Source organism: Muntiacus reevesi, assembly GCF_963930625.1.
Source record: "Muntiacus reevesi chromosome 9 unlocalized genomic scaffold, mMunRee1.1 SUPER_9_unloc_2, whole genome shotgun sequence".
Classification (NCBI taxonomy): Eukaryota; Metazoa; Chordata; class Mammalia; order Artiodactyla; family Cervidae; genus Muntiacus; species Muntiacus reevesi.
The window spans coordinates 28,992-95,114 of NW_027077796.1; positions in this window are offsets into that span (position 1 = coordinate 28,992).

Genomic DNA, 66,123 nt, shown 5'->3' on the forward strand with positions numbered 1-66,123 from the left:
GCTCCCAGCCACCCAGCCTCCCAGCCAGCCAGCAAGCCAGCCAGCCAGTCAGCCTCCCAGGCAGCATCACAGCCAGGCTCCCATCCTCCCAGCCTCCCAGCCAGCCAGCCCCACAGCCAGCCTCCCAGCCAGGCTCCCAGCCTCCCATCCTCCCAGCCTCCCAGCCTCCCAGCCTCCCAGCCTCCCAGCCAGCCTCCCAGCCTCCAGGACTCCCAGCCTCCCAGCCTCCCAGCCAGCCTCCCACCCTGCCAGCCTCCCAGCCAGTGCCAGCCAGGGAACCAGCCTGTTCCAGCCGGTTCCAGTCGGTTCCATTCGGTTCCAGCCGATTCTAGCCGGTTCGAGCCGGTACCAGCCGGTTCCAGCCGGTTCCAGGCAGTTCCAGCCGGAAAAAACCGGTTCCAGCCAGTTCCAGCCAGTACAAACCGGTTCCAGCCTGTTCCAGCCGGTACAAACCGATTCCAGTCGGTTCCAGCCGGTTCCAGCCGGAAAAAACCGGTTCCAGCTGAAAAAAACCGGTTCACCCGGTTCCAGCCGGTTCCAGCCGGTTCAAGCCGGTTCCAGCCGGTTCCAGCCGGTTCCAGCCGGTTCCAGCCTGATCCAGCCGGTTCAAACCGGTTCCAGCCTGATCCAGCCGGTTCAAACCGGTTCAAACCGCTTCCAGCCGGTTCTAGCCGGTTCAAACCGGTTCCAGCCGGTTCCAGCCGGTTCTAGCCGGTTCAAACCGGTTCCAGCCGGTTCTAGCCGGTTCCAGCCGGTTCCAGCCGGTTCAAGCCGGTTATAGCCGGTTCAAAACGGTTCAAACCGGTTCCAGCTGGTTCTAGCCGGTTCAAACCGGTTCCAGCCGGTTCTAGCCGGTTCCAGCCGGTTCCAGCCGGTTCAAACCGGTTCAAGCCGGTTCCAGCCGGTTCCAGCCGGTTCCAGCCTGATCCAGCCGTTTCCAGCCGGTTCTAGCCGGAAAAAACCGGTTCCAGCCGGTTCCAGCCGGTTCAAACCGGTTCCAGCCGGTTCCAGCCGGTTCAAACCGGTTCCAGCCGGTTCCAGCCTGAAAAAACCGGTTCCAGCCTGTTCCAGCTGGTTCCAGCCGGTTCCATACGGTTCCAGCAGATTCTAGTCCGTTCCAGCCGGTACCAGCCGGTTCCAGCCGGTTCAAGCCAGTTCCAGCCAGAAAAAACCGGTTACAGCCGGTTACAGCCGGTTCCAGCCGATTCCAGCCTGTTCTAGCCGGTTACAGCCGGTTCCATCCGATTCCAGCCGGTTCTAGCCCGTTCCAGCCGGTTCAAACCGGTTCCAGCCGGTTCCAGCCGGTTCAAACCGGTCCAGCCGGTTCCAGCCGGTTCAAACCGGTTCTAGCCGGTTCCAGCCGTTCAAACCGGTTCCAGCCGGTTCCAGCCGGTTCCAGCCGGTTCAAACCGGTTCCAGCCGGGTCAAGTCGGTTCCACCCGGTTCCAGCCGGTTCCAGCCGCTTCCAGGTGGTCCAGCCGGTCCAGCCAACCAGCCAGCCATCCTCTCAGCCAGCCTCCCAGCCAGCCAGCCAGACTCCCAGGCAGTCATCCAGCCAGCCAGCTAGCCAGCCAGCCAGACTCCCAGCCAGCCAGCCAGCCAGCCAGCCCGCCAGCCAGCCAGGCTCCCAGCCAGCCTCCCAGCCAGCCTCCTAGCCAGCCAGCCAGCCTCCCAGCCAGCCAGCCTCCCAGCCAGCCAGCCTCCCAGCCAGCCTGCCAGTCAGCCTCCCAGGCAGCCTCCCAACCAGCCGCCCAGCCTCCCAGCCTCCCAGGCTCTCAGCCTCCCAGCCAGCCTCCTAGACTCCCAGCCTCCCAGCCAGCCTCCCAGCCTCCCAGCCTCCGAGCCAGTGCCAGCCAGGGAGCCAGCCTGTTCCAGCCAGTTCCAGGCGGTTCCATCCGGTTCCAGCCGATTCTAGCCGGTTCGAGCCGGTACCAGCCGGTTCCAGCAGGTTCCAGCCAGTTCCAGGCGGAAAAAACCGGTTCCAGCCGGTTCCAGCCGGTTCAAAACGGTTCCAGCCGGTTCCAGCCGGTTCCAGCCGGTTCAAACCGGTTCCAGCCGGTTCCAGCCGGTTCAAACCGTTTCCAACCGGTTCCAGCCGGAAAAAACCGGTTCCAGCCAGTTCCAGCCAGAAAAAACCGGTTCCAGTCGGTTCTAGCCCGTTCCAGCCGGTTCAAACCGGTTCCAGCCGGTTCCAGCCGGTTCAAACCGGTTCTAGCCGTTTCCAGCCGGTTCAAACCGGTTCCAGCCGGTTCCAGCCGGTTCATACCGGTTCCAGTCGGGTCACGTCGGTTCCAGCCGGTTCCATCCGGTTCCAGCCGCTTCCAGGTGGTCCAGCCGGTCCAGCCAACCAGCCAGCCATCCTCTCAGCCAGCCTCCCAGCCAGCCAGCCAGACTCCCAGGCAGTCATCCAGCCAGCCAGCCAGCCAGCCAGCCAGACTCCCAGCCAGACAGCCAGCCAGCCAGCCCGCCAGCCAGCCAGGCTCCCAGCCAGCCTCTCAGCCAGCCTCCTAGCCAGCCAGCCAGCCTCCGAGCCAGCCAGCCTCCCAGCCAGCCAGCCTCACAGCCAGCCTGCCAGCCAGCCTCCCAGGCAGCCTCCCAGCCAGACTCTCAGCCTCCCAGCCTCCCAGCCTCCCAGCCTCCCAGCCTTCCAGCCTCCAAGCCAGCAAGCCAGCCTCCCAGATAGGCAGCCTCCCAGCCAGCCAGCCCACCAGCCAGCCAGCCTCCCAGCCAGCCTCCGAGCCTCCCAGCCTCCCAGCCTCCCAACAAGCCTCCCAGCCTCCCAGACTCCCATCCAGCCTGCCAGCCAGCCAGCCGGCCTCCCAGCCAGCCTCCCAGCCAGCCTCCCAGCCTCCCAGCCTCCCAGCCTCCCAGCCAGCCTCCCAGCCAGCCTCCAGCCTCCCAGCCTCCAAGCCTCCCAGCTAGCCTCCATGCCAGCCTTCCAGCCACCCAGCCTCCCAGCCAGCCAGCAAGCCAGCCAGCCAGTCAGCCTCCCAGGCAGCATCACAGCCAGGCTCCCATCCTCCCAGCCTCCCAGCCAGCCAGCCAACCAGCCAGCGAGCCAGCCAGCCTCACAGCCAGCCTCCCAGCCAGGCTCCCAGCCTCCCATCCTCCCAGCCTCCCAGCCTCCCAGCCTCCAAGCCTCCCAGCCAGTGCCAGCCAGGGAGCCAGCCTGTTCCAGCCGGTTCCAGTCAGTTCCATCCGGTTCCAGCTGATTCTAGCAGGTTCGAGCTGGTACCAGCCGGTTCCAGCAGGTTCCAGCCAGTTGCAGGCGGAAAAAACCCGTTCCAGCCGGTTCCAGCCGGTTCAAAACGGTTCCAGCCGGTTCCAGCCGGTTCCAGCCGGTTCTAGACGGTTCCAGCCGGTTCAAACCGGTTCCAGCCGGTTCCAGCCGGTTCAAACCGGTTCCAGCCGGTTCCAGCCGGAAAAAACCGGTTCCAGCCGGTTCCAGCCGGAAAAAACCGGTTCCAGCCGGTTCCAGCCGGTTCCAGCCGGTTATAGCCCGATCCAGCCGGTTCAAACCGGTTCCAGCCTGTTCCAGCCGGAAAAATACGGTTCCAGCCGGTTCCAGGCGTTTCTAGCCGAAAAAAACCGGTTCCAGCCGGTTCCAGCCGGTTCCAGCCGGTTCTAGCCCGTTCCAGCCGGTTCAAACCGGTTCCAGCCGGTTCCAGCCGGTTCAAACCGGTTTCAGATGGTTCCAGCTGGTTCAAACCGGTTCCAGCCGGTTCCAGCCGGTTCCAGCCGGTTCAAACCGGTTCCAGCCGGGTCAAGTCGGTTCCAGCCGGTTCCAGCCGGTTCCAGCCGCTTCCAGGTGATCCAGCCGGTCCAGCCAACCAGCCAGCCGTCTTCTCAGCCAGCCTCCCAGCCAGCCAGCCAGACTCCCAGGCAGTCATCCAGCCAGCCAGCTAGCCAGCCAGCCAGACTCCCAGCCAGCCAGCCAGCCAGCCAGCCCGCCAGCCAGCCAGGCTCCCAGCCCACCTCCCAGCCAGCCTCCTAGCCAGCCAGCCAGCCTCCCAGCCAGCCAGCCTCCCAGCCAGCCAGCGTCCCAGCCAGCCTGCCAGCCAGCCTCCCAGGCCGCCTCCCAACCAGCCTCCCAGCCTCCCAGCCTCCCAGGCTCTCAGCCTCCCAGCCAGCCTCCTAGACTCCTAGGCTCCCAGCCTCCCAGCCTCCCAGCCTTCCAGCCTCCAAGCCAGCCAGCCAGCCTCCCAGACAGCCAGCCTCCCAGCCAGCCAGCCCACCAGCCAGCCAGCCTCCCAGCCAGTCTCCCAGCCTCCCAGCCTCCCAGCCTCCCAGCCTCCCAACCAGCCTCCCAGACTCCCAGCCTCCCAGCCAGCCTCCCAGCCAGCCTCCCAGCCAGCCTCCCAGCCTCCCAGCCTCCCAGCGTCCCAGCGTCCCAGCCTCCCAGCCTCCCAGCCTCCCAGCGTCCCACCTCCCAGCCTCCCAGCCAGCCTCCCAGCCAGCCTCCCAACCTCCCAGCCTCCCAGCTAGCCTCCATGCCACCCTCCCAGCCACCCAGCCTCCCAGCCAGCCAGCAAGCCAGCCAGCCAGTCAGCCTCCCAGGCAGCATCACAGCCAGGCTCCAATCCTCCCAGCCTCCCAGCCAGCCAGCCAACCAGCCAGCGAGCCAGCCAGCCCCACAGCCAGCCTCCCAGCCAGGCTCCCAGCCTCCCATCCTCCCAGCCTCCCAGCCTCCCAGCCTCCCAGCCTCCCAGCCAGCCTCCCAGCCTCCAGGACTCCCAGCCTCCCAGCCTCCCAGCCAGCCTGCCAGCCTCCCAGCCAGTGCCAGCCAGGGAACCAGCCTGTTCCAGCCGGTTCCAGTCGGTTCCATTCGGTTCCAGCCGATTCTAGCCGGTTCGAGCCGGTACCAGCCGGTTCCAGCCGGTTCCAGCCAGTTCCAGCCGGAAAAAACCGGTTCCAGCCGGTTCCAGCCGGTTCAAACCGGTTCCAGCCGGTTTCAGCCGGTTCAAACCGGTTTCAGATGGTTCCAGCTGGTTCAAACCGGTTCCAGCCGGTTCCAGCCGGTTCCAGCCGGTTCAAACCGGTTCCAGCCGGGTCAAGTCGGTTCCAGCCGGTTCCAGCCGGTTCCAGCCGCTTCCAGGTGGTCCAGCCGGTCCAGCGAACCAGCCACCCATCTTCTCAGCCAGCCTCCCAGCCAGCCAGCCAGACTCCCAGGCAGTCATCCAGCCAGCCAGCTAGCCAGCCAGCCAGACTCCCAGCCAGCCAGCCAGCCAGCCAGCCCGCCAGCCAGCCAGGCTCCCAGCCAGCCTCCCAGCCAGCCTCCTAGCCAGCCAGCCAGCCTCCCAGCCAGCCAGCCTCCCAGCCAGCCAGCCTCCCAGCCAGCCTGCCAGTCAGCCTCCCAGGCAGCCTCCCAACCAGCCTCCCAGGCTCCCAGCCTCCCAGGCTCTCAGCCTCCCAGCCAGCCTCCTAGACTCCTAGCCTCCCAGCCTCCCAGCCTCCCAGCCTTCCAGCCTCCAAGCCAGCCACCCAGCCTCCCAGACAGCCAGCCTCCCAGCCAGCCAGCCCACCAGCCAGCCAGCCTCCCAGCCAGTCTCCCAGCCTCCCAGCCTCCCAGCCTCCCAGCCTCCCAGCCTCCCAACCAGCATCCCATACTCCCAGCCTCCCAGCCAGTCTCCCAGCCAGCCTCCCAGCCAGCCTCCCAGCCTCCCAGCCTCCCAGCCTCCCAGCGTCCCACCTCCCAGCCTCCCAGCCAGCCTCCCAGCCAGCCTCCCAACCTCCCAGCCTCCCAGCTAGCCTCCATGCCACCCTCCCAGCCACCCAGCCTCCCAGCCAGCCAGCAAGCCAGGCAGCCAGTCAGCCTCCCAGGCAGCATCACAGCCAGGCTCCCATCCTCCAAGCCTCCCAGCCAGCCAGCCAACCAGCTAACGAGCCAGCCAGCCCCACAGCCAGCCTCCCATCCTCCCATCCTCCCAGCCTCCCAGCCTCCCAGCCTCCCAGCCAGCCTCCCAGCCTCCAGGACTCCCAGCCTCCCAGCCTCCCAGCCAGCCTCCCAGCCTGCCAGCCTCCCAGCCAGTGCCAGCCAGGGAGCCAGCCTGTTCCAGCCGGTTCCAGTCGGTTCCATTCGGTTCCAGCCGATTCTAGCCGGTTCGAGCCGGTACCAGCCGGTTCCAGCCGGTTCCAGCCAGTTCCAGCCGGAAAAAACCGGTTCCAGCCGGTTCCAGCCGGTACAAACCGGTTCCAGCCTGTTCCAGCCGGTACAAAACGGTTCCAGCCGGTTCCAGCCGGTTCCAGCCGGAAAAAACCGGTTCCAGCTGAAAAAAACCGGTTCAGCCGGTTCCAGCCGGTTCCAGCCGGTTCAAGCCGGTTCCAGCCGGTTCCAGCCGGTTCCAGCCGGTTCCGGCCTGATCCAGCCGGTTCAAACCGGTTCCAGCCTGATCCAGCCGGTTCAAACCGGTTCAAAACGCTTCCAGCCGGTTCTAGCCGGTTCAAACCGGTTCCAGCCGGTTCCAGCCGGTTCTAGCCGGTTCAAACCGGTTCAAGCCGGTGCCAGCCGGTTCCAGCCGGTTCCAGGCGGTTCAAGCCGGTTCAAGCCGGTTCTAGCCGGTTCCAGCCGGTTCCAGCCGGTTCCAGCCGGTTCAAACCTGTTCAAGCCGGTTCCAGCCGGTTCTAGCTGGTTCAACCCGTTTCCAGCCGGGTCAAGACGGTTCCAGCCGATTCCAGCCGGTTCCAGCCGCTGCCAGGTGGTCCAGCCGGTCCAGCCAACCAGCCAGCCATCCTCTCAGCCAGCCTCCCAGCCAGCCAGCCAGCCTCCCAGCCAGTCTCCCAGCCTCCCAGCCTCCCAGCCTCCCAGCCTCCCAGCCTCCCAACCATCCTCCCAGACTCCCAGCCTCCCAGCCAGCCTCCCAGCCAGCCTCCCAGCCTCCCAGCCTCCCAGCGTCCCAGCCTCCCAGCCTCCCAGCCAGCCTCCCAGCCAGCCTCCCAACCTCCCAGCCTCCCAGCTAGCCTCCATGCCAGGCTCCCAGCCACCCAGCCTCCCAGCCAGCCAGCAAGCCAGCCAGCCAGTCAGCCTCCCAGGCAGCATCACAGCCAGGCTCCCATCCTCCCAGCCTCCCAGCCAGCCAGCCCCACAGCCAGCCTCCCAGCCAGGCTCCCAGCCTCCCATCCTCCCAGCCTCCCAGCCTCCCAGCCTCCCAGCCTCCCAGCCAGCCTCCCAGCCTCCAGGACTCCCAGCCTCCCAGCCTCCCAGCCAGCCTCCCACCCTGCCAGCCTCCCAGCCAGTGCCAGCCAGGGAACCAGCCTGTTCCAGCCGGTTCCAGTCGGTTCCATTCGGTTCCAGCCGATTCTAGCCGGTTCGAGCCGGTACCAGCCGGTTCCAGCCGGTTCCAGGCAGTTCCAGACGGAAAAAACCGGTTCCAGCCAGTTCCAGCCAGTACAAACCGGTTCCAGCCTGTTCCAGCCGGTACAAACCGATTCCAGTCGGTTCCAGCCGGTTCCAGCCGGAAAAAACCGGTTCCAGCTGAAAAAAACCGGTTCACCCGGTTCCAGCCGGTTCCAGCCGGTTCAAGCCGGTTCCAGCCGGTTCCAGCCGGTTCCAGCCGGTTCCAGCCTGATCCAGCCGGTTCAAACCGGTTCCAGCCTGATCCAGCCGGTTCAAACCGGTTCAAACCGCTTCCAGCCGGTTCTAGCCGGTTCAAACCGGTTCCAGCCGGTTCCAGCCGGTTCTAGCCGGTTCAAACCGGTTCCAGCCGGTTCTAGCCGGTTCCAGCCGGTTCCAGCCGGTTCAAGCCGGTTATAGCCGGTTCAAAACGGTTCAAACCGGTTCCAGCTGGTTCTAGCCGGTTCAAACCGGTTCCAGCCGGTTCTAGCCGGTTCCAGCCGGTTCCAGCCGGTTCAAACCGGTTCAAGCCGGTTCCAGCCGGTTCCAGCCGGTTCCAGCCTGATCCAGCCGTTTCCAGCCGGTTCTAGCCGGAAAAAACCGGTTCCAGCCGGTTCCAGCCGGTTCAAACCGGTTCCAGCCGGTTCCAGCCGGTTCAAACCGGTTCCAGCCGGTTCCAGCCTGAAAAAACCGGTTCCAGCCTGTTCCAGCTGGTTCCAGCCGGTTCCATACGGTTCCAGCCGATTCTAGTCCGTTCCAGCCGGTACCAGCCGGTTCCAGCCGGTTCAAGCCAGTTCCAGCCAGAAAAAACCGGTTACAGCCGGTTACAGCCGGTTCCAGCCGATTCCAGCCTGTTCTAGCCGGTTACAGCCGGTTCCATCCGATTCCAGCCGGTTCTAGCCCGTTCCAGCCGGTTCAAACCGGTTCCAGCCGGTTCCAGCCGGTTCAAACCGGTCCAGCCGGTTCCAGCCGGTTCAAACCGGTTCTAGCCGGTTCCAGCCGTTCAAACCGGTTCCAGCCGGTTCCAGCCGGTTCCAGCCGGTTCAAACCGGTTCCAGCCGGGTCAAGTCGGTTCCAGCCGGTTCCAGCCGGTTCCAGCCGCTTCCAGGTGGTCCAGCCGGTCCAGCCAACCAGCCAGCCATCCTCTCAGCCAGCCTCCCAGCCAGCCAGCCAGACTCCCAGGCAGTCATCCAGCCAGCCAGCTAGCCAGCCAGCCAGACTCCCAGCCTCCCAGCCTCCAAGCCTCCCAGCTAGCCTCCATGCAGCCTCCCAGCCACCCAGCCTCCCAGCCTCCCAGCCAGCCTCCGAGCCTCCCAGACTCCAAGCCTCCCAGCTAGCCTCCATGCAGCCTCCCAGCCACCCAGCCTCCCAGCCAGCCAGCATGCCAGCCAGCCAGTCAGCCTCCCAGGCAGCATCACAGCCAGGCTCCCATCCTCCCAGCCTCCCAGCCAGCCAGCCAACCAGCCAGCGAGCCAGCCAGCCCCACAGCCAGCCTCCCAGCCAGGCTCCCAGCCTCCCATCCTCCCAGCCTCCCAGCCTCCCAGCCTCCAAGCCTCCCAGCCAGTGCCAGCCAGGGAGCCAGCCTGTTACAGCCGGTTCCAGTCGGTTCCATCCGGTTCCAGCCGATTCGAGTCGGTTTGAGCTGGTACCAGCCGGTTCCAGCAGGTTCCAGCCAGTTCCAGCGGAAAAAACCGGTTCCAGCCGGTTCCAGCCGGTTCAAAACGGCTCCAGCCGGTTCCAGCCGGTTCCAGTCGGTTCCAGCCGGTTCCAGCCGGTTCAAAACGGTTCCAGCCGGTTCCAGCCGTTATAGCCATTTCCAGCCGGTTCAAACCGGTTCCAGCCGGTTCCAGCCGGTTCAAATCGGTTCCAGCCGGTTCCAGCCGGAAAAAACCGGTTCTAGCCGGTTCCAGCCGGTTCCAGCCGGAAAAAACCGGTTCCAGCCGGTTCCAGCCGGTTCAAACCGGTTCCAGCCGGTTCCAGCCGGAAAAAACCGGTTCCAGCCGGTTCCAGCCGGTTCCAGCCGGAAAAAACCGGTTCCAGCCGGTTCCAGCCGGTTCCTGCCGGTTCTAGACCGTTCCAGCCGGTTCAAACCGGTTCCAGCCGGTTCCAGCCGGTTCAAACCGGTTTCAGCTGGTTCCAGCTGGTTCAAACCGGTTCCAGCCGGTTCCAGCCGGTTCCAGCAGGTTAAAACCGGTTCCAGCCGGGTCAAGTAGGTCCCAGCCGGTTCCAGCCGCTTCCAGGTGGTCCAGCCGGTCCAGCCAACCAGCCAGCCAAACTCTCAGCCAGCCTCTCAGCCAGCCAGCCAGACTCCCAGGCAGTCATCCAGCCAGCCAGCTGGCCAGCCAGCCAGAATCCCAGCCAGCCAGCCAGCCAGCCAGCCCGCCAGCCAGCCAGGCTCCCAGCCAGCCTCCCAGCCAGCCTCCTAGCCAGCCAGCCAGCCTCCCAGCCAACCAGCCTCCCAGCCAGCCCGCCAGCCAGCCAGGCTCCCAGCCAGCCTCCCAGCCAGCCTTCTAGCCAGCCAGCCAGCCTCCCAGCCAACCAGCCTCCCAGGCAGCCTCCCAACCAAACTCCCAGCCTCCCAGCCTCCCAGGCTCTCAGCCTCCCAGCAAGCCTCCTAGACTCCTAGCCTCCCAGCCTCCCAGCCTCCCAGCCTTCCAGCCTCCAAGCCAGCCAGCCAGCCTCCCAGACAGCCAGCCCACCAGCCAGCCAGCCTCCCAGCCAGTCTCCCAGCCTCCCAGCCTCCCAGCCTCCCAGCCTCCCAACCAGCCTCCCAGCCTCCCAGCCTCCCAGCCAGCCTCCCAGCCAGCCTCCCAGCCTCCCAGCCTCCCAGCATCCCAGCCTCCCAGCCTCCCAGCCAGCCTCCGTGCCAGCCTCCCAGCCTCCCAGCCTCCCAGCTAGCCTCCATGCCAGCCTCCCAGCCACCCAGCCTCCCAGCCAGCCAGCAAGCCAGCCAGCCAGTCAGCCTCCCAGGCAGCATCACAGCCAGGCTCCCATTCTCCCAGCCTCCCAGCCAGCCAGCCAACCAGCTAGCGAGCCAGCCAGCCTCACAGCCAGCCTCCCAGCCAGGCTCCCAGACTCCCATCCTCCCAGCCTCCCAGCCTCCCAGCCTCCCAGCCTCCCAGCCAGCCTCCCAGCCTGCCATCCTCCCAGCCAGTGCCAGCCAGGGAGCCAGCCTGTTCCAGCCGGTTCCAGTCGGTTCCATTCGGTTCCAGCCGATTCTAGCCGGTTCGAGCTGGTACCAGCCGGTTCCAGCCAGTTCCAGCCGGAAAAAAACGGTTCCAGGCGGTTCCAGCCGGTTCAAAACAGTTCCAGCAGGTTCCAGCCGGTTCCAGCCGGTTCTAGCCGGTTCCAGCCGGAATAAAACGGTTCCAGCCGGTTCCAGCCGGTTCCTGCCGGAAAAAACAGGTTCCAGACGGTTCCAGCCGGTTCTAGCCGGTTACAGCCTGTTTCAGCCGGTTCTAGCCGGTTCCAGCCGGTTCCAGCCAGTTCTAGCCGGTTCCAGCCGGTTCAAACCGGTTCAAACCGGTTCCAGCCGGTTCCAGCCGGTTCAAACCGGTTCAAACCGGTTCCAGCCGGTTCCAGCCGGTTCAAACCGGTTCAAACCGGTTCCAGCCGGTTCCAGCCGGTTCCAGCCGTTTCAAAACGGTTCCAGCCGGTTCCAGCCGGTTCAAACCGGTTCCAGCCGGTTCCAGGCGGAAAAAACCGGTTCCAGCCGGTTCCAGCCGGAAAAAACCGGTTCCAGCCGGTTCCAGCCGGTTCAAACCGATTCCAGCCGGTTCAAAGCGGTTCCAGCCGGTTCTAGCCGGAAAAAACCGGTTCCAGCCGGTTCGAGCCGGTTCCAGCTGGAAAAAACCGGTTCCAGCCGGTTCCAGCCGGTTCCAGCCGGTTCCAGCCGGTTCTAGTCCTTTGCAGCCGGTTCAAACCGGTTCCAGCCGGTTCCAGCCGGTTCCAGCAGGTTCAAACCAGTTCCAGGCGTTTCCAGCCGGGTCAAGTCGGTTCCAGCCGGTTCCAGCCGGTTCCTGCCGCTTCCAGGTGGTCCAGCCGGTCCAGCCAACCAGCCAGCCATCCTCTCAGCCAGCCTCCCAGCCAGCCAGCCAGACTCCCAAGCAGTCATCCAGCCAGCCAGCCAGCCAGCCAGCCAGACAGCCAGCCTGCCAGCCAGCCAGCAAGCCCGCCAGCCAGCCAGGCTCCCAGCCAGCCTCCCAGCCAGCCTCCTAGCCAGCCAGCCAGCCTCCCAGCCAGCCAGCCTCCCAGCCAGCCTGCCAGCCAGCCTCCCAGGCAGCCTCCCAACCAGCCTCCCAGCCTCCCAGCCTCCCAGGCTCTCAGCCTCCCAGCCAGCCTCCTAGACTCCTAGACTCCCAGCCTCCCAGCCTCCCAGCCTTCCAGCCTCCAAGCCAGCCAGCCAGCCTCCCAGAAAGCCAGCCTCCCACCCAGCCAGCCCACCAGCCAGCCAGCCTCCCAGCCAGTCTCCCAGCCTCCCAGCCTCCCAGCCTCCCAGCCTCCCAGCCTCCCAACCAGCATCCCAGACTCCCAGCCTCCCAGCCAGCCTCCCAGCCAGCCTCCCAGCCAGCCTCCCAGCCTCCCAGCCTCCCAGCGTCCCAGCCTCCCAGCCTCCCAGCCAGCCTCCCAGCCAGCCTCCCAACCTCCCAGCCTCCCAGCTAGCCTCCATGCCAGCCTCCCAGCCACCCAGCCTCCCAGCCAGCCAGCAAGCCAGCCAGCCAGTCAGCCTCCCAGGCAGCATCACAGCCAGGCTCCCATCCTCCAAGCCTCCCAGCCAGCCAGCCAACCAGCTAGCGAGCCAGCCAGCCCCACAGCCAGCCTCCCATCCTCCCAGCCTCCCAGCCTCCCAGCCTCCCAGCCTCCCAGCCAGCCTCCCAGCCTCCAGGACTCCCAGCCTCCCAGCCTCCCAGCCAGCCTCCCAGCCTGCCAGCCTCCCAGCCAGTGCCAGCCAGGGAGCCAGCCTGTTCCAGCCGGTTCCAGTCGGTTCCATTCGGTTCCAGCCGATTCTAGCCGGTTCGAGCCGGTACCAGCCGGTTCCAGCCGATTCCAGCCAGTTCCAGGCGGAAAAAACCGGTTCCAGCCGGTTCCAGCCGGTACAAACCGGTTCCAGCCTGTTCCAGCCGGTACAAACCGGTTCCAGCCGGTTCCAGCCGGAAAAAACCGGTTCCAGCTGAAAAAAACCGGTTCAGGCGGTTCCAGCCGGTTCCAGCCGGTTCAAGCCGGTTCCAGCCGGTTCCAGCCGGTTCCAGCCGGTTCCGGCCAGATCCAGCCGGTTCAAACCGGTTCCAGCCTGATGCAGCCGGTTCAAACCGGTTCAAACCGCTTCTAGCCGGTTCTAGCCGGTTCAAACCGGTTCCAGCCGGTTCTAGCCGGTTCCAGCCGGTTCCAGCCGGTTCTAGCCGGTTCCAGCCGGTTCTAGCCGGTTCAAACCGGTTCCAGCCGGTTCCAGCCGGTTCCAGCCGGTTCCAGGCGGTTCAAGCCGGTTCAAGCCGGTTCTAGCCTGTTCCAGCCGGTTCTAGCCGGTTCCAGCCTAATCCAGCCGGTTCAAACCGGTTCCAGCCTGATCCAGCCGGTTCAAACCGGTTCAGGCCGGTTCCAGCTGGTTCAAACCGGTTCCAGCCGGTTCCAGGCGGTTCAAGCCGGTTCAAGCACGTTCTAGCCGTTTCCAGACGGTTCAAGCCGGTTCAAGCCGGTTCTAGCTGGTTCAAAACGGTTCAAACCGGTTCCAGCCGGTTCCAGCCGGTTCCAGCCGGTTCCAACAGGTTCCAGCCGGTTCAAACCAGTTCCAGCCGGTTCCAACCGGTTCCAGCCGGTTCGAACCGGATCAAACCGGTTCCAGCCGGTTCAAACCGGTTCAAACCGGTTCCAGCCGGTTCCAGCCGGTTCCAGCCCGTTCAAAACGGTTCCAGCCGGTTCCAGCCGGTTCAAACCGGTTCCAGCCGGTTCCAGCCGGAAAAAACCGGTTCCAGCCGGTTCCAGCCGGAAAAAACAGATTCCAGCCAGTTCCAGCCGGTTCCAGCTGGAAATAACCGGTTCCAGCCGTTTCCAGCCGGTTCCAGCCGGTTCCAGCTGGTTCTAGTCCGTTGCAGCCGCTTCAAACCGGTTCCAGCCGGTTCCAGCCGGTTCCAGCCGGTTCAAACCGGTTCCAGCCGGTTCCAGCCGGGTCAAGTCAGTTCCAGCCGGTTCCAGCCGGTTCCAGCCGCTTCCAGGTGGTCCAGCCGGTCCAGCCAACCAGCCAGCCATCCTCTCAGCCAGCCTCCCAGCCAGCCAGCCAGACTCCCAGGCAGTCATCCAGCAAGCCAGCCAGCCCGCCAGCCAGCCAGGCTCCCAGCCAGCCTCCCAGCCAGCCTCCTAGCCAGACCGCCAGCCTCCCAGCCAGCCAGCCTCCCAGCCAGCCAGCCTCCCAGCCAGCCAGCCTCCCAGCCAGCCTGCCAGCCAGCCTCCCAGGCAGCCTCCCAGCCAGCCTCCAAGCCTCCCAGCCTCCCAGCCTCCCAGTCTCCCAGGCTCTCAGCCTCCCAGCCAGCCTCCTAGACTCCTAGACTCCCAGCCTCCCAGCCTCCCAGCCTTGCAGCCTCCAAGCCAGCCAGCCAGCCTCCCAGCCAGACACCCCACCAGCCAGCCAGCCTCCCAGCCAGTCTCCCAGCCTCCAGCCTCCCAGCCTCCCAGCCTCCCAACCAGCCTCCCAGCCTCCCAGGCTCCCATCCAGCCTTCCAGCCAGCCAGCCAGCCTCCCAGCCAGCCTCCCAGCCTCCCAGCCTCCCAGCCTCCCAGCCTCCCAGCCTCCCAGCCAGTGCCAGCCAGGGAGCCAGCCTGTTACTGCCGGTTCCAGTCGGTTCCATCCGGTTCCAGCCATTTCTAGTCGGTTTAGCTGGTACCAGCCGGTTCCAGCAGGTTCCAGCCAGTTCCAGCTGGAAAAAACCGGTTCCAGCCGGTTCCAGCCGGTTCAAAACGGCTCCAGCCGGTTCCAGCCGGTTCCAGTCGGTTCTAGCCGGTTCCAGCCGGTTCAATCCGGTTCCAGCCGGTTCCAGCCGGTTCAAACCGGTTCCACCCGGTTCCAGCCGGAAAAAACCGGTTCCAGCCGGTTCCAGCCAGAAAAAACCGGTTCCAGCCGGTTCCAGCCGGTTATAGCCAGTTCCAGCCGGTTCAAACCGGTTCCAGCCGGTTCCAGCCGGTTTAAACCGGTTCCAGCCGGTTCCAGCCGGAAAAAACCGGTTCCAGCCGGTTCCAGCCGGTTCCAGCCGGAAAAAACCGGTTCCAGCCGGTTCCAGCCGGTTCCAGCCGGTTCTAGCCCGTTCCAGCCGGTTCAAACCGGTTCCAGCCGGTTCCAGCCGGTTCAAACCGGTTTCAGCTGGTTCCAGCTGGTTCAAACCGGTTCCAGCCGTTTCCAGCTGGTTCCAGCAGGTTCAAACCGGTTCCAGCCGGGTCAAGTAGGTCCCAACCGGTTCCATCCGCTTCCAGGTGGTCCAGCCAGTCCAGCCAACCAGCCAGCCATCCTCTCAGCCAGCCTCTCAGCCAGCCAGCCAGACTCCCAGGCAGTCATCCAGCCAGCCAGCTAGCCAGCCAGCCAGACTCCCAGCCAGCCAGCCAGCCAGCCAGCCCGCCAGCCAGCCAGGCTCCCAGCCAGCCTCCCAGCCAGCCTCCTAGCCAGCCAGCCAACCTCCCAGCCAACCAGCCTCCCAGCCAGCCCGCCAGCCAGCCAGGCTCCCAGCCAGCCTCCCAGCCAGCCTTCTAGCCAGCCAGCCAGCCTCCCAGCCAACCAGCCTCCCAGGCAGCCTCCCAACCAGCCTCCCAGCCTCCCAGCCTCCCAGGCTCTCAGCCTCCCAGCCAGCCTCCTAGACTCCTAGCCTCCCAGCCTCCCAGCCTCCCAGCCTTCCAGCCTCCAAGCCAGCCAGCCAGCCTCCCAGACAGCCAGCCCACCAGCCAGCCAGCCTCCCAGCCAGTCTCCCAGCCTCCCAGCCTCCCAGCCTCCCAGCCTCCCAGCCTCCCAACCAGCCTCCAAGCCTCCCAGCCTCCCAGCCAGCCTCCCAGCCAGCCTCCCAGCCTCCCAGCCTCCCAGCATCCCAGCCTCCCAGCCTCCCAGCCAGCCTCCGTGCCAGCCTCCCAGCCTCCCAGCCTCCCAGCTAGCCTCCATGCCAGCCTCCCAGCCACCCAGCCTCCCAGCCAGCCAGCAAGCCAGCCAGCCAGTCAGCCTCCCAGGCAGCATCACAGCCAGGCTCCCATCCTCCCAGCCTCCCAGCCAGCCAGCCAACCAGCTAGCGAGCCAGCCAGCCTCACAGCCAGCCTCCCAGCCAAGCTCCCAGACTCCCATCCTCACAGCCTCCCAGCCTGCCATCCTCCGAGCCAGTGCCAGCCAGGGAGCCAGCCTGTTCCAGCCGGTTCCAGTCGGTTCCATTCGGTTCCAGCCGATTCTAGCCGGTTCGAGCTGGTACCAGCCGGTTCCAGCTAGTTCCAGCCGGAAAAAACCGGTTCCAGGCGGTTCCAGCCGGTTCAAAACACTTCCAGCCTCTTCCAGCCGGTTCCAGCCGGTTCTAGCCGGTTCCAGCCGGAATAAAACGGTTCCAGCCGGTTCCAGCCGGTTCCAGCCGGAAAAAACAGGTTCCAGACGGTTCCAGCCGGTTCTAGCCGGTTACAGGCTGTTCCAGCCGGTTCTAGCCGGTTCCAGCCGGTTCCAGCCAGTTCTAGCCGGTTCTAGCCGGTTCAAACCGGTTCAAACCGGTTCCAGCCGGTTCCAGCCGGTTCAAACCGGTTCCAGCCGGTTCCAGCCGGTTCAAACCGGTTCAAACCGGTTCCAGCCGGTTCCAGCCGGTTCCAGCCGTTTCAAAACGGTTCCAGCCGGTTCCAGCCGGTTCAAACCGGTTCCAGCCGGTTCCAGGCGGAAGAAACCGGTTCCAGCCGGTTCCAGCCGGAAAAAACCGGTTCCAGCCGGTTCCAGCCGGAAAAAACAGATTCCAGCCAGTTCCAGCCGGTTCCAGCTGGAAATAACCGGTTCCAGCCGTTTCCAGCCGGTTCCAGCCGGTTCCAGCTGGTTCTAGTCCGTTGCAGCCGCTTCAAACCGGTTCCAGCAGGTTCCAGCCGTTTCCAGCTGGTTCAAACCGGTTCCAGCCGGTTCCAGCCAGGTCAAGTCAGTTCCAGCCGGATCCAGCCGATTCCAGCCGCTTCCAGGTGGTCCAGCCGGTCCAGCCAACCAGCCAGCCATCCTCTCAGCCAGCCTCCCAGCCAGCCAGCCAGACTCCCAGGCAGTCATCCAGCCAGCCAGCCAGCCAGCCAGCCACACACCCAGCCTGCCAGCCAGCCAGCCAGCAAGCCAGCCAGCCAGGCTCCCAGCCAGCCTCCAGCCAGCCTCCAAGCCAGCCAGCCAGCCTCCCAGCCAGCCAGCCTCCCAGCCAGCCAGCCTCCCAGCCAGCCAGCCTCCCAGCCAGCCTGCCAGCCAGCCTCCCAGGCAGCCTCCCAGCCAGCCTCCAAGCCTCCCAGCCTCCCAGCCTCCCAGTCTCCCAGGCTCTCAGCCTCCCAGCCAGCCTCCTAGACTCCTAGCCTCCCAGCCTCCCAGCCTCCCAGCCTTCCAGCCTCCAAGCCAGCCAGCCAGCCTCCCAGACAGCCAGCCTCCCAGCCAGACACCCCACCAGCCAGCCAGCCTCCCAGCCAGTCTCCCAGCCTCCAGCCTCCCAGCCTCCCAGCCTCCCAACCAGCCTCCCAGCCTCCCAGGCTCCCATCCAGCCTGCCAGCCAGCCAGCCAGCCTCCCAGCCAGCCTCTCAGCCAGCCTCCCAGCCTCCCAGCCTCCCAGCCTCCCAGCCTCCCAGCCAGTGCCAGCCAGGGAGCCAGCCTGTTACAGCCGGTTCCAGTCGGTTCCAGCCGGAAAAAACCGGTTCCAGCCGGTTCCAGCCGGTTCAAAACGGCTCCAGCCGGTTCCAGCTGGTTCCAGTCGGTTCTAGCCGGTTCCAGCCGGTTCAAACCGGTTCCAGCCGGTTCCAGCAGGTTCAAACCGGTTCCAGCCGGTTCCAGCCGGAAAAAACCGGTTCCAGCCGGTTCCAGCCAGAAAAAACCGGTTCCAGCCGGTTCCAGCCGGTTATAGCCAGTTCCAGCCGGTTCAAACCGGTTCCAGCCGGTTCCAGCCGGTTCAAACCCGTTCCAGCCGGTTCCAGCCGGAAAAAACCGGTTCCAGCCGGAAAAAACCGGTTCCAGCCGGTTCCAGCCGGTTCCAGCCGGTTCTAGCCCGTTCCAGCCGGTTCAAACCGGTTCCAGCCGGTTCCAGCCGGTTCAAACCGGTTTCAGCTGGTTCCAGCTGGTTCCAGCCAGAAAAAACCGGTTCCAGTCGGTTCTAGCCCGTTCCAGCCGGTTCAAACCGGTTCCAGCCGGTTCCAGCCGGTTCAAAACGGTTCTAGCCGTTTCCAGCCGGTTCAAACCGGTTCCAGCCGGTTCCAGCCGGTTCATACCGGTTCCAGTCGGGTCACGTCGGTTCCAGCCGGTTCCATCCGGTTCCAGCCGCTTCCAGGTGGTCCAGCCGGTCCAGCCAACCAGCCAGCCATCCTCTCAGCCAGCCTCCCAGCCAGCCAGCCAGACTCCCAGGCAGTCATCCAGCCAGCCAGCCAGCCAGCCAGCCAGACTCCCAGCCAGACAGCCAGCCAGCCAGCCCGCCAGCCAGCCAGGCTCCCAGCCAGCCTCTCAGCCAGCCTCCTAGCCAGCCAGCCAGCCTCCGAGCCAGCCAGCCTCCCAGCCAGCCAGCCTCACAGCCAGCCTGCCAGCCAGCCTCCCAGGCAGCCTCCCAGCCAGACACTCAGCCTCCCAGCCTCCCAGCCTCCCAGCCTCCCAGCCTTCCAGCCTCCAAGCCAGCAAGCCAGCCTCCCAGATAGGCAGCCTCCCAGCCAGCCAGCCCACCAGCCAGCCAGCCTCCCAGCCAGCCTCCGAGCCTCCCAGCCTCCCAGCCTCCCAACAAGCCTCCCAGCCTCCCAGACTCCCATCCAGCCTGCCAGCCAGCCAGCCAGCCTCCCAGCCAGCCTCCCAGCCAGCCTCCCAGCCTCCCAGCCTCCCAGCCTCCCAGCCAGCCTCCCAGCCAGCCTCCAGCCTCCCAGCCTCCAAGCCTCCCAGCTAGCCTCCATGCCAGCCTTCCAGCCACCCAGCCTCCCAGCCAGCCAGCAAGCCAGCCAGCCAGTCAGCCTCCCAGGCAGCATCACAGCCAGGCTCCCATCCTCCCAGCCTCCCAGCCAGCCAGCCAACCAGCCAGCGAGCCAGCCAGCCTCACAGCCAGCCTCCCAGCCAGGCTCCCAGCCTCCCATCCTCCCAGCCTCCCAGCCTCCCAGCCTCCAAGCCTCCCAGCCAGTGCCAGCCAGGGAGCCAGCCTGTTCCAGCCGGTTCCAGTCAGTTCCATCCGGTTCCAGCTGATTCTAGCAGGTTCGAGCTGGTACCAGCCGGTTCCAGCAGGTTCCAGCCAGTTGCAGGCGGAAAAAACCCGTTCCAGCCGGTTCCAGCCGGTTCAAAACGGTTCCAGCCGGTTCCAGCCGGTTCCAGCCGGTTCTAGACGGTTCCAGCCGGTTCAAACCGGTTCCAGCCGGTTCCAGCCGGTTCAAACCGGTTCAAGCCGGTTCCAGCCGGAAAAAACCGGTTCCAGCCGGTTCCAGCCGGAAAAAACCGGTTCCAGCCGGTTCCAGCCGGTTCCAGCCGGTTATAGCCCGATCCAGCTGGTTCAAACCGGTTCCAGCCTGTTCCAGCCGGAAAAATACGGTTCCAGCCGGTTCCAGGCGTTTCTAGCCGAAAAAAACCGGTTCCAGCCGGTTCCAGCCGGTTCCAGCCGGTTCTAGCCCGTTCCAGCCGGTTCAAACCGGTTCCAGCCGGTTCCAGCCGGTTCAAACCGGTTTCAGATGGTTCCAGCTGGTTCAAACCGGTTCCAGCCGGTTCCAGCCGGTTCCAGCCGGTTCAAACCGGTTCCAGCCGGGTCAAGTCGGTTCCAGCCGGTTCCAGCCGGTTCCAGCCGCTTCCAGGTGATCCAGCCGGTCCAGCCAACCAGCCAGCCGTCTTCTCAGCCAGCCTCCCAGCCAGCCAGCCAGACTCCCAGGCAGTCATCCAGCCAGCCAGCTAGCCAGCCAGCCAGACTCCCAGCCAGCCAGCCAGCCAGCCAGCCCGCCAGCCAGCCAGGCTCCCAGCCCACCTCCCAGCCAGCCTCCTAGCCAGCCAGCCAGCCTCCCAGCCAGCCAGCCTCCCAGCCAGCCAGCGTCCCAGCCAGCCTGCCAGCCAGCCTCCCAGGCCGCCTCCCAACCAGCCTCCCAGCCTCCCAGCCTCCCAGGCTCTCAGCCTCCCAGCCAGCCTCCTAGACTCCTAGGCTCCCAGCCTCCCAGCCTCCCAGCCTTCCAGCCTCCAAGCCAGCCATCCAGCCTCCCAGACAGCCAGCCTCCCAGCCAGCCAGCCCACCAGCCAGCCAGCCTCCCAGCCAGTCTCCCAGCCTCCCAGCCTCCCAGCCTCCCAGCCTCCCAACCAGCCTCCCAGACTCCCAGCCTCCCAGCCAGCCTCCCAGCCAGCCTCCCAGCCAGCCTCCCAGCCTCCCAGCCTCCCAGCGTCCCAGCGTCCCAGCCTCCCAGCCTCCCAGCCAGCCTCCCAGCCAGCCTCCCAGCCAGCCTCCCAACCTCCCAGCCTCCCAGCTAGCCTCCATGCCAGCCTCCCAGCCACCCAGCCTCCCAGCCAGCCAGCAAGCCAGCCAGCCAGTCAGCCTCCCAGGCAGCATCACAGCCAGGCTCCAATCCTCCCAGCCTCCCAGCCAGCCAGCCAACCAGCCAGCGAGCCAGCCAGCCCCACAGCCAGCCTCCCAGCCAGGCTCCCAGCCTCCCATCCTCCCAGCCTCCCAGCCTCCCAGCCTCCCAGCCTCCCAGCCAGCCTCCCAGCCTCCAGGACTCCCAGCCTCCCAGCCTCCCAGCCAGCCTGCCAGCCTCCCAGCCAGTGCCAGCCAGGGAACCAGCCTGTTCCAGCCGGTTCCAGTCGGTTCCATTCGGTTCCAGCCGATTCTAGCCGGTTCGAGCCGGTACCAGCCGGTTCCAGCCGGTTCCAGCCAGTTCCAGCCGGAAAAAACCGGTTCCAGCCGGTTCCAGCCGGTTCAAACCGGTTCCAGCCGGTTTCAGCCGGTTCAAACCGGTTTCAGATGGTTCCAGCTGGTTCAAACCGGTTCCAGCCGGTTTCAGCCGGTTCCAGCCGGTTCAAACCGGTTCCAGCCGGGTCAAGTCGGTTCCAGCCGGTTCCAGCCGGTTCCAGCCGCTTCCAGGTGGTCCAGCCGGTCCAGCGAACCAGCCACCCATCTTCTCAGCCAGCCTCCCAGCCAGCCAGCCAGACTCCCAGGCAGTCATCCAGCCAGCCAGCCCGCCAGCCAGCCAGGCTCCCAGCCAGCCTCCCAGCCAGCCTCCTAGCCAGCCAGCCAGCCTCCCAGCCAGCCAGCCTCCCAGCCAGCCAGCCTCCCAGCCAGCCTGCCAGTCAGCCTCCCAGGCAGCCTCCCAACCAGCCTCCCAGCCTCCCAGCCTCCCAGCCTTCCAGCCTCCAAGCCAGCCACCCAGCCTCCCAGACAGCCAGCCTCCCAGCCAGCCAGCCCACCAGCCAGCCAGCCTCCCAGCCAGTCTCCCAGCCTCCCAGCCTCCCAGCCTCCCAGCCTCCCAGCCTCCCAACCAGCATCCCATACTCCCAGCCTCCCAGCCAGTCTCCCAGCCAGCCTCCCAGCCAGCCTCCCAGCCTCCCAGCCTCCCAGCCTCCCAGCGTCCCACCTCCCAGCCTCCCAGCCAGCCTCCCAGCCAGCCTCCCAACCTCCCAGCCTCCCAGCTAGCCTCCATGCCACCCTCCCAGCCACCCAGCCTCCCAGCCAGCCAGCAAGCCAGGCAGCCAGTCAGCCTCCCAGGCAGCATCACAGCCAGGCTCCCATCCTCCAAGCCTCCCAGCCAGCCAGCCAACCAGCTAACGAGCCAGCCAGCCCCACAGCCAGCCTCCCATCCTCCCATCCTCCCAGCCTCCCAGCCTCCCAGCCTCCCAGCCAGCCTCCCAGCCTCCAGGACTCCCAGCCTCCCAGCCTCCCAGCCAGCCTCCCAGCCTGCCAGCCTCCCAGCCAGTGCCAGCCAGGGAGCCAGCCTGTTCCAGCCGGTTCCAGTCGGTTCCATTCGGTTCCAGCCGATTCTAGCCGGTTCGAGCCGGTACCAGCCGGTTCCAGCCGGTTCCAGCCAGTTCCAGCCGGAAAAAACCGGTTCCAGCCGGTTCCAGCCGGTACAAACCGGTTCCAGCCTGTTCCAGCCGGTACAAAACGGTTCCAGCCGGTTCCAGCCGGTTCCAGCCGGAAAAAACCGGTTCCAGCTGAAAAAAACCGGTTCAGCCGGTTCCAGCCGGTTCCAGCCGGTTCAAGCCGGTTCCAGCCGGTTCCAGCCGGTTCCAGCCGGTTCCGGCCTGATCCAGCCGGTTCAAACCGGTTCCAGCCTGATCCAGCCGGTTCAAACCGGTTCAAAACGCTTCCAGCCGGTTCTAGCCGGTTCAAACCGGTTCCAGCCGGTTCCAGCCGGTTCTAGCCGGTTCAAACCGGTTCCAGCCGGTGCCAGCCGGTTCCAGCCGGTTCCAGGCGGTTCAAGCCGGTTCAAGCCGGTTCTAGCCGGTTCCAGCCGGTTCCAGCCGGTTCCAGCCGGTTCAAACCTGTTCAAGCCGGTTCCAGCCGGTTCCAGCTGGTTCAACCCGTTTCCAGCCGGGTCAAGACGGTTCCAGCCGATTCCAGCCGGTTCCAGCCGCTGCCAGGTGGTCCAGCCGGTCCAGCCAACCAGCCAGCCATCCTCTCAGCCAGCCTCCCAGCCAGCCAGCCAGCCTCCCAGCCAGTCTCCCAGCCTCCCAGCCTCCCAGCCTCCCAGCCTCCCAGCCTCCCAACCATCCTCCCAGACTCCCAGCCTCCCAGCCAGCCTCCCAGCCAGCCTCCCAGCCTCCCAGCCTCCCAGCGTCCCAGCCTCCCAGCCTCCCAGCCAGCCTCCCAGCCAGCCTCCCAACCTCCCAGCCTCCCAGCTAGCCTCCATGCCAGGCTCCCAGCCACCCAGCCTCCCAGCCAGCCAGCAAGCCAGCCAGCCAGTCAGCCTCCCAGGCAGCATCACAGCCAGGCTCCCATCCTCCCAGCCTCCCAGCCAGCCAGCCCCACAGCCAGCCTCCCAGCCAGGCTCCCAGCCTCCCATCCTCCCAGCCTCCCAGCCTCCCAGCCTCCCAGCCTCCCAGCCAGCCTCCCAGCCTCCAGGACTCCCAGCCTCCCAGCCTCCCAGCCATCCTCCCACCCTGCCAGCCTCCCAGCCAGTGCCAGCCAGGGAACCAGCCTGTTCCAGCCGGTTCCAGTCGGTTCCATTCGGTTCCAGCCGATTCTAGCCGGTTCGAGCCGGTACCAGCCGGTTCCAGCCGGTTCCAGGCAGTTCCAGCCGGAAAAAACCGGTTCCAGCCAGTTCCAGCCAGTACAAACCGGTTCCAGCCTGTTCCAGCCGGTACAAACCGATTCCAGTCGGTTCCAGCCGGTTCCAGCCGGAAAAAACCGGTTCCAGCTGAAAAAAACCGGTTCAGCCGGTTCCAGCCGGTTCCAGCCGGTTCAAGCCGGTTCCAGCTGGTTCCAGCCGGTTCCAGCCGGTTCCAGCCTGATCCAGCCGGTTCAAACCGGTTCCAGCCGGTTCTAGCCGGTTCCAGCCGGTTCCAGCCGGTTCAAGCCGGTTATAGCCGGTTCAAAACGGTTCAAACCGGTTCCAGCCGGTTCCAGCCGGTTCTAGCCGGTTCAAACCGGTTCCAGCCGGTTCTAGCCGGTTCCAGCCGGTTCCAGCCGGTTCAAGCCGGTTATAGCCGGTTCAAAACGGTTCAAACCGGTTCCAGCTGGTTCTAGCCGGTTCAAACCGGTTCCAGCCGGTTCTAGCCGGTTCCAGCCGGTTCCAGCCGGTTCAAACCGGTTCAAGCCAGTTCCAGCCGGTTCCAGCCGGTTCCAGCCTGATCCAGCCGTTTCCAGCCGGTTCTAGCCGGAAAAAACCGGTTCCAGCCGGTTCCAGCCGGTTCAAACCGGTTCCAGCCGGTTCCAGCCGGTTCAAACCGGTTCCAGCCGGTTCCAGCCTGAAAAAACCGGTTCCAGCCTGTTCCAGCTGGTTCCAGCCGGTTCCATACGGTTCCAGCCGATTCTAGTCCGTTCCAGCCGGTACCAGCCGGTTCCAGCCGGTTCAAGCCAGTTCCAGCCAGAGAAAACCGGTTACAGCCGGTTACAGCCGGTTCCAGCCGATTCCAGCCTGTTCTAGCCGGTTACAGCCGGTTCCATCCGATTCCAGCCGGTTCTAGCCCGTTCCAGCCGGTTCAAACCGGTTCCAGCCGGTTCCAGCCGGTTCAAACCGGTCCAGCCGGTTCCAGCCGGTTCAAACCGGTTCTAGCCGGTTCCAGCCGTTCAAACCGGTTCCAGCCGGTTCCAGCCGGTTCCAGCCGGTTCAAACCGGTTCCAGCCGGGTCAAGTCGGTTCCAGCCGGTTCCAGCCGGTTCCAGCCGCTTCCAGGTGGTCCAGCCGGTCCAGCCAACCAGCCAGCCATCCTCTCAGCCAGCCTCCCAGCCAGCCAGCCAGACTCCCAGGCAGTCATCCAGCCAGCCAGCTAGCCAGCCAGCCAGACTCCCAGCCTCCCAGCCTCCAAGCCTCCCAGCTAGCCTCCATGCAGCCTCCCAGCCACCCAGCCTCCCAGCCTCCCAGCCAGCCTCCGAGCCTCCCAGACTCCAAGCCTCCCAGCTAGCCTCCATGCAGCCTCCCAGCCACCCAGCCTCCCAGCCAGCCAGCATGCCAGCCAGCCAGTCAGCCTCCCAGGCAGCATCACAGCCAGGCTCCCATCCTCCCAGCCTCCCAGCCAGCCAGCCAACCAGCCAGCGAGCCAGCCAGCCCCACAGCCAGCCTCCCAGCCAGGCTCCCAGCCTCCCATCCTCCCAGCCTCCCAGCCTCCCAGCCTCCAAGCCTCCCAGCCAGTGCCAGCCAGGGAGCCAGCCTGTTACAGCCGGTTCCAGTCGGTTCCATCCGGTTCCAGCCGATTCGAGTCGGTTTGAGCTGGTACCAGCCGGTTCCAGCAGGTTCCAGCCAGTTCCAGCGGAAAAAACCGGTTCCAGCCGGTTCCAGCCGGTTCAAAACGGCTCCAGCCGGTTCCAGCCGGTTCCAGTCGGTTCCAGCCGGTTCCAGCCGGTTCAAAACGGTTCCAGCCAGTTCCAGCCGTTATAGCCATTTCCAGCCGGTTCAAACCGGTTCCAGCCGGTTCCAGCCGGTTCAAATCGGTTCCAGCCGGTTCCAGCCGGAAAAAACCGGTTCTAGCCGGTTCCAGCCGGTTCCAGCCGGAAAAAACCGGTTCCAGCCGGTTCCAGCCGGTTCAAACCGGTTCCAGCCGGTTCCAGCCGGAAAAAACCGGTTCCAGCCGGTTCCAGCCGGTTCCAGCCGGAAAAAACCGGTTCCAGCCGGTTCCAGCCGGTTCCTGCCGGTTCTAGACCGTTCCAGCCGGTTCAAACCGGTTCCAGCCGGTTCCAGCCGGTTCAAACCGGTTTCAGCTGGTTCCAGCTGGTTCAAACCGGTTCCAGCCGGTTCCAGCCGGTTCCAGCAGGTTAAAACCGGTTCCAGCCGGGTCAAGTAGGTCCCAGCCGGTTCCAGCCGCTTCCAGGTGGTCCAGCCGGTCCAGCCAACCAGCCAGCCATCCTCTCAGCCAGCCTCTCAGCCAGCCAGCCAGACTCCCAGGCAGTCATCCAGCCAGCCAGCTGGCCAGTCAGCCAGAATCCCAGCCAGCCAGCCAGCCAGCCAGCCCGCCAGCCAGCCAGGCTCCCAGCCAGCCTCCCAGCCAGCCTCCTAGCCAGCCAGCCAGCCTCCCAGCCAACCAGCCTCCCAGCCAGCCCGCCAGCCAGCCAGGCTCCCAGCCAGCCTCCCAGCCAGCCTTCTAGCCAGCCAGCCAGCCTCCCAGCCAACCAGCCTCCCAGGCAGCCTCCCAACCAAACTCCCAGCCTCCCAGCCTCCCAGGCTCTCAGCCTCCCAGCAAGCCTCCTAGACTCCTAGCCTCCCAGCCTCCCAGCCTCCCAGCCTTCCAGCCTCCAAGCCAGCCAGCCAGCCTCCCAGACAGCCAGCCCACCAGCCAGCCAGCCTCCCAGCCAGTCTCCCAGCCTCCCAGCCTCCCAGCCTCCCAGCCTCCCAACCAGCCTCCCAGCCTCCCAGCCTCCCAGCCAGCCTCCCAGCCAGCCTCCCAGCCTCCCAGCCTCCCAGCATCCCAGCCTCCCAGCCTCCCAGCCAGCCTCCGTGCCAGCCTCCCAGCCTCCCAGCCTCCCAGCTAGCCTCCATGCCAGCCTCCCAGCCACCCAGCCTCCCAGCCAGCCAGCAAGCCAGCCAGCCAGTCAGCCTCCCAGGCAGCATCACAGCCAGGCTCCCATCCTCCCAGCCTCCCAGCCAGCCAGCCAACCAGCTAGCAAGCCAGCCAGCCTCACAGCCAGCCTCCCAGCCAGGCTCCCAGACTCCCATCCTCCCAGCCTCCCAGCCTCCCAGCCTCCCAGCCTCCCAGCCAGCCTCCCAGCCTGCCATCCTCCCAGCCAGTGCCACCCAGGGAGCCAGCCTGTTCCAGCCGGTTCCAGTCGGTTCCATTCGGTTCCAGCCGATTCTAGCCGGTTCGAGCTGGTACCAGCCGGTTCCAGCCAGTTCCAGCCGGAAAAAAACGGTTCCAGGCGGTTCCAGCCGGTTCAAAACAGTTCCAGCAGGTTCCAGCCGGTTCCAGCCGGTTCTAGCCGGTTCCAGCCGGAATAAAACGGTTCCAGCCGGTTCCAGCCGGTTCCTGCCGGAAAAAACAGGTTCCAGACGGTTCCAGCCGGTTCTAGCCGGTTACAGCCTGTTCCAGCCGGTTCTAGCCGGTTCCAGCCGGTTCCAGCCAGTTCTAGCCGGTTCCAGCCGGTTCAAACCGGTTCAAACCGGTTCCAGCCGGTTCCAGCCGGTTCAAACCGGTTCAAACCGGTTCCAGCCGGTTCCAGCCGGTTCAAACCGGTTCAAACCGGTTCCAGCCGGTTCCAGCCGGTTCCAGCCGTTTCAAAACGGTTCCAGCCGGTTCCAGCCGGTTCAAACCGGTTCCAGCCGGTTCCAGGCGGAAAAAACCGGTTCCAGCCGGAAAAAACCGGTTCCAGCCGGTTCCAGCCGGTTCAAACCGATTCCAGCCGGTTCAAACCGGTTCCAGCCGGTTCCAGCCGGAAAAAACCGGTTCCAGCCGGTTCGAGCCGGTTCCAGCTGGAAAAAACCGGTTCCAGCCGGTTCCAGCCGGTTCCAGCCGGTTCTAGTCCTTTGCAGCCGGTTCAAACCGGTTCCAGCCGGTTCCAGCCGGTTCCAGCAGGTTCAAACCAGTTCCAGGCGTTTCCAGCCGGGTCAAGTCGGTTCCAGCCGGTTCCAGCCGGTTCCTGCCGCTTCCAGGTGGTCCAGCCGGTCCAGCCAACCAGCCAGCCATCCTCTCAGCCAGCCTCCCAGCCAGCCAGCCAGACTCCCAAGCAGTCATCCAGCCAGCCAGCCAGCCAGCCAGCCAGACACCCAGCCTGCCAGCCAGCCAGCAAGCCCGCCAGCCAGCCAGGCTCCCAGCCAGCCTCCCAGCCAGCCTCCTAGCCAGCCAGCCAGCCTCCCAGCCAGCCAGCCTCCCAGCCAGCCTGCCAGCCAGCCTCCCAGGCAGCCTCCCAACCAGCCTCCCAGCCTCCCAGCCTCCCAGGCTCTCAGCCTCCCAGCCAGCCTCCTAGACTCCTAGACTCCCAGCCTCCCAGCCTCCCAGCCTTCCAGCCTCCAAACCAGCCAGCCAGGCTCCCAGAAAGCCAGCCTCCCACCCAGCCAGCCCACCAGCCAGCCAGCCTCCCAGCCAGTCTCCCAGCCTCCCAGCCTCCCAGCCTCCCAGCCTCCCAGCCTCCCAACCAGCATCCCAGACTCCCAGCCTCCCAGCCAGCCTCCCAGCCAGCCTCCCAGCCAGCCTCCCAGCCTCCCAGCCTCCCAGCGTCCCAGCCTCCCAGCCTCCCAGCCAGCCTCCCAGCCAGCCTCCCAACCTCCCAGCCTCCCAGCTAGCCTCCATGCCAGCCTCCCAGCCAACCAGCCTCCCAGCCAGCCAGCAAGCCAGCCAGCCAGTCAGCCTCCCATGCAGCATCACAGCCAGGCTCCCATCCTCCAAGCCTCCCAGCCAGCCAGCCAACCAGCTAGCGAGCCAGCCAGCCCCACAGCCAGCCTCCCATCCTCCCAGCCTCCCAGCCAGCCTCCCAGCCTCCAGGACTCCCAGCCTCCCAGCCTCCCAGCCAGCCTCCCAGCCTGCCAGCCTCCCAGCCAGTGCCAGCCAGGGAGCCAGCCTGTTCCAGCCGGTTCCAGTCGGTTCCATTCGGTTCCAGCCGATTCTAGCCGGTTCGAGCCGGTACCAGCCGGTTCCAGCCGATTCCAGCCAGTTCCAGGCGGAAAAAACCGGTTCCAGCCGGTTCCAGCCGGTACAAACCGGTTCCAGCCTGTTCCAGCCGGTACAAACCGGTTCCAGCCGGTTCCAGCCGGTTCCAGCCGGAAAAAACCGGTTCCAGCTGAAAAAAACCGGTTCAGGCGGTTCCAGCCGGTTCCAGCCGGTTCAAGCCGGTTCCAGCCGGTTCCAGCCGGTTCCAGCCGGTTCCGGCCAGATCCAGCCGGTTCAAACCGGTTCCAGCCTGATCCAGCCGGTTCAAACCGGTTCAAACCGCTTCTAGCCGGTTCTAGCCGGTTCAAACCGGTTCCAGCCGGTTCTAGCCGGTTCCAGCCGGTTCCAGCCGGTTCCAGCCGGTTCCAGCCGGTTCTAGCCGGTTCAAACCGGTTCCAGCCGCTTCCAGCCGGTTCCAGCCGGTTCCAGGCGGTTCAAGCCGGTTCAAGCCGGTTCTAGCCTGTTCCAGCCGGTTCTAGCCGGTTCCAGCCTAATCCAGCCGGTTCAAACCGGTTCCAGCCTGATCCAGCCGGTTCAAACCGGTTCAGGCCGGTTCCAGCTGGTTCAAACCGGTTCCAGCCGGTTCCAGGCGGTTCAAGCCGGTTCAAGCACGTTCTAGCCGTTTCCAGACGGTTCAAGCCGGTTCAAGCCGGTTCTAGCTGGTTCAAAACGGTTCAAACCGGTTCCAGCCGGTTCCAGCCGGTTCCAGCCGGTTCCAACAGGTTCCAGCCGGTTCAAACCAGTTCCAGCCGGTTCCAACCGGTTCCAGCCGGTTCGAACCGGATCAAACCGGTTCCAGCCGGTTCAAACCGGTTCAAACCGGTTCCAGCCGGTTCCAGCCGGTTCCAGCCCGTTCAAAACGGTTCCAGCCGGTTCCAGCCGGTTCAAACCGGTTCCAGCCGGTTCCAGCCGGAAAAAACCGGTTCCAGCCGGTTCCAGCCGGAAAAAACAGATTCCAGCCAGTTCCAGCCGGTTCCAGCTGGAAATAACCGGTTCCAGCCGTTTCCAGCCGGTTCCAGCCGGTTCCAGCTGGTTCTAGTCCGTTGCAGCCGCTTCAAACCGGTTCCAGCCGGTTCCAGCCGGTTCCAGCCGGTTCAAACCGGTTCCAGCCGGTTCCAGCCGGGTCAAGTCAGTTCCAGCCGGTTCCAGCCGGTTCCAGCCGCTTCCAGGTGGTCCAGCCGGTCCAGCCAACCAGCCAGCCATCCTCTCAGCCAGCCTCCCAGCCAGCCAGCCAGACTCCCAGGCAGTCATCCAGCAAGCCAGCCAGCCCGCCAGCCAGCCAGGCTCCCAGCCAGCCTCCCAGCCAGCCTCCTAGCCAGACGGCCAGCCTCCCAGCCAGCCAGCCTCCCAGCCAGCCAGCCTCCCAGCCAGCCAGCCTCCCAGCCAGCCTGCCAGCCAGCCTCCCAGGCAGCCTCCCAGCCAGCCTCCAAGCCTCCCAGCCTCCCAGCCTCCCAGTCTCCCAGGCTCTCAGCCTCCCAGCCAGCCTCCTAGACTCCTAGACTCCCAGCCTCCCAGCCTCCCAGCCTTGCAGCCTCCAAGCCAGCCAGCCAGCCTCCCAGCCAGACACCCCACCAGCCAGCCAGCCTCCCAGCCAGTCTCCCAGCCTCCAGCCTCCCAGCCTCCCAGCCTCCCAACCAGCCTCCCAGCCTCCCAGGCTCCCATCCAGCCTGCCAGCCAGCCAGCCAGCCTCCCAGCCAGCCTCCCAGCCTCCCAGCCTCCCAGCCTCCCAGCCTCCCAGCCTCCCAGCCAGTGCCAGCCAGGGAGCCAGCCTGTTACTGCCGGTTCCAGTCGGTTCCATCCGGTTCCAGCCATTTCTAGTCGGTTTGGCTGGTACCAGCCGGTTCCAGCAGGTTCCAGCCAGTTCCAGCCGGAAAAAACCGGTTCCAGCCGGTTCCAGCCGGTTCAAAACGGCTCCAGCCGGTTCCAGCCGGTTCCAGTCGGTTCTAGCCGGTTCCAGCCGGTTCAATCCGGTTCCAGCCGGTTCCAGCCGGTTCAAACCGGTTCCACCCGGTTCCAGCCGGAAAAAACCGGTTCCAGCCGGTTCCAGCCAGAAAAAACCGGTTCCAGCCGGTTCCAGCCGGTTATAGCCAGTTCCAGCCGGTTCAAACCGGTTCCAGCCGGTTCCAGCCGGTTTAAACCGGTTCCAGCCGGTTCCAGCCGGAAAAAACCGGTTCCAGCCGGTTCCAGCCGGTTCCAGCCGGAAAAAACCGGTTCCAGCCGGTTCCAGCCGGTTCCAGCCGGTTCTAGCCCGTTCCAGCCGGTTCAAACCGGTTCCAGCCGGTTCCAGCCGGTTCAAACCGGTTTCAGCTGGTTCCAGCTGGTTCAAACCGGTTCCAGCCGTTTCCAGCCGGTTCCAGCAGGTTCAAACCGGTTCCAGCCGGGTCAAGTAGGTCCCAACCGGTTCCATCCGCTTCCAGGTGGTCCAGCCAGTCCAGCCAACCAGCCAGCCATCCTCTCAGCCAGCCTCTCAGCCAGCCAGCCAGACTCCCAGGCAGTCATCCAGCCAGCCAGCTAGCCAGCCAGCCAGACTCCCAGCCAGCCAGCCAGCCAGCCAGCCCGCCAGCCAGCCAGGCTCCCAGCCAGCCTCCCAGCCAGCCTCCTAGCCAGCCAGCCAACCTCCCAGCCAACCAGCCTCCCAGCCAGCCCGCCAGCCAGCCAGGCTCCCAGCCAGCCTCCCAGCCAGCCTTCTAGCCAGCCAGCCAGCCTCCCAGCCTCCCAGGCTCTCAGCCTCCCAGCCAGCCTCCTAGACTCCTAGCCTCCCAGCCTCCCAGCCTCCCAGCCTTCCAGCCTCCAAGCCAGCCAGCCAGCCTCCCAGACAGCCAGCCCACCAGCCAGCCAGCCTCCCAGCCAGTCTCCCAGCCTCCCAGCCTCCCAGCCTCCCAGCCTCCCAGCCTCCCAACCAGCCTCCCAGCCTGCCAGCCTCCCAGCCAGTGCCAGCCAGGGAGCCAGCCTGTTCCAGCCGGTTCCAGTCGGTTCCATTCGGTTCCAGCCGATTCTAGCCGGTTCGAGCCGGTACCAGCCGGTTCCAGCCGGTTCCAGCCAGTTCCAGCCGGAAAAAACCGGTTCCAGCCGGTTCCAGCCGGTACAAACCGGTTCCAGCCTGTTCCAGCCGGTACAAAACGGTTCCAGCCGGTTCCAGCCGGTTCCAGCCGGAAAAAACCGGTTCCAGCTGAAAAAAACCGGTTCAGCCGGTTCCAGCCGGTTCCAGCCGGTTCAAGCCGGTTCCAGCCGGTTCCAGCCGGTTCCAGCCGGTTCCGGCCTGATCCAGCCGGTTCAAACCGGTTCCAGCCTGATCCAGCCGGTTCAAACCGGTTCAAAACGCTTCCAGCCGGTTCTAGCCGGTTCAAACCGGTTCCAGCCGGTTCCAGCCGGTTCTAGCCGGTTCAAACCGGTTCCAGCCGGTGCCAGCCGGTTCCAGCCGGTTCCAGGCGGTTCAAGCCGGTTCAAGCCGGTTCTAGCCGGTTCCAGCCGGTTCCAGCCGGTTCCAGCCGGTTCAAACCTGTTCAAGCCGGTTCCAGCCGGTTCCAGCTGGTTCAACCCGTTTCCAGCCGGGTCAAGACGGTTCCAGCCGATTCCAGCCGGTTCCAGCCGCTGCCAGGTGGTCCAGCCGGTCCAGCCAACCAGCCAGCCATCCTCTCAGCCAGCCTCCCAGCCAGCCAGCCAGCCTCCCAGCCAGTCTCCCAGCCTCCCAGCCTCCCAGCCTCCCAGCCTCCCAGCCTCCCAACCATCCTCCCAGACTCCCAGCCTCCCAGCCAGCCTCCCAGCCAGCCTCCCAGCCTCCCAGCCTCCCAGCGTCCCAGCCTCCCAGCCTCCCAGCCAGCCTCCCAGCCAGCCTCCCAACCTCCCAGCCTCCCAGCTAGCCTCCATGCCAGGCTCCCAGCCACCCAGCCTCCCAGCCAGCCAGCAAGCCAGCCAGCCAGTCAGCCTCCCAGGCAGCATCACAGCCAGGCTCCCATCCTCCCAGCCTCCCAGCCAGCCAGCCCCACAGCCAGCCTCCCAGCCAGGCTCCCAGCCTCCCATCCTCCCAGCCTCCCAGCCTCCCAGCCTCCCAGCCTCCCAGCCAGCCTCCCAGCCTCCAGGACTCCCAGCCTCCCAGCCTCCCAGCCATCCTCCCACCCTGCCAGCCTCCCAGCCAGTCCCAGCCAGGGAACCAGCCTGTTCCAGCCGGTTCCAGTCGGTTCCATTCGGTTCCAGCCGATTCTAGCCGGTTCGAGCCGGTACCAGCCGGTTCCAGCCGGTTCCAGGCAGTTCCAGCCGGAAAAAACCGGTTCCAGCCAGTTCCAGCCAGTACAAACCGGTTCCAGCCTGTTCCAGCCGGTACAAACCGATTCCAGTCGGTTCCAGCCGGTTCCAGCCGGAAAAAACCGGTTCCAGCTGAAAAAAACCGGTTCAGCCGGTTCCAGCCGGTTCCAGCCGGTTCAAGCCGGTTCCAGCTGGTTCCAGCCGGTTCCAGCCGGTTCCAGCCTGATCCAGCCGGTTCAAACCGGTTCCAGCCGGTTCTAGCCGGTTCCAGCCGGTTCCAGCCGGTTCAAGCCGGTTATAGCCGGTTCAAAACGGTTCAAACCGGTTCCAGCCGGTTCCAGCCGGTTCTAGCCGGTTCAAACCGGTTCCAGCCGGTTCTAGCCGGTTCCAGCCGGTTCCAGCCGGTTCAAGCCGGTTATAGCCGGTTCAAAACGGTTCAAACCGGTTCCAGCTGGTTCTAGCCGGTTCAAACCGGTTCCAGCCGGTTCTAGCCGGTTCCAGCCGGTTCCAGCCGGTTCAAACCGGTTCAAGCCAGTTCCAGCCGGTTCCAGCCGGTTCCAGCCTGATCCAGCCGTTTCCAGCCGGTTCTAGCCGGAAAAAACCGGTTCCAGCCGGTTCCAGCCGGTTCAAACCGGTTCCAGCCGGTTCCAGCCGGTTCAAACCGGTTCCAGCCGGTTCCAGCCTGAAAAAACCGGTTCCAGCCTGTTCCAGCTGGTTCCAGCCGGTTCCATACGGTTCCAGCCGATTCTAGTCCGTTCCAGCCGGTACCAGCCGGTTCCAGCCGGTTCAAGCCAGTTCCAGCCAGAGAAAACCGGTTACAGCCGGTTACAGCCGGTTCCAGCCGATTCCAGCCTGTTCTAGCCGGTTACAGCCGGTTCCATCCGATTCCAGCCGGTTCTAGCCCGTTCCAGCCGGTTCAAACCGGTTCCAGCCGGTTCCAGCCGGTTCAAACCGGTCCAGCCGGTTCCAGCCGGTTCAAACCGGTTCTAGCCGGTTCCAGCCGTTCAAACCGGTTCCAGCCGGTTCCAGCCGGTTCCAGCCGGTTCAAACCGGTTCCAGCCGGGTCAAGTCGGTTCCAGCCGGTTCCAGCCGGTTCCAGCCGCTTCCAGGTGGTCCAGCCGGTCCAGCCAACCAGCCAGCCATCCTCTCAGCCAGCCTCCCAGCCAGCCAGCCAGACTCCCAGGCAGTCATCCAGCCAGCCAGCTAGCCAGCCAGCCAGACTCCCAGCCTCCCAGCCTCCAAGCCTCCCAGCTAGCCTCCATGCAGCCTCCCAGCCACCCAGCCTCCCAGCCTCCCAGCCAGCCTCCGAGCCTCCCAGACTCCAAGCCTCCCAGCTAGCCTCCATGCAGCCTCCCAGCCACCCAGCCTCCCAGCCAGCCAGCATGCCAGCCAGCCAGTCAGCCTCCCAGGCAGCATCACAGCCAGGCTCCCATCCTCCCAGCCTCCCAGCCAGCCAGCCAACCAGCCAGCGAGCCAGCCAGCCCCACAGCCAGCCTCCCAGCCAGGCTCCCAGCCTCCCATCCTCCCAGCCTCCCAGCCTCCCAGCCTCCAAGCCTCCCAGCCAGTGCCAGCCAGGGAGCCAGCCTGTTACAGCCGGTTCCAGTCGGTTCCATCCGGTTCCAGCCGATTCGAGTCGGTTTGAGCTGGTACCAGCCGGTTCCAGCAGGTTCCAGCCAGTTCCAGCGGAAAAAACCGGTTCCAGCCGGTTCCAGCCGGTTCAAAACGGCTCCAGCCGGTTCCAGCCGGTTCCAGTCGGTTCCAGCCGGTTCCAGCCGGTTCAAAACGGTTCCAGCCAGTTCCAGCCGTTATAGCCATTTCCAGCCGGTTCAAACCGGTTCCAGCCGGTTCCAGCCGGTTCAAATCGGTTCCAGCCGGTTCCAGCCGGAAAAAACCGGTTCTAGCCGGTTCCAGCCGGTTCCAGCCGGAAAAAACCGGTTCCAGCCGGTTCCAGCCGGTTCAAACCGGTTCCAGCCGGTTCCAGCCGGAAAAAACCGGTTCCAGCCGGTTCCAGCCGGTTCCAGCCGGAAAAAACCGGTTCCAGCCGGTTCCAGCCGGTTCCTGCCGGTTCTAGACCGTTCCAGCCGGTTCAAACCGGTTCCAGCCGGTTCCAGCCGGTTCAAACCGGTTTCAGCTGGTTCCAGCTGGTTCAAACCGGTTCCAGCCGGTTCCAGCCGGTTCCAGCAGGTTAAAACCGGTTCCAGCCGGGTCAAGTAGGTCCCAGCCGGTTCCAGCCGCTTCCAGGTGGTCCAGCCGGTCCAGCCAACCAGCCAGCCATCCTCTCAGCCAGCCTCTCAGCCAGCCAGCCAGACTCCCAGGCAGTCATCCAGCCAGCCAGCTGGCCAGTCAGCCAGAATCCCAGCCAGCCAGCCAGCCAGCCAGCCCGCCAGCCAGCCAGGCTCCCAGCCAGCCTCCCAGCCAGCCTCCTAGCCAGCCAGCCAGCCTCCCAGCCAACCAGCCTCCCAGCCAGCCCGCCAGCCAGCCAGGCTCCCAGCCAGCCTCCCAGCCAGCCTTCTAGCCAGCCAGCCAGCCTCCCAGCCAACCAGCCTCCCAGGCAGCCTCCCAACCAAACTCCCAGCCTCCCAGCCTCCCAGGCTCTCAGCCTCCCAGCAAGCCTCCTAGACTCCTAGCCTCCCAGCCTCCCAGCCTCCCAGCCTTCCAGCCTCCAAGCCAGCCAGCCAGCCTCCCAGACAGCCAGCCCACCAGCCAGCCAGCCTCCCAGCCAGTCTCCCAGCCTCCCAGCCTCCCAGCCTCCCAGCCTCCCAACCAGCCTCCCAGCCTCCCAGCCTCCCAGCCAGCCTCCCAGCCAGCCTCCCAGCCTCCCAGCCTCCCAGCATCCCAGCCTCCCAGCCTCCCAGCCAGCCTCCGTGCCAGCCTCCCAGCCTCCCAGCCTCCCAGCTAGCCTCCATGCCAGCCTCCCAGCCACCCAGCCTCCCAGCCAGCCAGCAAGCCAGCCAGCCAGTCAGCCTCCCAGGCAGCATCACAGCCAGGCTCCCATCCTCCCAGCCTCCCAGCCAGCCAGCCAACCAGCTAGCAAGCCAGCCAGCCTCACAGCCAGCCTCCCAGCCAGGCTCCCAGACTCCCATCCTCCCAGCCTCCCAGCCTCCCAGCCTCCCAGCCTCCCAGCCAGCCTCCCAGCCTGCCATCCTCCCAGCCAGTGCCACCCAGGGAGCCAGCCTGTTCCAGCCGGTTCCAGTCGGTTCCATTCGGTTCCAGCCGATTCTAGCCGGTTCGAGCTGGTACCAGCCGGTTCCAGCCAGTTCCAGCCGGAAAAAAACGGTTCCAGGCGGTTCCAGCCGGTTCAAAACAGTTCCAGCAGGTTCCAGCCGGTTCCAGCCGGTTCTAGCCGGTTCCAGCCGGAATAAAACGGTTCCAGCCGGTTCCAGCCGGTTCCTGCCGGAAAAAACAGGTTCCAGACGGTTCCAGCCGGTTCTAGCCGGTTACAGCCTGTTCCAGCCGGTTCTAGCCGGTTCCAGCCGGTTCCAGCCAGTTCTAGCCGGTTCCAGCCGGTTCAAACCGGTTCAAACCGGTTCCAGCCGGTTCCAGCCGGTTCAAACCGGTTCAAACCGGTTCCAGCCGGTTCCAGCCGGTTCAAACCGGTTCAAACCGGTTCCAGCCGGTTCCAGCCGGTTCCAGCCGTTTCAAAACGGTTCCAGCCGGTTCCAGCCGGTTCAAACCGGTTCCAGCCGGTTCCAGGCGGAAAAAACCGGTTCCAGCCGGAAAAAACCGGTTCCAGCCGGTTCCAGCCGGTTCAAACCGATTCCAGCCGGTTCAAACCGGTTCCAGCCGGTTCCAGCCGGAAAAAACCGGTTCCAGCCGGTTCGAGCCGGTTCCAGCTGGAAAAAACCGGTTCCAGCCGGTTCCAGCCGGTTCCAGCCGGTTCTAGTCCTTTGCAGCCGGTTCAAACCGGTTCCAGCCGGTTCCAGCCGGTTCCAGCAGGTTCAAACCAGTTCCAGGCGTTTCCAGCCGGGTCAAGTCGGTTCCAGCCGGTTCCAGCCGGTTCCTGCCGCTTCCAGGTGGTCCAGCCGGTCCAGCCAACCAGCCAGCCATCCTCTCAGCCAGCCTCCCAGCCAGCCAGCCAGACTCCCAAGCAGTCATCCAGCCAGCCAGCCAGCCAGCCAGCCAGACACCCAGCCTGCCAGCCAGCCAGCAAGCCCGCCAGCCAGCCAGGCTCCCAGCCAGCCTCCCAGCCAGCCTCCTAGCCAGCCAGCCAGCCTCCCAGCCAGCCAGCCTCCCAGCCAGCCTGCCAGCCAGCCTCCCAGGCAGCCTCCCAACCAGCCTCCCAGCCTCCCAGCCTCCCAGGCTCTCAGCCTCCCAGCCAGCCTCCTAGACTCCTAGACTCCCAGCCTCCCAGCCTCCCAGCCTTCCAGCCTCCAAACCAGCCAGCCAGGCTCCCAGAAAGCCAGCCTCCCACCCAGCCAGCCCACCAGCCAGCCAGCCTCCCAGCCAGTCTCCCAGCCTCCCAGCCTCCCAGCCTCCCAGCCTCCCAGCCTCCCAACCAGCATCCCAGACTCCCAGCCTCCCAGCCAGCCTCCCAGCCAGCCTCCCAGCCAGCCTCCCAGCCTCCCAGCCTCCCAGCGTCCCAGCCTCCCAGCCTCCCAGCCAGCCTCCCAGCCAGCCTCCCAACCTCCCAGCCTCCCAGCTAGCCTCCATGCCAGCCTCCCAGCCAACCAGCCTCCCAGCCAGCCAGCAAGCCAGCCAGCCAGTCAGCCTCCCATGCAGCATCACAGCCAGGCTCCCATCCTCCAAGCCTCCCAGCCAGCCAGCCAACCAGCTAGCGAGCCAGCCAGCCCCACAGCCAGCCTCCCATCCTCCCAGCCTCCCAGCCAGCCTCCCAGCCTCCAGGACTCCCAGCCTCCCAGCCTCCCAGCCAGCCTCCCAGCCTGCCAGCCTCCCAGCCAGTGCCAGCCAGGGAGCCAGCCTGTTCCAGCCGGTTCCAGTCGGTTCCATTCGGTTCCAGCCGATTCTAGCCGGTTCGAGCCGGTACCAGCCGGTTCCAGCCGATTCCAGCCAGTTCCAGGCGGAAAAAACCGGTTCCAGCCGGTTCCAGCCGGTACAAACCGGTTCCAGCCTGTTCCAGCCGGTACAAACCGGTTCCAGCCGGTTCCAGCCGGTTCCAGCCGGAAAAAACCGGTTCCAGCTGAAAAAAACCGGTTCAGGCGGTTCCAGCCGGTTCCAGCCGGTTCAAGCCGGTTCCAGCCGGTTCCAGCCGGTTCCAGCCGGTTCCGGCCAGATCCAGCCGGTTCAAACCGGTTCCAGCCTGATCCAGCCGGTTCAAACCGGTTCAAACCGCTTCTAGCCGGTTCTAGCCGGTTCAAACCGGTTCCAGCCGGTTCTAGCCGGTTCCAGCCGGTTCCAGCCGGTTCCAGCCGGTTCCAGCCGGTTCTAGCCGGTTCAAACCGGTTCCAGCCGCTTCCAGCCGGTTCCAGCCGGTTCCAGGCGGTTCAAGCCGGTTCTAGCCTGTTCCAGCCGGTTCTAGCCGGTTCCAGCCTAATCCAGCCGGTTCAAACCGGTTCCAGCCTGATCCAGCCGGTTCAAACCGGTTCAGGCCGGTTCCAGCTGGTTCAAACCGGTTCCAGCCGGTTCCAGGCGGTTCAAGCCGGTTCAAGCACGTTCTAGCCGTTTCCAGACGGTTCAAGCCGGTTCAAGCCGGTTCTAGCTGGTTCAAAACGGTTCAAACCGGTTCCAGCCGGTTCCAGCCGGTTCCAGCCGGTTCCAACAGGTTCCAGCCGGTTCAAACCAGTTCCAGCCGGTTCCAACCGGTTCCAGCCGGTTCGAACCGGATCAAACCGGTTCCAGCCGGTTCAAACCGGTTCAAACCGGTTCCAGCCGGTTCCAGCCGGTTCCAGCCCGTTCAAAACGGTTCCAGCCGGTTCCAGCCGGTTCAAACCGGTTCCAGCCGGTTCCAGCCGGAAAAAACCGGTTCCAGCCGGTTCCAGCCGGAAAAAACAGATTCCAGCCAGTTCCAGCCGGTTCCAGCTGGAAATAACCGGTTCCAGCCGTTTCCAGCCGGTTCCAGCCGGTTCCAGCTGGTTCTAGTCCGTTGCAGCCGCTTCAAACCGGTTCCAGCCGGTTCCAGCCGGTTCCAGCCGGTTCAAACCGGTTCCAGCCGGTTCCAGCCGGGTCAAGTCAGTTCCAGCCGGTTCCAGCCGGTTCCAGCCGCTTCCAGGTGGTCCAGCCGGTCCAGCCAACCAGCCAGCCATCCTCTCAGCCAGCCTCCCAGCCAGCCAGCCAGACTCCCAGGCAGTCATCCAGCAAGCCAGCCAGCCCGCCAGCCAGCCAGGCTCCCAGCCAGCCTCCCAGCCAGCCTCCTAGCCAGACCGCCAGCCTCCCAGCCAGCCAGCCTCCCAGCCAGCCAGCCTCCCAGCCAGCCAGCCTCCCAGCCAGCCTGCCAGCCAGCCTCCCAGGCAGCCTCCCAGCCAGCCTCCAAGCCTCCCAGCCTCCCAGCCTCCCAGTCTCCCAGGCTCTCAGCCTCCCAGCCAGCCTCCTAGACTCCTAGACTCCCAGCCTCCCAGCCTCCCAGCCTTGCAGCCTCCAAGCCAGCCAGCCAGCCTCCCAGCCAGACACCCCACCAGCCAGCCAGCCTCCCAGCCAGTCTCCCAGCCTCCAGCCTCCCAGCCTCCCAGCCTCCCAACCAGCCTCCCAGCCTCCCAGGCTCCCATCCAGCCTGCCAGCCAGCCAGCCAGCCTCCCAGCCAGCCTCCCAGCCTCCCAGCCTCCCAGCCTCCCAGCCTCCCAGCCTCCCAGCCAGTGCCAGCCAGGGAGCCAGCCTGTTACTGCCGGTTCCAGTCGGTTCCATCCGGTTCCAGCCATTTCTAGTCGGTTTGGCTGGTACCAGCCGGTTCCAGCAGGTTCCAGCCAGTTCCAGCCGGAAAAAACCGGTTCCAGCCGGTTCCAGCCGGTTCAAAACGGCTCCAGCCGGTTCCAGCCGGTTCCAGTCGGTTCTAGCCGGTTCCAGCCGGTTCAATCCGGTTCCAGCCGGTTCCAGCCGGTTCAAACCGGTTCCACCCGGTTCCAGCCGGAAAAAACCGGTTCCAGCCGGTTCCAGCCAGAAAAAACCGGTTCCAGCCGGTTCCAGCCGGTTATAGCCAGTTCCAGCCGGTTCAAACCGGTTCCAGCCGGTTCCAGCCGGTTTAAACCGGTTCCAGCCGGTTCCAGCCGGAAAAAACCGGTTCCAGCCGGTTCCAGCCGGTTCCAGCCGGAAAAAACCGGTTCCAGCCGGTTCCAGCCGGTTCCAGCCGGTTCTAGCCCGTTCCAGCCGGTTCAAACCGGTTCCAGCCGGTTCCAGCCGGTTCAAACCGGTTTCAGCTGGTTCCAGCTGGTTCAAACCGGTTCCAGCCGTTTCCAGCCGGTTCCAGCAGGTTCAAACCGGTTCCAGCCGGGTCAAGTAGGTCCCAACCGGTTCCATCCGCTTCCAGGTGGTCCAGCCAGTCCAGCCAACCAGCCAGCCATCCTCTCAGCCAGCCTCTCAGCCAGCCAGCCAGACTCCCAGGCAGTCATCCAGCCAGCCAGCTAGCCAGCCAGCCAGACTCCCAGCCAGCCAGCCAGCCAGCCAGCCCGCCAGCCAGCCAGGCTCCCAGCCAGCCTCCCAGCCAGCCTCCTAGCCAGCCAGCCAACCTCCCAGCCAACCAGCCTCCCAGCCAGCCCGCCAGCCAGCCAGGCTCCCAGCCAGCCTCCCAGCCAGCCTTCTAGCCAGCCAGCCAGCCTCCCAGCCTCCCAGGCTCTCAGCCTCCCAGCCAGCCTCCTAGACTCCTAGCCTCCCAGCCTCCCAGCCTCCCAGCCTTCCAGCCTCCAAGCCAGCCAGCCAGCCTCCCAGACAGCCAGCCCACCAGCCAGCCAGCCTCCCAGCCAGTCTCCCAGCCTCCCAGCCTCCCAGCCTCCCAGCCTCCCAGCCTCCCAACCAGCCTCCAAGCCTCCCAGCCTCCCAGCCAGCCTCCCAGCCAGCCTCCCAGCCTCCCAGCCTCCCAGCATCCCAGCCTCCCAGCCTCCCAGCCAGCCTCCGTGCCAGCCTCCCAGCCTCCCAGCCTCCCAGCTAGCCTCCATGCCAGCCTCCCAGCCACCCAGCCTCCCAGCCAGCCAGCAAGCCAGCCAGCCAGTCAGCCTCCCAGGCAGCATCACAGCCAGGCTCCCATCCTCCCAGCCTCCCAGCCAGCCAGCCAACCAGCTAGCGAGCCAGCCAGCCTCACAGCCAGCCTCCCAGCCAGGCTCCCAGACTCCCATCCTCCCAGCCTCCCAGCCTGCCATCCTCCGAGCCAGTGCCAGCCAGGGAGCCAGCCTGTTCCAGCCGGTTCCAGTCGGTTCCATTCGGTTCCAGCCGATTCTAGCCGGTTCGAGCTGGTACCAGCCGGTTCCAGCCAGTTCCAGCCGGAAAAAACCAGTTCCAGGCGGTTCCAGCCGGTTCAAAACAGTTCCAGCCTCTTCCAGCCGGTTCCAGCCGGTTCTAGCCGGTTCCAGCCGGAATAAAACGGTTCCAGCCGGTTCCAGCCGGTTCCAGCCGGAAAAAACAGGTTCCAGACGGTTCCAGCCGGTTCTAGCCGGTTACAGGCTGTTCCAGCCGGTTCTAGCCGGTTCCAGCCGGTTCCAGCCAGTTCTAGCCGGTTCTAGCCGGTTCAAACCGGTTCAAACCGGTTCCAGCCGGTTCTAGCCGGTTCAAACCGGTTCCAGCCGGTTCCAGCCGGTTCAAACCGGTTCAAACCGGTTCCAGCCGGTTCCAGCCGGTTCCAGCCGTTTCAAAACGGTTCCAGCCGGTTCAAACCGGTTCCAGCCGGTTCCAGGCGGAAAAAACCGGTTCCAGCCGGTTCCAGCCGGAAAAAACCGGTTCCAGCCGGTTCCAGCCGGAAAAAACAGATTCCAGCCAGTTCCAGCCGGTTCCAGCTGGAAATAACCGGTTCCAGCCGTTTCCAGCCGGTTCCAGCCGGTTCCAGCTGGTTCTAGTCCGTTGCAGCCGCTTCAAACCGGTTCCAGCTGGTTCCAGCCGGTTCCAGCTGGTTCAAACCGGTTCCAGCCGGTTCCAGCCGGGTCGAGTCAGTTCCAGCCGGATCCAGCCGATTCCAGCCGCTTCCAGGTGGTCCAGCCGGTCCAGCCAACCAGCCAGCCATCCTCTCAGCCAGCCTCCCACCCAGCCAGCCCACCAGCCAGCCAGCCTCCCAGCCAGTCTCCCAGCCTCCCAGCCTCCCAGCCTCCCAGCCTCCCAGCCTCCCAACCAGCATCCCAGACTCCCAGCCTCCCAGCCAGCCTCCCAGCCAGCCTCCCAGCCAGCCTCCCAGCCTCCCAGCCTCCCAGCGTCCCAGCCTCCCAGCCTCCCAGCCAGCCTCCCAGCCAGCCTCCCAACCTCCCAGCCTCCCAGCTAGCCTCCATGCCAGCCTCCCAGCCACCCAGCCTCCCAGCCAGCCAGCAAGCCAGCCAGCCAGTCAGCCTCCCAGGCAGCATCACAGCCAGCCTCCCATCCTCCAAGCCTCCCAGCCAGCCAGCCAACCAGCTAGCGAGCCAGCCAGCCCCACAGCCAGCCTCCCATCCTCCCAGCCTCCCAGCCTCCCAGCCTCCCAGCCTCCCAGCCAGCCTCCCAGCCTCCAGGACTCCCAGCCTCCCAGCCTCCCAGCCAGCCTCCCAGCCTGCCAGCCTCCCAGCCAGTGCCAGCCAGGGAGCCAGCCTGTTCCAGCCGGTTCCAGTCGGTTCCATTCGGTTCCAGCCGATTCTAGCCGGTTCGAGCCGGTACCAGCCGGTTCCAGCCGATTCCAGCCAGTTCCAGGCGGAAAAAACCGGTTCCAGCCGGTTCCAGCCGGTACAAACCGGTTCCAGCCTGTTCCAGCCGGTACAAACCGGTTCCAGCCGGTTCCAGCCGGTTCCAGCCGGAAAAAACCGGTTCCAGCTGAAAAAAACCGGTTCAGGCGGTTCCAGCCGGTTCCAGCCGGTTCAAGCCGGTTCCAGCCGGTTCCAGCCGGTTCCAGCCGGTTCCGGCCAGATCCAGCCGGTTCAAACCGGTTCCAGCCTGATCCAGCCGGTTCAAACCGGTTCAAACCGCTTCTAGCCGGTTCTAGCCGGTTCAAACCGGTTCCAGCCGGTTCTAGCCGGTTCCAGCCGGTTCCAGCCGGTTCTAGCCGGTTCCAGCCGGTTCTAGCCGGTTCAAACCGGTTCCAGCCGGTTCCAGCCGGTTCCAGCCGGTTCCAGGCGGTTCAAGCCGGTTCAAGCCGGTTCTAGCCTGTTCCAGCCGGTTCTAGCCGGTTCCAGCCTAATCCAGCCGGTTCAAACCGGTTCCAGCCTGATCCAGCCGGTTCAAACCGGTTCAGGCCGGTTCCAGCTGGTTCAAACCGGTTCCAGCCGGTTCCAGGCGGTTCAAGCCGGTTCAAGCACGTTCTAGCCGTTTCCAGACGGTTCAAGCCGGTTCAAGCCGGTTCTAGCTGGTTCAAAACGGTTCAAACCGGTTCCAGCCGGTTCCAGCCGGTTCCAGCCGGTTCCAGCCGGTTCCAACAGGTTCCAGCCGGTTCAAACCAGTTCCAGCCGGTTCCAACCGGTTCCAGCCGGTTCGAACCGGATCAAACCGGTTCCAGCCGGTTCAAACCGGTTCAAACCGGTTCCAGCCGGTTCCAGCCGGTTCCAGCCCGTTCAAAACGGTTCCAGCCGGTTCCAGCCGGTTCAAACCGGTTCCAGCCGGTTCCAGCCGGAAAAAACCGGTTCCAGCCGGTTCCAGCCGGAAAAAACAGATTCCAGCCAGTTCCAGCCGGTTCCAGCTGGAAATAACCGGTTCCAGCCGTTTCCAGCCGGTTCCAGCCGGTTCCATACGGTTCCAGCCGATTCTAGTCCGTTCCAGCCGGTACCAGCCGGTTCCAGCCGGTTCAAGCCAGTTCCAGCCGGAAAAAACCGGTTACAGCCGGTTACAGCCGGTTCCAGCCGATTCCAGCCTGTTCTAGCCGGTTACAGACGGTTCCATCCGATTCCAGCCGGTTCTAGCCCGTTCCAGCCGGTTCAAACCGGTTCCAGCCGGTTCCAGCCGGTTCAAACCGGTCCAGCCGGTTACAGCCGGTTCAGACCGGTTCTAGCCGGTTCCAGCCGTTCTAACCGGTTCCAGCCGGTTCCAGCCGGTTCCAGCCGGTTCAAACCGGTTCCAGCCGGGTCAAGTCGGTTCCAGCCGGTTCGAGCCGGTTCCAGCCGCTTCCAGGTGGTCCAGCCGGTCCAGCCAACCAGCCAGCCATTCTCTCAGCCAGCCTCCCAGCCAGCCAGCCAGACTCCCAGGCAGTCATCCAGCCAGCCAGCTAGCCAGCCAGCCAGACTCCCAGCCTCCCAGCCTCCAAGCCTCCCAGCTAGCCTCCATGCAGCCTCCCAGCCACCCAGCCTCCCAGCCAGCCTCCCAGCCTCCCAGCCTCCAAGCCTCCAAGCTAGCCTTCATGCAGCCTCCCAGCCACCCAGCCTCCCAGCCAGCCAGCAAGCCAGCCAGCCAGTCAGCCTCCCAGGCAGCATCACAGCCAGGCTCCCATCCTCCCAACCTCCCAGCCAGCCAGCCAACCAGCCAGCGAGCCAGCCAGCCCCACAGCCAGCCTCCCAGCCAGGCTCCCAGCCTCCCATCCTCCCAGCCTCCCAGCCTCCCAGCCTCCCAGCCTCCCAGCCAGTGCCAGCCAGGGAGCCAGCCTGTTACAGCCGGTTCCAGTCAGTTCCATCCGGTTCCAGCCGATTCTAGTCGGTTTGAGCTGGTACCAGCCGGTTCCAGCAGGTTCCAGCCAGTTCCAGCCGGAAAAAACCGGTTCCAGCCGGTTCCAGCCGGTTCAAAACGGCTCCAGCCGGTTCCAGCCGGTTCCAGTCGGTTGTAGCCGGTTCCAGCCGGTTCAAACCGGTTCCAGCCGGTTCCAGCCGGAAAAAACCGGTTCCAGCCGGTTCCAGCCGGTTCCAGCCGGAAAAAACCGGTTCCAGCCGGTTCCAGCCGGTTCCAGCCGGTTCTAGTCCGTTCCAGCCGGTTCAAACCGGTTTCAGCTGGTTCCAGCTGGTTCAAACCGGTTCCAGCCGGTTCCAGCCGGTTCCAGCAGGTTCAAACCGGTTCCAGCCGGGTCAAGTAGGTCCCAGCCGGTTCCAGCCGGTTCCAGCCGCTTCCAGGTGGTCCAGCCGGTCCAGCCAACCAGCCAGCCATCCTCTCAGCCAGCCTCTCAGCCAGCCAGCCAGACTCCCAGGCAGTCATCCAGCCAGCCAGCTAGCCAGCCAGCCAGACTCCCAGCCAGCCAGCCAGCCAGCCAGCCCGCCAGCCAGCCAGGCTCCCAGCCAGCCTCCCAGCCAGCCTCCTAGCCAGCCAGCCAGCCTCCCAGCCAACCAGCCTCCCAGCCAGACCGCCAGCCAGCCAGGCTCCCAGCCAGCCTCCCAGCCAGCCTTCTAGCCAGCCAGCCAGCCTCCCAGGCAACCAGCCTCCCAGGCAGCCTCCCAACCAGCCTCCCAGCCTCCCAGCCTCCCAGGCTCTCAGCCTCCCAGCCAGCCTCCTAGACTCCTAGCCTCCCAGCCTCCCAGCCTCCCAGCCTTCCAGCCTCCAAGCCAGCCAGCCAGCCTCCCAGACAGCCAGCCCACCAGCCAGCCAGCCTCCCAGCCAGTCTCCCAGCCTCCCAGCCTCCCAGCCTCCCAGCCTCCCAGCCTCCCAGCCTCCCAACCAGCCTCCCAGCCTCCCAGCCTCCCAGCCAGCCTCCCAGCCAGCCTCCCAGCCTCCCAGCCTCCCAGCATCCCAGCCTCCCAGCCTCCCAGCCAGCCTCCGTGCCAGCCTCCCAGCCTCCCAGCCTCCCAGCTAGCCTCCATGCCAGCCTCCCAGCCACCCAGCCTCCCAACCAGCCAGCAAGCCAGCCAGCCAGTCAGCCTCCCAGGCAGCATCACAGCCAGGCTCCCATCCTCCCAGCCTCCCAGCAAGCCAGCCAACCAGCTAGCGAGCCAGCCAGCCTCACAGCCAGCCTCCCAGCCAGGCTCCCAGACTCCCATCCTCCCAGCCTCCCAGCCTCCCAGCCTCCCAGACTCCCAGCTAGCCTCCCAGCCTCCAAGACTCCCAGCCTCCCAGCCAGCCTCCCAGCCTGCCATCCTCCCAGCCAGTGCCAGCCAGGGAGCCAGCCTGTTCCAGCCGGTTCCAGTCGGTTCCATTCGGTTCCAGCCGATTCTAGCCGGATCGAGCTGGTACCAGCCGGTTCCAGCCAGTTCCAGCTGGAAAAAACCGGTTCCAGCCGGTTCCAGCCGGTTCCAGCCGGTTCCAGCCGGTTCCAGCCGGTTCAAAACGGTTCCAGCTGGTTCCAGCCGGTTCAAACCGGTTCCAGCCGGTTCCAGGCGGAAAAAACCGGTTCCAGCCGGTTCCAGCCGGAAAAAACCGGTTCCAGCCGGTTCCAGCCGGTTCAAACCGGTTCCAGCCGGTTCAAACCGGTTCCAGCCGGTTCCAGCCGGAAAAAAACGGTTTTAGGCGGTTCCAGCCGGTTCAAAATAGTTCCAGCCGGTTCCAGCCGGTTCCAGCCGGTTCCAGACGGGAAAAACAGGTTCCAGCCGGTTCCAGCCGGTTCTAGCCGGTTACAGCCTGTTCCAGCCGGTTCTAGCCGGTTCCAGCCGGTTCCAGCCAGTTCTAGCCGGTTCCAGCCGGTTCAAACCGGTTCCAGCCGGTTCCAGCCGGTTCAAACCGGTTCAAACCGGTTCCAGCCGGTTCCAGCCGTTTCAAACCGGTTCAAACCGGTTCCAGCCGGTTCCAGCCGGTTCCAGCCGGTTCAAAACGGTTCCAGCCGGTTCCAGCCGGTTCAAATCGGTTCCAGCCGGTTCCAGCCGGACAAAACCGGTTCCAGCCGGTTCCAGCCGGAAAAAACCGGTTCCAGCCGGTTCGAGCCGGTTCCAGCTGGAAAAAACCGGTTCCAGCCGGTTCCAGCCGGTTCCAGCCGGTTCCAGCCGGTTCTAGTCCGTTGCAGCCGGTTCAAACCGGTTCCAGCCGGTTCCAGCCGGTTCAAACCGTTTCCAGCCGGTTCCAGCTGGAAAAAATAGGTTCCTGCCGGTTCCAGCCGGTTCCAGCTGGAAAAAACCGGTTCCAGCCGGTTCCAGCCGGTTCCAGCCGGTTCAAACCGTTTCCAGCCGGTTCCAGCTGGAAAAAATAGGTTCCTGCCGGTTCCAGCCGGTTCCAGCTGGAAAAAACCGGTTCCAGCCGGTTCCAGCCGCTTCCAGCCGGTTCCAGCCGGTTCTAGTCCGTTGCAGCCGGTTCAAACCGGTTCCAGCCGGTTCCAGCCGGTTCAAACCGTTTCCAGCCGGTTCCAGCTGGAAAAAATAGGTTCCTGCCGGTTCCAGCCGGTTCCAGCTGGAAAAAATAGGTTCCTGCCGGTTCCAGCCGGTTCCAGCTGGAAAAAACCGGTTCCAGCCGGTTCCAGCCGGTTGCAGCCGGTTCCAGCCGGTTCAAACCAGTTCCAGCCGTTTCCAGCCGGGTCAAGTCGGTTCCAGCCGGTTCCAGCCGGTTCCAGTTGGGTCCAGGTGGTCCAGCCGGTCCAGCCAACCAGCCAGCCATCCTCTCAGCCAGCCTCCCAGCCAGCCAGCCAGACTCCCAAGCAGTCATCCAGCCAGCCAGCCAGCCAGCCAGCCAGACACCCAGCCTGCCAGCCAGCCAGCAAGCCCGCCAGCCAGCCAGGCTCCCAGCCAGCCTCCCAGCCAGCCTCCTAGCCAGCCAGCCAGCCTCCCAGCCAGCCAGCTTCCCAGCCAGCCATTCTCACAGCCAGCCTGCCAGCCAGCCTCCCAGGCAGCCTCCCAGCCAGCCTCCAAGACTCCCAGCCTCCCAGCCTCCCAGCCTCCCAACCAGCCTCCAAGCCTCCCAGCCTCCCAGCCAGCCTCCCAGCCAGCCTCCCAGCCAGCCTCCCAGCCTCCCAGCCTTCCAGCGTCCCAGCCTCCCAGTCTCCCAGCCAGCCTCCCAGCCAGCCTCCCAGCCTCCCAGCCTCCCAGCTAGCCTCCATGCCAGCCTCCCAGCCACCCAGCCTCCCAGCCAGCCAGCAAGCCTGCCAGCCAGTCAGCCTCCCAGGCAGCATCACAGCTAGGCTCCCATCCTCCCAGCCTCCCAGCCAGCCAGCCAACCAGCTAGCGAGCCAGCCAGCCTCACAGCCAGCCTCCCAGCCAGGCTCCCAGCCTCCCAGCCTCCCAGCCTCCCAGCCTCCCAGCCAGCCTCCCAGCCTGCCAGCCTCCCAGCCAGTGCCAGCCAGGGAGCCAGCCTGTTCCAGCCGGTTCCAGTCGGTTCCATTCGGTTCCAGCCGATTCTAGTCGGTTCGAGCCGGTACCAGCCGGTTCCAGCCGGTTCCAGCCAGTTCCAGCCGGAAAAAACCGGTTCCCGGCGGTTCCAGCCGGTTCAAAACAGTTCCAGCCGGTTCCAGCCGGTTCCAGCCTGAAAAAAACGGTTCCAGCCGGTTCCAGGCGGTTCCAGCCCGAAAAAACAGGTTCCAGCCGGTTCCAGCCGGTTCTAGCTGGTTACAGCCTGTTCCAGCCGGTTCTAGCCGGTTCCACCCGGTTACAGCCGGTTCTAGCCGGTTCCAGCCGGTTCAAACCGGTTCAAACCGGTTCCAGCCGGTTCCAGCCGGTTCAAACTGGTTCAAACCGGTTCCAGCCGCTTACAGTCGGTTCCAGCCGGTTCAAAACGGTTCCAGCCGGTTCCAGCCGGTTCAAACCGGTTCCAGCCGGTTCCAGCCGGTTCAAACCGGTTCCAGCCGGAAAAAACCGGTTCCAGCCGGTTCCAGCCGGAAAAAACCGGTTCCAGCCGGTTCCAGCCTGTTTCAGCCGGTTCTAGCCCGTTCCAGCCGGTTCAAACCGGTTCCAGCAGGTTCCAGCCGGTTCAAACCGGTTCCAGCCGGTTCCAGCTGGTTCAACCCGTTTCCAGCCGGGTCAAGACGGTTCCAGCCAGTTCCAGCCGGTTCCAGCCGCTGCCAGGTGGTCCAGCCGGTCCAGCCAACCAGCCAGCCATCCTCTCAGCCAGCCTCCCAGCCAGCCAGCCAGCCTCCCAGCCAGTCTCCCAGCCTCCCCGCCTCCCAGCCTCACAGCCTCCCAGCCTCACAACCAGCCTCCCAGACTCCCAGCCTCCCAGCCAGCCTCCCAGCCAGCCTCCCAGCCTCCCAGCCTCCCAGCGTCCCAGCCTCCCAGCCTCCCAGCCAGCCTCCCAGCCAGCCTCCCAACCTCCCATCCTCCCAGCTAGCCTCGATGCCAGCCTCCCAGCCACCCAGCCTCCCAGCCAGCCAGCAAGCCAGCCAGCCAGTCAGCCTCCCAGGCAGCATCACAGCCAGGCTCCCATCCTCCCAGCCTCCCAGCCAGCCAGCCAACCAGCTAGCGAGCCAGCCAGCCCCACAGCCAGCCTCCCAGCCAGGCTCCCAGCCTCCCATCCTCCCAGCCTCCCAGCCTCCAAGCCTCCCAGCCTCCCAGCCAGCCTCCCAGCCTCCAGGACTCACAGCCTCCCAGCCTCCCAGCCAGCCTCCCACCCTGCCAGCCTCCCAGCCAGTGCCAGCCAGGGAGCCAGCCTGTTCCAGCCGGTTCCAGACAGTTCCATTCGGTTCCAGCCGATTCTAGCCGGTTCGAGCCGGTACCAGCCGGTTCCAGCCGGTTCCAGCCGGTTCTAGAAGGTTCAAACCGGTTCCAGCCGGTTCTAGCCGGTTCCAGCCGGTTCCAGCCGGTTCAAGCCGGTTCTAGCCGGTTCAAAACGGTTCAAACCGGTTCCAGCTGGTTCTAGCCGGTTCAAACCGGTTCCAGCCGGTTCTAGCCGGTTCCAGCCGGTTCCAGCCGGTTCAAACCGGTTCAAGCCGGTTCCAGCCGGTTCCAGCCTGATCCAGCCGGTTCCAGCCGGTTCTAGCCGGAAAAAACCGGTTCCAGCCGGTTCCAGCCGGTTCAAACCGGTTCCAGCCGGTTCCAGCCGGTTCCAGCCGGTTCAAACCGGTTCCAGCCGGTTCCAGCCTGAAAAAACCGGTTCCAGCCGGTTCCAGCCGGTTCCAGCCAGTTCCAGCCGGTTCGAGACGGTACCAGCCGGTTCCAGCAGGTTCCAGCCAGTTCCAGCCGGAAAAAACCGGATCCAGCCGGTTCCAGCCGGTTCAAAATGGTTCCAGCCGGTTCCAGCCGGTTCCAGCGGGTTCCAGCCGGTTCCAGCCGGTTTCAGGCGGTTCAAGCTAGTTCCAGCCGGTTCCAGCCGGTTCTAGACTGTTCCAGCCGGTTCAAGCTAGTTCCAGCCGGTTTCAGGCGGTTCCAGCCGGTTCCAGCCGTGTCAAGCTGGTTCCAGCCGGTTTCAGCCGCTTCCATGTGGTCCAGCCCGTCCAGCCAACCAGCCAGCCATCCTGTCAGCCAGCCTCCCAGCCAGCCAGCCAGACTCCCAGGCAGTCATCCAGCCAGCCAGCCAGCCTCCCAGCCAGCCTCCTAGCCAGCCAGCCTGCCTCCAGCCTGCCAGCCTCCCAGCCAGCCAGCCTCCCAGCCAGCCTGCCAGACAGCCTCCCAGGCAGCCTCCCAGCCAGGCTCCCAGCCTCCCAGCCTCCCAGCCACCCAGCCTCCCAGCCTCCCAGCCTCCCAGCCAGCCTGGCAGCCAGCCTCACAGCCAGCCTCCCATCCAGGCTCCCAGCCTCCCATCCTCCCAGCCTCCCAGCCTCCCAGCCTCCCAGCCTCCCAGCCAGCCTCGCAGCCTCCAAGACTCCCAGCCTCCCAGCCTCCCAGCCAGCCTCCCATTCTCCCAGCATCCCAGCCAGCCTCCCAGCCTCGCAGCCAGACTCCCATCCTCCCAGCCAGTGCCAGCCAGCGAGCCAGCCTGTTCCAGCTGGTTCCAGCCGGTTCCATACGGTTCCAGCCGATTCTAGTCCGTTCCAGCCGGTAACAGCCGGTTCAAGCCAGTTCCAGCCGGAAAAAACCGGTTACAGCCGGTTACAGCCGGTTCCAGCCTATTCCAGCCTGTTCTAGCCGGTTACAGCCGGTTCCATCCGATTCCAGCCGGTTCTAGCCCGTTCCAGCCGGTTCAAACCGGTTCCAGCCGGTTCCAGCCGGTTCAAACCGGTCCAGCCGGTTCCAGCCGGTTCAAACCGGTTCTAGCCGGTTCCAGCCGTTCAAACCGGTTCCAGCCGGTTCCAGCCGGTTCCAGCCGGTTCAAACCGGTTCCAGCCGGGTCAAGTCGGTTCCAGCCGGTTCCAGCCAGTTCCAGCCGCTTCCAGGTGGTCCAGCCGGTCCAGCCAACCAGCCAGCCATCCTCTCAGCCAGCCTCCCAGCCAGCCAGCCAGACTCCCAGGCAGTCATCCAGCCAGCCAGCTAGCCAGCCAGCCAGACTCCCAGCCTCCCAGCCTCCAAGCCTCCCAGCTAGCCTCCATGCAGCCTCCCAGCCACCCAGCCTCCCAGCCTCCCAGCCAGCCTGCCAGCCTCCCAGCCTCCAAGCCTCCCAGCTAGCCTCCATGCAGCCTCCCAGCCACCTAGCCTCCCAGCCAGCCAGCAAGCCAGCCAGCCAGTCAGCCTCCCAGGCAGCATCACAGCCAGGCTCCCATCCTCCCAGCCTCCCAGCCAGCCAGCCAACCAGCCAGCGAGCCAGCCAGCCCCACAGCCAGCCTCCCAGCCAGGCTCCCAGCCTCCAATCCTCCCAGCCTCCCAGCCTCCCAGCCTCCCAGCCTCCCAGCCAGTGCCAGCCAGGGAGCCAGCCTGTTACAGCCGGTTCCAGTCAGTTCCATCCGGTTCCAGCCGATTCTAGTCGGTTTGAGCTGGTAACAGCCGGTTCCAGCAGGTTCCAGCCAGTTCCAGCCGGAAAAAACCGGTTCCAGCCGGTTCCAGCCGGTTCAAAACGGCTCCAGCCGGTTCCAGCCGGTTCCAGTCGGTTCTAGCCGGTTCCAGCCGGTTCAAACCGGTTCCAGCCGGTTCCAGCCGGTTCAAACCGGTTCCAGACGGTTCCAGCCAGAAAAAACCGGTTCCAGCCGGTTCCAGCCGGTTCCAGCCGGAAAAAACCGGTTCCAGCCGGTTCCAGCCGGTTCCAGCCGGTTCTAGCCCGTTCCAGCCGGTTCAAACCGGTTCCAGCCGGTTCCAGCCGGTTCAAACCGGTTTCAGCTGGTTCCAGCTGGTTCAAACCGGTTCCAGCCGGTTCCAGACGGTTCCAGCAGGTTCAAACCGGTTCCAGCCGGGTCAAGTAGGTCCCAGCCGGTTCCAGCCGGTTCCAGCCGCTTCCAGGTGGTCCAGCCGGTCCAGCCAACCAGCCAGCCATCCTCTCAGCCAGCCTGCCAGACTCCCAGGCAGTCATCCAGCCAGCCAGCTAGCCAGCCAGCCAGACTCCCAGCCAGCCAGCCAGCCAGCCAGCCCGCCAGCCAGCCAGGCTCCCAGCCAGCCTCCCAGCCAGCCTCCTAGCCAGCCAGCCAGCCTCCCAGCCAACCAGCCTCCCAGCCAGCCCGCCAGCCAGCCAGGCTCCCAGCCAGCCTCCCAGACAGCCTTCTAGCCAGCCAGCCAGCCTCCCAGCCAACCAGCCTCCCAGGCAGCCTCCCAACCAGCCTCCCAGGTTCCCAGCCTCCCAGGCTCTCAGCCTCCCAGCCAGCCTCCTAGACTCCTAGCCACCCAGCCTCCCAGCCTCCCAGCCTTCCAGCCTCCAAGCCAGCCAGCCAGCCTCCCAGACAGCCAGCCCACCAGCCAGTCAGCCTCCCAGCCAGTCTCCCAGCCTCCCAGCCTCCCAGCCTCCCAGCCTGCCAGCCTCCCAACCAGCCTCCCAGCCTCCCAGCCTCCCAGCCAGCCTCCCAGCCAGTCTCCCAGCCTCCCAGCCTCCCAGCATCCCAGCCTCCCAGCCTCCCAGCCAGCCTCCGTGCCAGCCTCCCAGCCTCCCAGCCTCCCAGCTAGCCTCCATGCCAGCCTCCCAGCCACCCAGCCTCCCAGCCAACCAGCAAGCCAGCCAGCCAGTCAGCCTCCCAGGCAGCATCACAGCCAGGCTCCCATCCTCCCAGCCTCCGAGCCAGCCAGCCAACCAGCTAGCGAGCCAGCCAGCCTCACAGCCAGCCTCCCAGCCAGGCTCCCAGACTCCCATCCTCCCAGCCTCCCAGCCTCCCAGCCTCCCAGCCTTCCAGCCAGCCTCCCAGCCTCCAAGACTCCAAGCCTCCCAGCCAGCCTCCCAGCCTGCCATCCTCCCAGCCAGTGCCAGCCAGGGAGCCAGCCTGTTCCAGCCGGTTCCAGTCGGTTCCATTCGGTTCCAGCCGATTCTAGCCGGTTCGAGCTGGTACCAGCCGGTTCCAGCCAGTTCCAGCCGGAAAAAACCGGTTCCAGGCGGTTCCAGCCGGTTCAAAACAGTTCCAGCCGGTTCCAGCCGGTACCAGCCGGTTCCAGCCGGTTCTAGCCGGTTCCAGCCGGAAAAAAACGGTTCCAGCCGGTTCCAGCCGGAAAAAACAGGTTCCAGACGGTTCCAGCCGGTTCTAGCCGGTTACAGCCTGTTCCAGCCGGTTCTAGCCGGTTCCAGCCTGTAACAGCCAGTTCTAGCCGGTTCCAGACGGTTCAAACCGGTTCAAACCGTTTCCAGCCGGTTCCAGCCGGTTCAAACCGGTTCAAACCGGTTCCAGCCGGTTCCAGCCGGTTCAAACCGGTTCAAACCGGTTCCAGCCGGTTCCAGCCGGTTCCAGCCGGTTCAAAACGGTTCCAGCCGGTTCCAGCCGGTTCAAACCGGTTCCAGCAGGTTCCAGGCGGAAAAAACCGGTTCCAGCCGGTTCCAGCCGGAAAAAACCGGTTCCAGCCGGTTCAAACCGGTTCCAGCCGGTTCCAGCCGGTTCAAACCGGTTCCAGCCGGTTCCAGCCGGAAAAAACCGGTTCCAGCCGGTTCCAGCCGGTTCCAGCCGATTCCAGGTGGTCCAGCCGGTCCAGCCAACCAGCCAGCCATCCTCTCAGCCAGCCTCCCAGCCTGCCAGCCAGACTCCCAAGCAGTCATCCAGCCAGCCAGCCAGCCAGCCAGCCAGACACCCAGCCTGCCAGCCAGCCAGCAAGCCCGCCAGCCAGCCAGGCTCCCAGCCTGCCTCCCAGCCAGCCTCCTAGCCAGCCAGCCAGCCTCCCAGCCAGCCAGCCTCCCAGCCAGCCAGCCTCCCAGCCAGCCTGCCAGCCAGCCTCCCAGGCAGCCTCCCAGCCAGCCTCCAAGACTCCCAACCTCCCTGCTTCCCAGCTTCCCAGGCTCTCAGCCTCCCAGCCAGCCTCCTAGACTCCTAGACTCCCAGCCTCCCAGCCTCCCAGCCTTCCAGCCTCCAAGCCAGCCAGCCAGCCTCCCAGACAGCCAGCCTCCCAGCCAGCCACCCCACCAGCCAGCCAGCCTCCCAGCCAGTCTCCCAGCCTCCCAGCCTCCCAGCCTCCCAGCCTCCCAGCCTCCCAGCCTCCCAACCAGCCTCCCAGCCTCCCATCCAGCCTGCCAGTCAGCCAGCCAGCCTCCCAGCCAGCCTCCCAGCCAGCCTCCCAGCCTCCCAGCCTCACAGACTCCCAGGCTCCCAGCCTCCCAGCCAGCCTCCCAGCCAGCCTCCCAGCCTCCCAGCCTCCCAGCTAGCCTCCATGCCAGCCTCCCAGCCACCCAGCCTCCCAGCCAGCCAGCAAGCCAGCCAGCCAGTCAGCCTCCCAGGCAGCATCACAGCCAGGCTCCCATCCTCCCAGCCACCCAGCCAGCCAGCCAACCAGCCAGCGAGCCAGCCAGCCTCACAGCCAGCCTCCCAGCCAGGCTCCCAGCCTCCCATCCTCCCAGCCTCCCAGCCTCCCAGCCTCCCAGCCTCCCAGCCAGCCTCCCAGCTTCCAAGACTCCCAGCCTCCCAGCCTCCCAGCCAGCCTCCCAGCCTCCCAGCCTCCCAGCCTCCCAGCCAGTGCGAGCCAGGGAGCCAGCCTGTTCCACCCGGCTCCAGTCGGTTCCATCCAGTTCCAGCCGATTCTAGCCGGTTTGAGCCGGTACCAGCCGGTCCCAGCAGGTTCCAGCCAGTTCCAGACGGAAAAAACCGGTTCCAGCCGGTTCCAGCCGGTTCAAAACGGTTCCAGCCGGTTCCAGCCGGTTCCAGCCGGTTCTAGCAGGTTCCAGCCGGTTCAAACCGGTTCCAGCCGGTTCCAGCCGGTTCAAACCTGTTCCAGCCGGTTCCAACCGGAAAAAACCGGTTCCAGCCGGTTCCAGCCGGAAAAAACCGGTTCCAGCCGGTTCTAGCCCGTTCCAGCCGGTTCAAACCGGTTCCAGCCAGTTCCAGCCGGTTCTAGCAGGTTCCAGCCGGTTCAAACCGGTTCCAGCCGGTTCCAGCCGGTTCAAACCGGTTCCAGCCGGTTCCAACCGGAAAAAACCGGTTCCAGCCGGTTCCAGCCGGAAAAAACCGGTTCCAGCCGGGTCAAGTCGGTTCCAGCCGGTTCCAGCCGGTTCCAGCCGCTTCCAGGTGGTTCAGCCGGTCCAGCCAACCAGCCAGCCATCCTCTCAGCCAGCCTCCCAGCCAGCCAGCCAGACTCTTAGGCAGTCATCCAGCCAGCCAGCCAGCCAGCCAGCCAGACTCCCAGCCAGCCAGCCAGCCAGCCAGCCCACCAGCCAGCCAGGCTCCCAGCCAGCCTCCCAGCCAGCCTCCTAGCCAGCCAGCCAGCCTCCCAGCCAGCCAGCCTCCCAGCCAGCCATCCTCCCAGCCAGCCTGCCAGCCAGCCTCCCAGGCAGCCTCCCAGCCAGCCTCCCAGCCTCCCAGCCTCCCAGCCTCCCAGCCTCCCATGCTCTCAGCCTCCCAGCCAGCCTTCTAGACTCCTAGCCTCCTAGCCTCCCATCCTCCCAGCCTTCCAGCCTCCAAGCCATCCAGCCAGCATCCCAGACAGCCAGCCCACCAGCCAGCTAGCCTCCCAGCCAGTCTCCCAGCCTCCCAGCCTCCCAGCCTCCCAGCCTCCCACCCTCCCAGCCTCCCAACTAGCCTCCCAGCCTCCCAGCCTCCCAGCCAGCCTCCCAGCCAGCCTCCCAGCCAGACTCCCAGCCTCCCAGCCTCCCAGCATCCCAGCCTCCCAGCCTCCCAGCCAGCCTCCCAGCCAGCCTCCCAGCCTCCCAGCCTCCCAGCTAGCCTCCATGCCAGCCTCCCAGCCACCCAGCCTCCCAGCCAGCCAGCAAGCCAGCCAGCCAGTCAGCCTTCCAGGCAGCATCACAGCCAGGCTCCCATCCTCCCAGCCTCCCAGCCAGCCAGCAAGCCAGCCAGCCAGTCAGCCTCCCAGGCAGCATCACAGCCAGGCTCCCATCCTCCCAGCCTCCCAGCCAGCCAGCCAACCAGCTAGTGAGCCAGCCAGCCTCACAGCCAGCCTCCCAGCGAGGCTCCCAGCCTCCCATCCTCCCAGGCTCCCAGCCTCCCAGCCTCCCAGCCAGCCTCCCAGCCTCGAAGACTCCCAGCATCCCAGCCAGCCTCCCAGCCTGCCATCCTCCCAGCCAGTGCCAGCCAGGGAGCCAGCCTGTTCCAGCCGGTTCCAGTCGGTTCCATTCGGTTCCAGCCGATTCTAGCCGGTTCGAGCCGGTACCAGCCGGTTCCAGCCGGTTCCAGCCAGTTCCAGCCGGAAAAAAACGGTTCTAGGCGGTTCCAGCCGGTTCAAACCGGTTCAAACCGGTTCCAGCCGGTTCCAGCCGTTTCAAACTGGTTCAAACCGGTTCCAGCCGGTTCCAGCCGGTTCCAGCCGGTTCAAAACGGTTCCAGCCGGTTCCAGCCGGTTCAAATCGGTTCCAGCCGGTTCCAGCCGGAAAAAACCGGTTCCAGCCGGTTCCAGCCGGAAAAAACCGGTTCCAGCCGGTTCGAGCCGGTTCCAGCTGGAAAAAACCGGTTCCAGCCGGTTCCAGCCGGTTCCAGCCGGTTCCAGCCGGTTCTAGTCCGTTGCAGCCGGTTCAAACCGGTTCCAGCTGGTTCCAACCGGTTCAAACCGGTTCCAGCCGGTTCCAGCCGGAAAAAACCGGTTCCAGCCGGTTCCAGCCGGTTCCAGCTGGAAAAAACCGGTTCCAGCCGGTTCCAGCCGGTTCCAGCTGGAAAAAACCGGTTCCAGCCGGTTCCAGCCGGTTCCAGCCGGTTCCAGCCGGTTCTAGTCCGTTGCAGCCGGTTCAAACCGGTTCCAGCCGGTTCCAGCCGGTTCCAGCCGGTTCAAACCAGTTCAAGCCGTTTCCAGCCGGGTCAAGTCAGTTCCAGCCGGTTCCAGCCAGTTCCAGCCGCTTCCAGGTGGTCCAGCCGGTCCAGCCAACCAGCCAGCCATCCTCTCATCCAGCCTCCCAGCCAGCCAGCCAGACGCCCAAGCAGTCATCCATCCAGCCAGCCAGCCAGCCAGCCAGACACCCAGCCTGCCAGCCAGCCAGCAAGCCCGCCAGCCAGCCAGGTTCCCAGCCGGCCTCCCAGCCAGCCTCCTAGCCAGCCAGCCAGCCTCCCAGCCAGCCAGCTTCCTAGCCAGCCAGTCTCCCAGCCAGCCTGCCAGCCAGCCTCCCAGGCAGCCTCCCAGCCAGCCTCCAAGACTCCCAGCCTCCCAGCCTCCCAGCCTCCCAGCCTGCCAGCCTCCCAACCAGCCTCCCAGCCTCCCAGCCTCCCAGCCAGCCTCCCAGCCAGCCTCCCAGCCAGCCTCCCCGCCTCACAGCCTTCCAGCGTCCCAGCCTCCCAGCCTCCCAGCCAGCCTCCCAGCCAGCCTCCCAGCCTCCAAGCCTCCCAGCTAGCCTCCATGCCAGCCTCCCAGCCACCCAGCCTCCCAGCCAGCCAGCAAGCCAGCCAGCCAGTCAGCCTCCCAGGCAGCATCACAGCCAGGCTCCCATTCTCCCAGCCTCCCAGCCAGCCAGCCAACCAGCTAGCAAGCCAGCCAGCCTCACAGCCAGCCTCCCAGCCAGGCTCCCAGCCTCCCATCCTCCCAGGCTCCCAGCCTCCCAGCCTCCCAGCCAGCCTCCCAGCCTCGAAGACTCCCAGCATCCCAGCCAGCCTCCCAGCCTGCCATCCTCCCAGCCAGTGCCAGCCAGGGAGCCAGCCTGTTCCAGCCGGTTCCAGTCGGTTCCATTCGGATCCAGCCGATTCTAGCCGGTTCGAGCCGGTACCAGCCGTTTCCAGCCGGTTCCAGCCAGTTCCAGCCGGAAAAAAACGGTTCCAGGCGGTTCCAGCCGGTTCAAAACAGTTCTAGCCAGTTCCAGCCGGTTCCAGCCGGTTCCAGCCGGAAAAAAACGGTTCCAGCCGGTTCCAGCCGTTTCAAACCGGTCCAAACAGGTTCCAGCCGGTTCCAGCCGGTTCCAGCCGGTTCAAAACGGTTCCAGCCGGTTCCAGCCGGTTCAAATCGGTTCCAGCCAGTTCCAGCCGGAAAAAACCGGTTGAAGCCGGTTCCAGCCGGAAAAAACCGGTTCCAGCCGGTTCGAGCCGGTTCCAGCTGGAAAAAACCGGTTCCAGCCGGTTCCAGCCGGTTCCAGCCGGTTCCAGCCGTTTCTAGTCCGTTGCAGCCGATTCAAACCGGTTCCAGCCGGTTCCAGCCGGTTCAAACCGGTTCCAGCCGGTTCCAGCCGGAAAAAACAGGTTCCAGCCGGTTCCAGCCGGTTCCAGCTGGAAAAAACCGGTTCCAGCCGGTTCCAGCTGGTTCCAGCTGGTTCCAGCGGGTTCTAGTCCGTTGCAGCCGGTTCAAACCGGTTCCAGCCGGTTCCAGCCGGTTCCAGCCGGTTCAAACCAGTTCCAGCCGTTTCCAGCCGGGTCAAGTCGGTTCCAGCCGGTTCCAGCCTGTTCCAGCCGCTTCCAGGTGGTCCAGCCGGTCCAGCCAACCAGCCAGCCATCCTCTCAGCCAGCCTCCCAGCCAGCCAGCCAGACTCCCAAGCAGTCATCCAGCCAGCCAGCCAGCCAGCCAGCCAGACACCCAGCCTGCCAGCCAGCCAGCAAGCCCGCCAGCCATCCAGGCTCCCAGCCAGCCTCCCAGCCAGCCTCCTAGCCAGCCAGCCAGCCTCCCAGCCAGCCAGCTTCCCAGCCAGCCATTCTCACAGCCAGCCTGCCATCCAGCCTCCCAGGCAGCCTCCCAGCCAGCCTCCAAGACTCCCAGCCTCCCAGCCTCCCAGCCTCCCAGCCTGCCAGCCTCCCAACCAGCCTCCCAGCCTCCCAGCCTCCCAGCCAGCCTCCCAGCCAGCCTCCCAGCCAGCCTCCCAGCCTCCCAGCCTTCCAGCGTCCCAGCCTCCCAGCCTCACAGCCAGCCTCCCAGCCAGCCTCCCAGCCTCCCAGCCTCCCAGCTAGACTCCATGCCAGCCTCCCAGCCACCCAGCCTCCCAGCCAGCCATCAAGTCAGCCAGCCAGTCAGCCTCCCAGGCAGCATTACAGCCAGGCTCCCATCCTCCCAGCCTCCCAGCCAGCCAGCCAACCAGCTAGCGAGCCAGCCAGCCTCACAGCCAGCCTCCCAGCCAGGCTCCCAGCCTCCCAGCCTCCCAGCCTCCCAGCCTCCCAGCCTCCCAGCCAGCCTCCCAGCCTGCCAGCCTCCCAGCCAGTGCCAGCCAGGGAGCCAGCCTGTTCCAGCCGGTTCCAGTCGGTTCCATTCGGTTCCAGCCGATTCTAGCCGGTTCGAGCCGGTACCAGCCGGTTCCAGCCGGTTCCAGCCAGTTCCAGCCGGAAAAAACCGGTTCCAGGCGGTTCCAGCCGGTTCAAAACAGTTCCAGCCGGTTCCAGCCGTTTCCAGCCTGAAAAAAACGGTTCCAGCCGGTTCCAGCCGGTTCCAGCCCGAAAAAAAGAGGTTCCAGCCGGTTCCAGAAGGTTCTAGCCGGTTACAGCCTGTTCCAGCCGGTTCTAGCCGGTTCCAGCTGGTTCCAGCCGTTTCTAGCCGGTTCCAGCCGGTTCAAACCGGTTCAAACCGGTTCCAGCCGGTTCCAGCCAGTTCAAACTGGTTCAAACCGGTTCCAGCCGCTTCCAGCCGGTTCCAGCCGGTTCAAAACGGGTCCAGGCGGTTCCAGCCGGTTCAAACCGGTTCCAGCCGGTTCCAGCCGGAAAAAACCAGTTCCAGCTGGTTCCAGCCGGAAAAATCCGGTTCCAGCCTGTTCCAGCCGGTTCCAGCTGGAAAAAAACCGGTTCCAGCCGGTTCCAGCCGGTTCCAGCCGGTTCAAACCGGTTCCAGCCGGGTCAAGTCGGTTCCAGCCGGTTCCAGCCGGTTCCAGCCGCTTCCAGGTGGTTCAGCCGGTCCAGCCAACCAGCCAGCCATCCTCTCAGCCAGCCTCCCAGCCAGCCAGCCAGACTCTTAGGCAGTCATCCAGCCAGCCAGCCAGCCAGCCAGCCAGACTCCTAGCCAGCCAGCCAGCCAGCCAGCCCACCAGCCAGCCAGGCTCCCAGCCAGCCTCCCAGCCAGCCTCCTAGCCAGCCAGCCAGCCTCCCAGCCAGCCAGCCAGACTCTTAGGCAGTCATCCAGCCAGCCAGCCAGCCAGCCAGCCAGACTCCTAGCCAGCCAGCCAGCCAGCCAGCCCACCAGCCAGCCAGGCTCCCAGCCAGCCTCCCAGCCAGCCTCCTAGCCAGCCAGCCAGCCTCCCAGCCAGCCAGCCTCCCAGCCAGCCATCCTCCCAGCCAGCCTGCCAGCCAGCCTCCCAGGCAGCCTCCCAGCCAGCCTCCCAGCCTCCCAGCCTCCCAGCCTCCCAGCCTCCCATGCTCTCAGCCTCCCAGCCAGCCTTCTAGACTCCTAGCCTCCTAGCCTCCCATCCTCCCAGCCTTCCAGCCTCCAAGCCATCCAGCCAGCATCCCAGACAGCCAGCCCACCAGCCAGCTAGCCTCCCAGCCAGTCTCCCAGCCTCCCAGCCTCCCAGCCTCCCAGCCTCCCACCCTCCCAGCCTCCCAACTAGCCTCCCAGCCTCCCAGCCTCCCAGCCAGCCTCCCAGCCAGCCTCCCAGCCAGACTCCCAGCCTCCCAGCCTCCCAGCATCCCAGCCTCCCAGCCTCCCAGCCAGCCTCCCAGCCAGCCTCCCAGCCTCCCAGCCTCCCAGCTAGCCTCCATGCCAGCCTCCCAGCCACCCAGCCTCCCAGCCAGCCAGCAAGCCAGCCAGCCAGTCAGCCTTCCAGGCAGCATCACAGCCAGGCTCCCATCCTCCCAGCCTCCCAGCCAGCCAGCAAGCCAGCCAGCCAGTCAGCCTCCCAGGCAGCATCACAGCCAGGCTCCCATCCTCCCAGCCTCCCAGCCAGCCAGCCAACCAGCTAGCGAGCCAGCCAGCCTCACAGCCAGCCTCCCAGCGAGGCTCCCAGCCTCCCATCCTCCCAGGCTCCCAGCCTCCCAGCCTCCCAGCCAGCCTCCCAGCCTCGAAGACTCCCAGCATCCCAGCCAGCCTCCCAGCCTGCCATCCTCCCAGCCAGTGCCAGCCAGGGAGCCAGCCTGTTCCAGCCGGTTCCAGTCGGTTCCATTCGGTTCCAGCCGATTCTAGCCGGTTCGAGCCGGTACCAGCCGGTTCCAGCCGGTTCCAGCCAGTTCCAGCCGGAAAAAAACGGTTCTAGGCGGTTCCAGCCGGTTCAAACCGGTTCAAACCGGTTCCAGCCGGTTCCAGCCGTTTCAAACTGGTTCAAACCGGTTCCAGCCGGTTCCAGCCGGTTCCAGCCGGTTCAAAACGGTTCCAGCCGGTTCCAGCCGGTTCAAATCGGTTCCAGCCGGTTCCAGCCGGAAAAAACCGGTTCCAGCCGGTTCCAGCCGGAAAAAACCGGTTCCAGCCGGTTCGAGCCGGTTCCAGCTGGAAAAAACCGGTTCCAGCCGGTTCCAGCCGGTTCCAGCCGGTTCCAGCCGGTTCTAGTCCGTTGCAGCCGGTTCAAACCGGTTCCAGCTGGTTCCAACCGGTTCAAACCGGTTCCAGCCGGTTCCAGCCGGAAAAAACCGGTTCCAGCCGGTTCCAGCCGGTTCCAGCTGGAAAAAACCGGTTCCAGCCGGTTCCAGCCGGTTCCAGCTGGAAAAAACCGGTTCCAGCCGGTTCCAGCCGGTTCCAGCCGGTTCCAGCCGGTTCTAGTCCGTTGCAGCCGGTTCAAACCGGTTCCAGCCGGTTCCAGCCGGTTCCAGCCGGTTCAAACCAGTTCAAGCCGTTTCCAGCCGGGTCAAGTCAGTTCCAGCCGGTTCCAGCCAGTTCCAGCCGCTTCCAGGTGGTCCAGCCGGTCCAGCCAACCAGCCAGCCATCCTCTCATCCAGCCTCCCAGCCAGCCAGCCAGACGCCCAAGCAGTCATCCATCCAGCCAGCCAGCCAGCCAGCCAGACACCCAGCCTGCCAGCCAGCCAGCAAGCCCGCCAGCCAGCCAGGTTCCCAGCCGGCCTCCCAGCCAGCCTCCTAGCCAGCCAGCCAGCCTCCCAGCCAGCCAGCTTCCTAGCCAGCCAGTCTCCCAGCCAGCCTGCCAGCCAGCCTCCCAGGCAGCCTCCCAGCCAGCCTCCAAGACTCCCAGCCTCCCAGCCTCCCAGCCTCCCAGCCTGCCAGCCTCCCAACCAGCCTCCCAGCCTCCCAGCCTCCCAGCCAGCCTCCCAGCCAGCCTCCCAGCCAGCCTCCCCGCCTCACAGCCTTCCAGCGTCCCAGCCTCCCAGCCTCCCAGCCAGCCTCCCAGCCAGCCTCCCAGCCTCCAAGCCTCCCAGCTAGCCTCCATGCCAGCCTCCCAGCCACCCAGCCTCCCAGCCAGCCAGCAAGCCAGCCAGCCAGTCAGCCTCCCAGGCAGCATCACAGCCAGGCTCCCATTCTCCCAGCCTCCCAGCCAGCCAGCCAACCAGCTAGCAAGCCAGCCAGCCTCACAGCCAGCCTCCCAGCCAGGCTCCCAGCCTCCCATCCTCCCAGGCTCCCAGCCTCCCAGCCTCCCAGCCAGCCTCCCAGCCTCGAAGACTCCCAGCATCCCAGCCAGCCTCCCAGCCTGCCATCCTCCCAGCCAGTGCCAGCCAGGGAGCCAGCCTGTTCCAGCCGGTTCCAGTCGGTTCCATTCGGATCCAGCCGATTCTAGCCGGTTCGAGCCGGTACCAGCCGTTTCCAGCCGGTTCCAGCCAGTTCCAGCCGGAAAAAAACGGTTCCAGGCGGTTCCAGCCGGTTCAAAACAGTTCTAGCCGGTTCCAGCCGGTTCCAGCCGGTTCCAGCCGGAAAAAAACGGTTCCAGCCGGTTCCAGCCGTTTCAAACCGGTCCAAACAGGTTCCAGCCGGTTCCAGCCGGTTCCAGCCGGTTCAAAACGGTTCCAGCCGGTTCCAGCCGGTTCAAATCGGTTCCAGCCAGTTCCAGCCGGAAAAAACCGGTTGAAGCCGGTTCCAGCCGGAAAAAACCGGTTCCAGCCGGTTCGAGCCGGTTCCAGCTGGAAAAAACCGGTTCCAGCCGGTTCCAGCCGGTTCCAGCCGGTTCCAGCCGTTTCTAGTCCGTTGCAGCCGATTCAAACCGGTTCCAGCCGGTTCCAGCCGGTTCAAACCGGTTCCAGCCGGTTCCAGCCGGAAAAAACAGGTTCCAGCCGGTTCCAGCCGGTTCCAGCTGGAAAAAACCGGTTCCAGCCGGTTCCAGCTGGTTCCAGCGGGTTCTAGTCCGTTGCAGCCGGTTCAAACCGGTTCCAGCCGGTTCCAGCCGGTTCCAGCCGGTTCAAACCAGTTCCAGCCGTTTCCAGCCGGGTCAAGTCGGTTCCAGCCGGTTCCAGCCTGTTCCAGCCGCTTCCAGGTGGTCCAGCCGGTCCAGCCAACCAGCCAGCCATCCTCTCAGCCAGCCTCCCAGCCAGCCAGCCAGACTCCCAAGCAGTCATCCAGCCAGCCAGCCAGCCAGCCAGCCAGACACCCAGCCTGCCAGCCAGCCAGCAAGCCCGCCAGCCATCCAGGCTCCCAGCCAGCCTCCCAGCCAGCCTCCTAGCCAGCCAGCCAGCCTCCCAGCCAGCCAGCTTCCCAGCCAGCCATTCTCACAGCCAGCCTGCCATCCAGCCTCCCAGGCAGCCTCCCAGCCAGCCTCCAAGACTCCCAGCCTCCCAGCCTCCCAGCCTCCCAGCCTGCCAGCCTCCCAACCAGCCTCCCAGCCTCCCAGCCTCCCAGCCAGCCTCCCAGCCAGCCTCCCAGCCAGCCTCCCAGCCTCCCAGCCTTCCAGCGTCCCAGCCTCCCAGCCTCACAGCCAGCCTCCCAGCCAGCCTCCCAGCCTCCCAGCCTCCCAGCTAGACTCCATGCCAGCCTCCCAGCCACCCAGCCTCCCAGCCAGCCATCAAGTCAGCCAGCCAGTCAGCCTCCCAGGCAGCATTACAGCCAGGCTCCCATCCTCCCAGCCTCCCAGCCAGCCAGCCAACCAGCTAGCGAGCCAGCCAGCCTCACAGCCAGCCTCCCAGCCAGGCTCCCAGCCTCCCAGCCTCCCAGCCTCCCAGCCTCCCAGCCTCCCAGCCAGCCTCCCAGCCTGCCAGCCTCCCAGCCAGTGCCAGCCAGGGAGCCAGCCTGTTCCAGCCGGTTCCAGTCGGTTCCATTCGGTTCCAGCCGATTCTAGCCGGTTCGAGCCGGTACCAGCCGGTTCCAGCCGGTTCCAGTCAGTTCCAGCCGGAAAAAACCGGTTCCAGGCGGTTCCAGCCGGTTCAAAACAGTTCCAGCCGGTTCCAGCCGTTTCCAGCCTGAAAAAAACGGTTCCAGCCGGTTCCAGCCGGTTCCAGCCCGAAAAAAACAGGTTCCAGCCGGTTCCAGAAGGTTCTAGCCGGTTACAGCCTGTTCCAGCCGGTTCTAGCCGGTTCCAGCCGGTTCCAGCCGTTTCTAGCCGGTTCCAGCCGGTTCAAACCGGTTCAAACCGGTTCCAGCCGGTTCCAGCCAGTTCAAACTGGTTCAAACCGGTTCCAGCCGCTTCCAGCCGGTTCCAGCCGGTTCAAAACGGGTCCAGGCGGTTCCAGCCGGTTCAAACCGGTTCCAGCCGGTTCCAGCCGGAAAAAACCAGTTCCAGCTGGTTCCAGCCGGAAAAATCCGGTTCCAGCCTGTTCCAGCCGGTTCCAGCTGGAAAAAAACCGGTTCCAGCCGGTTCCAGCCGGTTCCAGCCGGTTCCAGCCTTTTCTAGTCCGTTGCAGCCGGTTCAAACCGGTTCCCAGCCAGGCAGCTTCCCAGCCAGGCAGCCTCCCAGCCAGCCTGCAAGCCAGCCTCCCAGGCAGCCTCCCAGCCAGCCTCCCAGCCTCCCAGCCTCCCAGCCTCCCAGCCTCCCAGGCTCTCAGCCTCCCAGCCAGCCTCCTAGACTCCTAGCCTCCCAGCCTCCCAGCCTCCGAGCCTTCCAGCCTCCAAACCAGCCAGCCAGCCTCCCAGACAGCCAGCCTCCCAGCCAGCCAGCCCACCAGCCAGCCAGCCTCCCAGCCAGTCTCCCAGCCTCCCAGCCTCCCAGCCTCCCAGCCTCCCAGCCTCCCAACCAGCCTCCCAGCCTCCCAGCCTCCCATCCAGCCTGCCAGCCAGCCAGCCAGCCTCCCAGCCAGCCTCCCAGCCTCCCAGCCTCCCAGCCTCCCAGCCTCCCAGCCTCCCAGCCAGCCTCCCAGCCAGCCTCCCAGCCTCCCAGCCTCCCAGCTAGCCTCCATGCTAGCCTCCCAGCCACCCAGCCTCCCAGCCAGCCAGCAAGCCAGCCAGCCAGTCAGCCTCCCAGGCAGCATCACAGCCAGGCTCCCATCCTCCCAGCCTCCCAGCCAGGCAGCCAACCAGCCAGCGAGCCAGCCAGCCTCACAGCCAGCCTCCCAGCCAGGCTCCCAGCCTCCCATCCTCCCAGCCTCCCAGCCTCCCAGCCTCCCAGCCTCCCAGCCAGCCTCCCAGCTTCCAAGACTCCCAGCCTCCCAGCCTCCCAGCCAGCCTCCCAGCCTCCCAGCCTCCGAGCCAGTGCCAGCCAGGGAGCTAGCCTGTTCCAGCCGGTTCCAGGCGGTTCCATCCGGTTCCAGCCGATTCTAGCCGGTTCGAGCCGGTACCAGCCGGTTCCAGCAGGTTCCAGCCAGTTCCAGGCGGAAAAAACCGGTTCCAGCCGTTTCCAGCCGATTCAAAACGGTTCCAGCCGGTTCCAGCCGGTTCCAGCCGGTTCCAGCCGGTTCAAGCCGGTTCCAGCCGGTTCAAACCGGTTCCAGCCGGTTCCATCCGGTTCAAACCGGTTCCAACCGGTTCCAGCCGGAAAAAACCGGTTCCAGCCAGTTCCAGCCAGAAAAAACCGGTTCCAGTCGGTTCTAGCCCGTTCCAGCCGGTTCAAACCGGTTCCAGCCGGTTCCAGCCGGTTCAAACCGGTTCCAGCCGGTTCCAGCCGGTTCCAGCCGGTTCTAGCCCGTTCCAGCCGGTTCAAACCGGTTCCAGCCGGTTCCAGCCGGTTCCAGCAGGTTCAAACCGGTTCCAGCCGGGTCAAGTCGGTTCCAGCCGGTTCCAGCCGGTTCCAGCCGCTTCTAGTTGGTCCAGCCGGTCCAGCCAACCAGCCAGCCATCTTCTCAGCCAGCCTCCCAGCCAGCCAGCCAGACTCCCAGGCAGTCATCCAGCCAGCCAGCTAGCCAGCCAGCCAGACTCCCAGCCAGCCAGCCAGCCAGCCAGCGCGCCAGCCAGCCAGGCTCCCAGCCAGCCTCCCAGCCAGCCTCCTAGCCAGCCAGCCAGACTCCCAGCCAGCCAGCCTCCCAGCCAGCCAGCCTCCCAGCCAGCCTGCCAGCCAGCCTCCCAGGCAGCCTCCCAACCAGCCTCCCAGCCTCCCAGCCTCCCAGGCTCTCAGCTTCCCAGCCAGCCTCCTAGACTCCTAGCCTCCCAGCCTCCCAGCCTCCCAGCCTTCCAGCCTCCAAGCCAGCCAGCCAGCCTCCCAGACAGCCAGCCTCCCAGCCAGCCAGCCCACCAGCCAGCCAGCCTCCCAGCCAGTCTCCCAGCCTCCCAGCCTCCCAGCCTCCCAGCCTCCCAGCCTGCCAGCCTCCCAACCAGACTCCCAGCCTCCCAGCCTCGCAGCCAGCCTCCCAGCCAGCCTCCCAGCCAGCCTCCCAGCCTCCCAGCTTCCTAGCATCCCAGCCTCCCAGCATCCCAGCCAGCCTCCCAGCTAGCCTCCATGCCAGGCTCCCAGCCACCCAGCCTCCCAGCCAGCCAGCAAGCCAGCCAGCCAGTCAGCCTCCCAGGCAGCATCACAGCCAGGCTCCCATCCTCCCAGCCTCCCAGCCAGCCAGCCAACCAGCTAGCGAGCCAGCCAGCCTCACAGCCAGCCTCCCAGCCAGCCTCCCAGCCTCCCAGCCTCCCAGCTAGCCTCCATGCCAGCCTCCCAGCCACCCAGCCTCCCAGCCAGCCAGCAAGCCAGCCAGCCAGTCAGCCTCCCAGGCAGCATCACAGCCAGGCTCCCATCCTCCCAGCCTCCCAGCCAGCCAGCCAACCAGCTAGCGAGCCAGCCAGCCTCACAGCCAGCCTCCCAGACAGGCTCCCAGCCTCG